The 72,089-nt window shown below is 34.6% G+C and overlaps 3 protein-coding genes, 2 non-coding genes and 1 pseudogene across 5 annotated transcripts in view; 2 read left to right on the top strand and 4 right to left on the bottom strand.

Moving 5' to 3' along the window:
• Positions 1 to 2,415: 2,415 nt before the first annotated feature.
• On the bottom strand, positions 2,416 to 3,181 carry LOC108461008 (protein SENESCENCE-ASSOCIATED GENE 21, mitochondrial-like). Its single transcript, XM_017760760.2, has 2 exons — positions 2,874 to 3,181; positions 2,416 to 2,760 (listed from the first exon to the last, which is right to left on the bottom strand). The coding sequence occupies exons 1-2, from the start codon at positions 2,945 to 2,947 to the stop codon at positions 2,532 to 2,534; spliced, it is 303 nt and encodes a 100-aa protein (XP_017616249.1). The 5' UTR covers positions 2,948 to 3,181; the 3' UTR covers positions 2,416 to 2,531.
• A 1,791-nt stretch (positions 3,182 to 4,972) lies between these two features.
• Positions 4,973 to 5,742, bottom strand: LOC108461007 (protein SENESCENCE-ASSOCIATED GENE 21, mitochondrial-like). Its single transcript, XM_017760759.2, has 2 exons — positions 5,480 to 5,742; positions 4,973 to 5,388 (listed from the first exon to the last, which is right to left on the bottom strand). Exons 1-2 carry the CDS (start codon positions 5,551 to 5,553, stop codon positions 5,160 to 5,162), a joined length of 303 nt encoding a protein of 100 aa, XP_017616248.1. The 5' UTR covers positions 5,554 to 5,742; the 3' UTR covers positions 4,973 to 5,159.
• A 6,494-nt stretch (positions 5,743 to 12,236) lies between these two features.
• LOC108458077 (U1 small nuclear ribonucleoprotein A-like) lies at positions 12,237 to 14,898 on the top strand. The gene is made up of 5 exons (XM_017757318.2): positions 12,237 to 12,551; positions 12,640 to 12,812; positions 13,165 to 13,258; positions 13,812 to 13,903; positions 14,406 to 14,898. The coding sequence occupies exons 1-5, from the start codon at positions 12,467 to 12,469 to the stop codon at positions 14,691 to 14,693; spliced, it is 732 nt and encodes a 243-aa protein (XP_017612807.1). The 5' UTR covers positions 12,237 to 12,466; the 3' UTR covers positions 14,694 to 14,898.
• Positions 14,899 to 17,305: 2,407 nt separating this feature from the next.
• LOC108459008 (gamma-tubulin complex component 4-like) lies at positions 17,306 to 23,314 on the top strand (annotated as a pseudogene).
• A 46,274-nt stretch (positions 23,315 to 69,588) lies between these two features.
• On the bottom strand, positions 69,589 to 69,695 carry LOC128280173 (small nucleolar RNA R71). The gene has a single exon (XR_008270353.1). It is a non-coding gene; the product is annotated as a small nucleolar RNA R71 (small nucleolar RNA).
• Positions 69,696 to 72,065: 2,370 nt separating this feature from the next.
• Positions 72,066 to 72,089, bottom strand: part of LOC128280092 (small nucleolar RNA R71) — a 107-nt gene continuing 83 nt past the window's right edge. The window contains exon 1 of the small nucleolar RNA XR_008270273.1: positions 72,066 to 72,089. This exon is cut by the window's right edge and continues 83 nt beyond it. This is a non-coding gene — a small nucleolar RNA (small nucleolar RNA R71).

The following is a 72,089-nucleotide window of genomic DNA, read 5'->3' on the forward strand; positions in this document are numbered from 1 at the left end:
TTATAATTAGTTAATAAAATTACTTAAATATAGTATTATTTAATGATTTTATTAGTTCCAAATAATTTAAATTATATTACTTTAAAAAAAATTATGAATATATAGGAATTTAAATAATCAAAATGGGGATTGCAAAAGTCAAGGCTTGCTTATGAAGCCAAAAAAATTATTTTGCGAAAAGATTTTTGGAAAAAATCCAATGACCTTATAAAAGTTTACGAGCCCCTTGTAAAAGTATTGAGACTTGTGGATGGTGATAAAAAAACCAACAATGAGATTTATTTATGAGGCTGTTGATAGAGCTAAATGAGCAATTCAATAAGATTGGTGATATTTCATCGAGTACGAAAAGATTATTGACAATAAATGGAATTTTATGCATTCTGACCTGCATTTAGCTGGTAAGATAAAATGTTTTATTTAATTAAAAACTATTTTTTATATTTTATTATTTTCAGCTTTAGATTATTATTTGATGATATTCTTATAAATTATGCTTAGATTATTTTCTCAATCCTCAATTTCAATTTGGGGTGGAGCATTTTAAGAATGTACTAATAGAAACATTAGAAGGTACAAGATCAATAATTGAAAGATTAGAACCATCTTATGATACTCAAGTCAAAATGGTTAATAAGGTTAGATTCAGGTACTATTGTTTGTAACTTAGTTACATAATTTGGAATGGAATTATTTTTCCATTTTTACTGTATCTTTTATTTATGTAGCTGTTACTATTCAAAGATAAACACGAGATATTCGGTACTCCACAAATACAAAAAGCTTGGAAGCAAATAAATCCGGGTAAATACTTTATTAAATTATTTAATTTAATTTAATTTATATTATTTAATTATATTATACATTTTAAAGTTATTTTGAAATTTAAATAATATTATGCAACTGAGTGGTGGATAATATATGGCACATGTGTTCCTAAGTTACAAAGATTAGCAATTAAAGTGTTTATTCAAACAACCTTTGCATTAAATTGCGAATGAAATTGGAGCACATTTAGTTATATTCACACCAAGGCAAGAAATAAGTTGAAGTATAAAAAACTTGAGAAACTAGTGTTTACCTACTATAATATGAGGCTTTAGATAAGGCATCAAAAAAGAATGAGCATTGATGATATAAACGCTAGTTTTAATCCTATCAACCTTGATCATATCTTTGAAGATGTTGATCCACTATCGGAATGGCTTTAAGAGAAAGAGAATCCATTGTTAAATGGTGAAAATGCCGGTGTGTTGCTTGTGGATACCTCTAATGATGAAATGAATGTTGATCAATCTCAACAACAAAATTGGTCTCATTCAAGTTCTAGTGCAACGCCAAGTCAAAGTGGCGATGGACCCAATAGTGGTGGTTTAAGTCCAATTGATGACAATGATGGACATAGTGGTGATAGAGGTGAAATTAGGTCTTCTATTCTGTATAGAGAAGAATATGAGGTTGGTACCACTAGTAAACGTTTCCGTGATAGATCAGAATTTGATGGAAATATGTTTCGTAAACCTAGGAGAGATAGAAGTGAACCTAGAGCTCCATCAAAAGGAAAAGGCAAAAAGCATACTTCTTTAGGTTCTTCATCTAGTAGGAGATCGAGTTCCAATAACCTTGGGTATAGTGATTCATCTACTAGCACTCAAGGTTTTTATCCACCGGATCAACCTTCATATTTTCAACCTGCACATGTTATCCATAACCATATGGTTATTATCCACCATTTTCTAATTATGGTGTGTCATATCAGCCTCAAATGCATCCTTCACCACCAATGTATCACCCACTTCTACCTCTCATGTATCCTTCTCCTCAAATATATCCTTCATATCAATTATATGAAAATCAAGGTAAAAATGTTACTTTTTTTGGATATTTTTTTGGACAAAGGTTACGAGAATCAAGTCAATAACGCTCTTAAAGTGAAAGTGAAGGTTCTGATCCTCCTCGTCATTCTAATAATTGGTGAAAACTAAATTGTACTATTATCATTGTTTGTAAGGTATATTGTTTGTAAGGTATGTTTTTTTTAAAGAAAACTTTTGTTAATATTTTTAATTTTAATGATATCGAAACATTTAAAATACATCTATAGACAAATGAATGGAGTATACTCTTATAAAATATAATTAAAAATTAAAGCATATTAAATTATATATAAAAGTAAAATGAGAGTGAGAATAAATGGTAAAAATAGGAATAATTAATGAGAATTTATATATTTATCTATTCTTTTTCCCCTTTTGTAGTATAGAATGCTTTGATATTTCCACTTTATCAAACTTATTAAATATGATGAATATTTAATATTTTATATTTTTACTTTGTTATTAATTAATATAATATTCTTAGATATTACTAATAAAGTAATAATATTTAGACATATGGATTAGCAAGTAAACAAAATTGATTAAAAATGTTAAGTACTACTATTTATTATTAATATTACATCATCAAATCTTAAAATCTATTTCGTCGACCAAAAGAAAAGAGGAGCAAGCAACCAGGTCACCCCTGTTTATTTAGTGCTTCTTCAAGAGCATGGATCTGAGCTCGGCCACGTCGATCTCATTGGGACAGTTCTCGGGTCTGTAGCATCCGGTAACAGGGTCGGGAACCCACGAAACCTTCTCTTTAGCTCCGCGAGACATCTCTTCCCCTGTTTTCTTGGCCACCGTAGCAGCGCTCCTTCCCGCTCCTCCTCTTATTCCACTCGACACAATTCCTTGTGATGCCGCCGCATATCCTCGTCTAAACAAAAATAAACATCATCAAATCTTTATTCGTTTGTCACTTCATTATATATACACGTAAAAAAAAAAAAACAGAGCCATGGAAAGAAATAAAAAAGAACTAATGGATACCTGGAGATAACGTTAGAGATTCCATCGACAACAAAAGTAGAGAAAAGCTTAGCGTTGGAGAGAGAGCGAGCCATTTCTCTTATCTTAATATTGATTTGTTCAATTCAAATTCAAACTCTGGATTGATAAAAACTTGAGCGCTGCTGTAGGAAAGCTTTTTTTATTTTTTTATTGTTGAAGAGCAAATAAACTTTCTACAGGAGCGAAGAAGAAGAAGAAGAAGAAGAAGAAGAAGAAGAAGAAACTCTCGCTATCTCTCTAGAAAATGTTATGAAGAGGGGTTCTAACAGTGGCTCTGGTTGGGGTTTATATAGCCAAGAAAAAGTAAGAGGGAGACGCGTGAGAAGGCGCGAGGAAACAAAAACGAAAACAAAGACGCCGTCAACACGCAAGTAATGGTCCTCCTTTTTGCTGCCACCTGGCAATTCATTTTAATTCTATTTTGGCTTTACAATGATTGAGGGTTCATTTGGGTCAAATTTTATGGCGTGGGGATTTGCGGACATTTTCTTCAATCAAATGATATCATCCATTTGAGAAATTACCTTTGCCCATGCTGAAAGAACCAATGGGGATGCAACAGATAAATTGATATTTTACAACTTGTGCTGCATCATTCCCACTTGAAACAATTTGCAGCTGTCCAGTCATGAATCTCTCTTTGATCTCACTACCTACAGCTCTGTTGCCATTAGATGTGTATAGCTGGTAGGAAATTGTGAAATTTCTGGTTACTGATGTGGACCTTTTTTTGACTTTATATGGGTGATGATTCATGTTTGCCAAACTGAAAAGCACTTAATTCTTTGAACAAATAAATGAGAAAACACGGCAGTTCAGATTCATTCTCAATTTAAGGACCTTTCAACTCCAAACCAAATTGAGTTCCTCAAAATCCCATACAAATCCAATTTACATCATTATTCTAAGAATAGTCATGCATCGGTTAGCACGTTATGTTTTGATCAGAAAAAGCTTAGATTAATATTATTAATGCTTAGATGGAGGCCAAAATTATAATTTCCCATTTACTTAAATAGTTGAGAGGGGTTACTAACTAATTAAATTTTCTTATTTGACACTCCATCCTAAATATTGTATAATCCGAAAATAACTATAATATATTTATTCTTATTTTATCCCGTTTTATTTCAATTTAAATTTTTACTAATCCTGTTGATCATAAGTTTGGTCTTCATCCACTTTCCCAAAAGAAACCCTCCATTTCAAACAAAATCTTCTTGAAATCCATCGGTCATTTGGACGTCCTATATTATTTATTTTCCCTAAATTATTGGCTAGTGCAACGCCACAAATAACTGGGGTTGCTTCGAGACATGACACCTTCTCAATGTCTTGGGAGTCGGACAGTTTCAGTGAATTCACCGCCTCTTTGCTTCCATCACTCTATTTTAAAAGCCTTTGAAGGCCCACCCAATATATAAAAGAATTTCAAGACACTTATAAAGCATCATCAATCAATCTCAACCACTAGATTTATGTAAGTTAATAATTAAACGGATCGTTTAAGAATTTTGTTCTTATTTTTTAATTATTTAACCGTTTAAAGTGTCATACTGTAATTAGCTAATTAGTATAATAAGCAGCCAGCCAAATTGAAACCTAATGTTGGGTTTAATGTTTCTTCACGCTTTGTGTTAACATGACAACCTCTGCTTTTGTTTATTGTATTAAAGTAAAATCTTCAAGTATTATTGATTTATTTGGACAAAATCAACCATTAATTAATTGGATTAGCAGCATTCTTTCCCACAAACGAATCTAAAACAGGATTTCATGTAAAAAGAGAAACCCTACTTTATAACAATTACATTCCACCGTCTTTCTTTTTAAGTAGTGTTTAAATATTCATTGAATCGCGAATTTTATACATTTTTTATTTTTATTTTTACTTTGTAATCATGGGTTACTTCTCATAATTTACTCATGCTCTACAAACGGATCACCTCGGCAAGTTGTGAAGCAAATTACGCTTTCATACTTTCAAACAATTGTCTTTCACTTTCTCTTCTAATATGTGTCCTTACTAATCAATGTTTCCATATAATCACGTTTAAACATAGCAACACCACAAATAATTATTAAGAAAATGCAAGTAAAAACAAGCATTTGATTAAGATCAATTGAAACTCCTAGTACAAATTTCTTGATTCGCATATGAGAAATCAAGAATTAAGTATTACACAAAGGACGGAGGAGCAAGCAAGCAGGTTAGCTTTGTTGAGCTAAATACAGAGACTAGTTTGTTTGTTTGTTTTTTTTTTTTTACTGCTTCTTCAAGAGGGTGGCTCTGAGCTCCGCCACGTCGATCTCGTTGGCACAGTTCTCGGGTCTGTAGCATCCGGTAACCGGGTCGGGAACCCATGAAACCTTCTCTTTAGCTCCACCAGACATCTCTTCCCCTGTTTTCTTGACTACAGCAGCAGCGCTCCTTCCTGCTCCTCCTATTATTCCACTCGACACAATTCCTTGTGACGCCGCCGCATATCCTCGTCTAAACAATAAAACGATATATCATTAGACTTGAAGAAAGAAAAAAAAAACAGAGAAATGGAGATGAAAAGAAAAATAGAACTAATGGGTACCTGGAGATAACGTTAGAGATTCCATCGACAACGAAAGTAGAGAAAAGTTTAGCGTTTGAGAAAGAGAGAGCCATTTCTGTTTTCTCCTTTTTCTTTAAATTGAAATTTTGGATTGGTAAAAACTTGAACGCTACTGCAGAAAAAGCTTTTATTCTTTGGTAAAGAAAATAAACCTTCCGCAGCAGCTAATAAGAAACTCTCTCTTTCTCTCTAGAAAATGCTATGAAGATGGGTTCTAAGAGCGACTCTGCTTGAGTTTATATAGACGAGAAAAAGTGCCAGAGAGACCCTTGTGATGGCCGCGATAAAACATAAACGAAGACGCCGTCCACAAGCCAACAATGGTCCTCTCTATTCGTGCCACCTGGCAATTTTAAGCCTAGTCTTCCTTTTTTTTGCAATTTTTTTGAAAAATATTTTTTGAATTAATATTTGTTTAAACGGTGGGGAATATAATACAAGTGCAAATACAAATATAAATGGATATTTTAGTAAACGTAACATTAAATCGTCAGTTTCAATGGTCATATAATAGAATTAAATTAGAATCATGATCGTCGGATAGTCAAAGATATTTAGTCAAAGATATTCATTTACTCAAGTGTGGTCTAGATTCGAGTCGTGTTAATCATGTTTACTGTTCGAACTTTACCTTATTATTGTAATTCACTAAAAAAAAAGAATTAAATGGCACGAATAAATTTAATTATTACCGTACAAAGGAACTTATATGATTTAATGCTATGTTTGGTAAAAGGTTTTGATTGTTTTTTTACACAAGTCTAAAACTACTCATAACTTCTCTTCAACTCATAAATAGGAGGATAATATATTTTAGCACACTTGAATCCACATCGATAACAATTCCCATATCAATCTAATTAAAATTCAATTGGCTACCTCAATTATCTTTGACAAAAAAAAAAGAAATATTTTTGTTTATTTTTAAGAAAATATTTTATAATAGAATTTTTATTCATCATTCTATTTTAAATTTAAATTTAAATTTAAATTAATTATTATATATATCTAATTATCGTAATATATATTAAATAATAATTTTTTTGTATTATTATACTAATAATTAGAGGAGGGCGGAAATGTTTTGTAGTTACAATAATGGAGAAGTACGAGATTAGTTAGCCCTTCATTGACCCATATTTAGCCAAGGGTCAAAATTTATAGCGTGGAGGGGTTCATGATGCGACGGTTGAGCGTATGATATTTGAGTGCGGCGGACTTTTCTTCGATCAATATCAAAGCATCTGATGGGGGGGGGGTTCAACGAGGAACATTCGACGCGGGTGCGATAGTCTTCTCTTGGTAGACGGATTTGTAGCCGTTGATAAGGGTTCTGTGATCAAATCAGAAATGTCCACGTTTAGAATAACCATAGTTGGAAAGAGGCGGCGGAGAGCATAAATTTCTTCTTGTTCTCGAAGTAAGGTAACTGACCATCCACCCTCTCCAAGGGTCAATTCGCCAATCCGCTCCTTGGTCTTCAATGTTCCGATTCTCTACTGTTTTACCAAGTCTTATATTTTGTTAGCTACCTAAAATAATAATGATGAGACCTAACTTCCATTGTTTATTAATAGTCTCCTAATCATGCTTCATTCAACCTTACCTCCCACCCTATCAATTTCATAGTTAAGAGCTAAGGCCACCTGTGAGACCAAAACTCTCTTCCCTCTCAACCTCACCTGCTTATAATTTCGTGAGAATTACATGTTGCTTATACATCAAATTTATTTCTTATTTTAATATGAAGAAAGGATGTTGGTAAATCCACTAAATTCTCTAGAGTAAAAAATTAATATATAAACACGTAAAACATAAGAAAGACCGATAACACCTCTTTATAAAACATTTTTACTCTCAATTATCTTCTTCTTCTCTTTTCAAACTTTTATATTTAACTTAAATTCTGATACAACCACTTACAATTCTAAAATGAACTATCACAAATTATTCTAACCTCACCTTTGTATCAACAAACCTTTAAACAATTTTTTAAAATTTTAATATTTAAATTAGTAAAGTAATATTATAGATTTAACTTTGTCAGTGGTATTCTAAAATAATAATTAAGAAAAAAATAGTAGCGACTAGCATCCGCCTTAAGATAATGGTCACAGGCTGGAGTGTTTAGCTTTGGGCATACAAATATAGGGTGATGTTGAAAGAATCATATCTGCTTTCTCCCTTTCCGATCAATTTCCCGTGATGCCTCTCCTCTTTAGCTCTCTGCCTCTGTATTTCTCAATTTGTTGTTTTTAAATTGCAAGTGGTTACCTGCTCATCATTTATCTACTTTTTTTTTTTTTCCTCTTTCTCTATTTTCAGGATTTTTTTTCTAAATTAAGGTGCTAAATTAAAAAAAAAAAGAAAAGAAAAGAAAGAGTTCTTCGAAATACTAAATAGCTTCTAATTAATGTTTCAAATCACAAAAAGGGGTAAGATTTTAAGTTTATTAATTTAAATAAAATATTCGGAGCAGCGGCGCTCGGTATAATAAATTAAAACGCAACATGTTAGGCTATGCATGAATATATGGCTTGGTGTCCCAACTCCCAAGCACAAACCTCACTTTTTTTTAAATAAAATAGAAAGAGTTCGATTTTTATGTTGATTAAATTATTAATAAATTTATATTTTAATAATTATCTTTAAAAATTATAAATAATTTATTAAATTATTTAAAATTTTTTATTTAAATTAGTAGACTATTAAGTTTTTTTTTTAAAGTTTTGTTAGCAAGTTTCAATTGGTAATTTGACATTCAGTATAGTGGATCAATACTCATCAATAAATAGAATAACATATCTTGAATCTAAGTTATTTTGACGTTTAGTGTTGAAGATTAGAAAAAAACTGTTTGAATTTTAGTTCGTATATTCGTGGTGTTTAAAATTATTTCATGAAAAAATTGAACCGCAAATGAAAAGAGTAAAAAGAGCTTTCGATTGGTACAAATAGTACGAATAGAAAAAACTATACAACATCTATTTTAACAGTCTAATAATTTGAATTAAAATTTTAAATAATTCAATGATTATTTTCTAATTTTTAAAATTGAGTGACTAAAACGTAAATTTACTAATAATTTAATAATTTTAAATATAATTTATCTAAAAATTATTACTGAATATAATAATTGACTCGAAAAGTTAAAATCTTGGCATACATTTTCTAGAATCATATATGGTGCCATTATATGCTATGGGTATGCCAAAATGTGTACAAGGCAATATACAACATTTAAAAGAAAATAATAGTCAACTTATGTACTTTTCCTATCTTCTTCAAAATGTCAACATACGTGCCCAAAGACTAATGAAACGAATAAAAGTATTTTAAATTATGAAAGTTGTTAGAGTAGTTTTTTGTTGTGCCTCAATTAAAGGAGGTAATCGGATTTTTATATATATGGTTATTATTTATGGAATTGACGTTTTTAGTAGATTTTATGTATGTACGACGTGTATTGTTTTAGGCTGCTTATTGGACTTCGTGGCCCTCATATGTTAACTCTTTGAGTATATGTGAGCTGAGACAGCAAGCTCCCTTTACGAGCATCCCGTGACATGTACGAGTTGAGACTATGAGCTCTCCTTGCGAACTTTCGAGTTGTGAGTGAGCGACCTAAACCTTATCTGATTTTCAAATTAGTGATATAATTACATAGTCAAAGTTAAATTAAATTTAAAAACAAAGGGTATGATGTTGTTGGTGAGGGAAATTAGTTTCCTATGAACAAATGGCTAAAAAGCTACATAAACCATTAAAAAGGGGGCTCCTTTTGTCAAATAGGGTACTTTGCTTTGGCCCCCAAAAATTGTTGGGTAACGTAATCTTGTGATAACATTTTTTGTTTTATTTAAGGCCAATGAAACAGTGAGACCTCGTGTTGTTCGCAAGAGACGGGGTCGGCACTTAGTTGGGTTGGCTTTGAATTGGTTTTATATACTTTTCTATTACACTCGTCAGCATAATATCTATCTAAATGATTGTGATTGTGATTACAGTTGTATTAAATAATAATTGACTTGTAAATTTATTCAAAAGATTTTATATAAATTATATATTTGGAATATAAATATGTGTTTAAAATATTTTATAATAGATAATAAAAATATAATTTAGAATTAATTAATAATAACATATGAAATATATATATTATTAAAATTTTACAAATTAGATTAAATTGTGAGTAAAACAAAATTGAAATGCAAAAACACATCAAATTAATAATACTAAATGAATATAATTGTTTATCATTAATTTGTCATCAATCCTGAGCTAGCGTCATATTCATTTGTGACATTAACTCAATTAACGACATTATTCATATACAAAAATTTAAAACACATATCTACTTATTAAGGGTTTAGTACCAATAAAAGTTCATTTATGAAATTATTTAAGGAAATGGGTTGTTTCTAAAAGTAATAACGAATATGGGCCAAAAACCCAAAAATGCGCTAACATAGACTCGTTTTCAAGGGATAATTCAGAAAAACGCTTCCACGCCAACGCTTTTTTCCTTGTGTTAGGCAAAAGCACTTTAACGTTGACGTGTTTTTAGCCGTGTTTCCCCACAACGACCACCTACAACGACTTTTTAAAAATCAGACCATTGGGCCTCCAACGGTCAGGAAAAGAAAGTATAAACCCACAACTCATTTTTCGCACCAAATTCTATTATTCTTCCAAATTTCTCTCTAAATTTCTCAAAAAAGCTCTCAAAGCTTTTAAATTTTTAATTTTTGTCTGATTTGTTATTATTTTTATAATTTCTAAGAAATTTGATCGTGTTAGCAATAACCTAGTAATTAATTCGTCTCGATGATAAACATATCTCCGCTGACCAAATGAAAATGGTAAGGGTTAATTTTGTTTTTCAACCCCACTATTAGATTTTCCGGGAATCCCGGGATATTTTTTCAGAACCATCTTCTCAAAAATATTTTTTCAGAATCATAAGTACAAAAAAAGCGTCCAGCTGGAAGCTTTTTCTATACTATTACTAACCATTCATCCTACTTAAAGCATTTTTTCAAAAATAAAAACAAAATCCATCTTATTAAAATAATTTTTTCAAAACACATCACGTCAAATTTATTTTTTCAGAACCCATCTTGTTAAAATTATTTTTTCTAGAACAATACTTAGCAATTAAAAAAATTAAACCCTAAAACCCTAAACAATTAAAAACCTAATACTTTAATTTAAAAATTCCTAAACCCTAATCAAACTCAAGAACCTTAAACTTAGGCCCTAATTAGCAAATAACCCACTGAGGATTACACGGCCAAAAGCGCGTCCACGTCAAAGCGCTTGTGCTTGACACAAGGAAAAAAGCGCTGACGTGGAAGCGTTTTTCTGGGTTATCTCCTAAAAATGCGTCCATGTCAACGTATTTTTGTATTTTTCGGTCCATACCCGTTACTATTTTTAAAAATAGCCCATTTCTGTAAATAATTTCGGAAATGAGCCTTTATTGGTACTAAACACACTTATTAAAGTTTCAAATAAAAATTAAAAATTATTTCAGTTCAAATGGTAAATGAAAAAGTTTTATATGTATAGTGTCCATAGTTCAAATATCATTATGGATAATTTTTATTGATTTATATAAAAGACAAAAATACTCTCACAATCATATAATTTACTTTGGAAATAAGATAATTTTTTAAATAATTCTCTAACTAAATTAAATTTTATTAATGAATAACACCAACTCAATAAAAAAAAATCATAATGTTGCCAGCTACTCCACTTTGCCTTACCCAAATTTAATCCATTTTATCAAAATCTCAAAACACTTGAATAGAGATTGCAATTGAATGACGTATTGATAATTGTCTTATCCACTTTAGTCCACTATTCTTACATGAATATCCAAATTTATCTTTATTTTTATTGATATCCACTACCTCTATAATCCTTTTACCATATTTAATTTTGTTTTGTAGTATTAATATATCAAATTAATTATTTTTCACATTGTTATATCATATTATAAGTTAAGCATGATCCAATATTTATTAGACCAAGGCATTCAACTTATTTAGCAGCTAATCAGAGAACACTTGACCTAACAACTACCTATCAATATTTGGTAATCTTGCCTAGAAGTATCCCCAACAATCAAGATTTTAGGGCCAACAAACTTACACATATAAACACGAGTTTGATTACGAAACTTCTCACCTTTTATCTTATTTCTAAATTTATATTTTATTGATATCAAATAGAATAATTACTTGTTAAAACATCAAAGTTAATTAGTTACTAATTTGAAAAAAATATTACTTTACATTAATTACATATAATAAAATTATATTATACGTGACATTTATTTAAAATATTTTAATTATCATTTGAAAATTTTTCATCGTGATATTTGAATCAATAAATTAATGCATTTTAATTATACTCAATAATTTAAATTAAAAACGTTATTTTTAACGAATCATTGCAAATAATAGCATACTTTTTTAAAAATTAATTAAATATTAGAATAAAAAATCATTTAGCTTGAAAGGAAAAAATAAAGCTTTTGATTTGATAATGAATTGATGTAAAATCTATGAAATTACTCAAAAAATTGACTTTCCAGACTTATTCCTACAGAGATTTGTGGATCCTAATTTGGGATGAGACTTGGACATGCTTATTATGTTGGTATCTTAATCTTAGAGATTAGTAGATGATTCTCGTATCTATCATTTTAATGGTTACTGTCAAAGCGAACCCTGCCCAAATACCCAAAGAGCATGGCCATTGGCCCTAATCGAGGAAAAGTGATCCATCTCAGCCCAATCTTATCTCAACCTTTCCGGATCTTCCCTGTCAACTCTTCTGCAACCGATTAGGGCAGTTTGACCCTAAAAAAAAAAAACCCAAGTTAAACCTCCATTTTGCTCGTCTCACTCATTCATTGCTGCTTGATTGTGGTTAGAGCTTGAGCCAGGGGGAAACATGGCGGAGATTAGTCAGGATGAAGAAATTCCTCCCAATATGACATTATACATCAACAATCTCAACGAGAAGATCAAAATCGACCGTACTTATTTCAATTCTTTATTCAAATTAAAATGGATTTACATTGATTTTTTCTTCTTACTTTTTTTTTCCTTGAATGATGTTTGCAGAGTTGAAGAAATCGTTGCACGCAGTCTTTTCACAATTTGGGAAGATATTGGATGTGTTAGCATTTAAAACTCTGAAACATAAAGGTCAAGCTTGGGTTATTTTCGAGGATGTTACCTCCGCTACCAATGCTCTTGGGCGAATGCAGGGCTTTCCTTTTTACGACAAGGAAATGGTATACGCAGTATTTTTTTTTTTTCGAATTTTTTCTACCTCTGCATATTCGACAATTTTGTTTCTTCTGGGTTTTCAATTGATTTCTTTGTTCAGATTCTTCTTTTATATTTGACTATATTGGTTTGTTAGCCTTTTGTTGTTAGTGGAAAATGCATCAAATGACTGGGTTTCTTTTACTATGTCGAAAGTAAAAATAAAATAAAAAATCAGAAGTATATGAAGTATTTATGGACACCTAAGTGGATTTTCTTTGTATTCCGGTGATTCATGTTAACTGTGTTCTCTGCTTCCATAAAGCATTAAAACCTTTGCTACTGTGAATAATGTATGTAATGTGCAATTATTTGCAGAGAATACAATATGCAAAGACTAAATCTGACATAATAGCAAAAGCAGATGGCTCTTTTGTCCCCCGAGAGAAGCGAAAGAGGCATGACGAAAAGGGTACTTTCCACTTTTTCTTTCACCTTTGGTTAGAAACGCTAACAATTGAGCAAGTAATATCGGTGTTGTTGCATGCCATTGTCTATGTATGTGCATGCAATTAGTATTGCTACAAATGTTGTTAATAATAGATTCTTTACTTCTACTTGGATTTATAGCCTTGAGTTTTTTAGACCTGCCTTCTAATTTTGCATGTCTTACTATTGAGATGTTGCTGATCAATTTGACATGCCCATTTAGATGCATTATAAATTGCCTTAATGTCAAAATAAATCTCCCTCCTTCAGCTCCTTCCTCTTCTGACTGTTATTTTCTTTTGCCCCACCAATTAAGTCATTAGTTTTGCCGGCATTGTTACCTTTGGTGCACATTAAGGTGTTGATGGGGAAGTAAAACTCAGCACTGAAATGTACTGTTTTTTCAGATTAAGCCTGTTTATAACCCCTATTTCTTTAACTTGTTGATAGTTCTGATCTGTGACATACAGTTTTAACTTTTTGTGTAGTGCTCTTTCTTTCACTTCTGTAGAGATTTGTATCTTGTCTAAATGTAGGAGGGAAAAAACGGAAAGAACAACTTGATCCTAATCAAGCTGCAGCAGGTTTGAATCCATCTTATGCGGGTGCTTACGGTGCAACACCTCCTGTAAGTTATATGAAATATAGTACCTTAGTATGTGATTTAAAATGTTTTTGCTCAATCTATGCTATCCAGTTGAAATTAAACTTGTTTAGTATTGCAACCATATCCTTGATATGTACTGCTCGGAAGGTTATATTTTTTAGCCTTTGCAACATTTATAACTTCAGAGCTGCTGAAATTCAGTTGTTGCAAACTTCCTGCTGGTCGAAAGGGTTGGAGAGAGTTGTTTTTATATGATCTACATGGTACTTTATTTTATGCTTTATGGTGTTGAAGTTGCATATTTGTTTGCTTTCATGGATATTGAATGCTAATTGAACCTGGCCATTCAGTATTATGAGACTCGTGGTGGCCAACTTGGATGTTTGAGATTGGATACTACAGAATTTTAATTGAATGAAAAATGGTCCTTTACTTGATGGCTTTCCTTGAACAATAATATTATTACATAATTCTCCTGAAGAAGAAGGTTGAACATTTATATGTTCCTCACCATTTGCTGCAGCTATCACAAATACCCTACCTGGGTGCTAGACCTATAGTTCCAGAAGCACCTGCACCACCAAATAACATTCTATTTGTTCAGAATCTTCCTCATGATGCAACCGCGATGATGCTGCAAATGCTCTTCAACCAATACCCTGGTTTGAAGGACGTTCGAATGGTGGAAGCAAAACCAGGTATTGCCTTTGTGGAGTATGAAAACGAGATGCAATCAACGGTTGCAATGCAGGCACTACAAGGTTTCAAGATACAGCAAAACCAGATGCTGATTACTTATGCAAAGAAGTAGATTGAAAGACCAAAAGAGTTCTTTCCCGTTCCTACCCACACGGCAACTAGACCTTGTGTATGGGTGGTAGATTAGCTGAAATCAAATCTAATAGCTGTTTTGTGATATATTCTTTTTTAACTAGATCTTCAGAGCTGTGTTGTAGATTATAGTTCAAATGTTTATTGATGCTTATCTATTTATAATCTGTTAGTTCATCTTCAAAGATATGGTAGGTTTTTGGGTTGCTTCACTCTGGGATCCAGTGGTTAACCAGATATCCCCCCTTAGTGAAATTTGGACCCAAATGCGAACCCACGGTGCAATTGGGCCGACAAGGTGCCCAACCAACCGGAGTCTGAAGCTGGTGAGGTGATGTCTACTTTATATAATAGGGAAGCATAGCATTATCAACCTAGCGAGCCCCCCTTCTCTGTCTATGAAAGAAAGCAGTCTTTTCTCTTACTATTATCTATTTCATTAATATATGAAGAATTAATTGCATCCTCAAATTATAAATTTTGATTTTTAAAATTTAAAATATTTAAATTACATCTCCAAACTATTGAAGCTATATGTTTTTTGGTTTTTCAATGTGTCCACGGAATGAGTCCAATGATTATTTTTTACGTTCCTTAGGTTTATTAATAAAGTCTTTCTATTACTAAAATTATTAATTTAATTGTTAAATGAGATGTTAAAATTTATGTGCCATAATTTAAAATAAAATATTAAAGAAAACTTAGCATTGTAACAATGAATGTTGTCAATATCTTAGTTTTGAAGTTTTTGAATCTTTTATAAAAATTTTATTGTTCACTCTTTTTCTTTTTTTTGATTTTATTTTATTTTTGGTTTTAACTTTTAAAATGTTTTACTTTTCTTTAGAATTTGTATTTTAAATTATGTCACATAAAAATTGACATGTTATTTAATGGTTTTAATAATAAGACCTTATTGATATGACACACATAGTTTAAGAATCAACCAATTTTAAACGAAGGTTATAATTTGAAAATGTTTAGTTCAATTAACACTTAAACTATTTTTTATATTCATGTAAAAAGAGTCTATATTCATATGTTAATAAAAAATCTTTATATATAAAAAAGTTAAAAAATTAGGTTAACATATGCCATAAGCTTGTGTAACTGTTAAGTTCTTGAGGTTAAATTCAAGTAAATTATAATGTTATTTTTTAATTACATGGCTACCAACTAACTAATTTTTATATTTTAAAATGTTATACTAAAAATTTAACAAAAAAAGTTAATAATGTTAATAGTTATACTTGATTTTAGAATTAAAAGTACAGACTAAACTTTTAGAAATCAAAGTACATGGATTAAATATCAAATTTTCCAAAAGTATAATTATCAATGGCAGAGTTTGACCAAAAATTACATAGTTAGGGCATCGAATATTAGTCACCCGAATCAAATTTCACCGTACTCAAAGGCTTGGACGTTTGCATCCAACACGGCAGCACGCAAAGCCTACGTGCTCTCCTGCATTGTTCCCTTGTGCTTTTCGCACCCAGAGGTTCTTCATCAAGGATAAAATCAACATTTGAAAGAAAAAATAAAAGGAAGGGGGTTGGTAAATGGTAATACCCCTAGGCCCAGAAAAAGAGGTGGATACGTGGTGGCGGGACGAGATTCTTGGTGGCAAAGCCAAAGGCTAGCAATGTTAGGGTAGTACTAGTATGGGTGGGAATGGGGATGGATAGGTGTTAGAGTACCTGTGCCTTGGATCCTGCAAAGTGATTGGGACCGGTAGTGGAGGAATGACTAGCTTTATTTAAATAAGGTCGACAACACCCGCTTGATCTTCGCTACATACACATCTTTGCTTTGAAATTTCTTTGCTTTGCGTACGATTCCACCATGATTGCATGGCATATGGCATGGCTTTTTTCCCTTTCTTTTCTTACTACCTACATCTAGGTTTTGTTTTAATTTCCTCCACTACTCCCCCAACCAACACTCTTCAATTTCTCACTTTCACTCAATATTGCTATCCCCTTATCTTCCCCAACCCATTGCCATGCCCATCATTTTCTCTCTCTGTTGCACTTATAAATGCTTCATAGTTTCCTCATTCATCTCATATTCATTGAAAACATTTTAGTAGATGAGTAGCTCCTTGTTGGAGAAGCAGGGCACGTGCAAAAGTGTAGTTTCTCCTTATCTTTCACTTTGCACGTGCTCCCCTTCTCCACCATGGGTTTTTCGTCCTTACTTCTTTTATAATTTCGCTGGTTCACTTATAATAAGTTGTGGAATAACATCATTATTCTCTATTTCTTAGGATCACTTTGTTGATAAAAAAATATTTTTAAAAATATATTAATTGATTATAGTTTTATTTATGCATGATAGTAATTGATTATGATAGTAATGATTAGAATTATAACTTTTGAAGAAAATTAAATGCCTAAAAATATTGTTTAGTCTAGTTGCAACCCCAAAGATGAAGTCAATTTTTTTGTTAGAATTAAATTATATATGTTTTATGATAGTAAAAATGTAATAGCTATTAATAATATAAGGATTAAATCATATTTTATGAGTAAAATTAGTTATTTAAAATTTTATAAATTATAAAAGAATTAAATGGAAAATTTTCCATTTGGCCCCGCCTTCGCCACTGGTTGCAACAGTGAGGTGAACCGCGGCCGTTAAACTGTCCCCTGGCTTTCGTCCCGCGCTTTTTGGAGGCTAACTTATATAATTCGGCAAAGTGTAACAGTCATGGATTCTCATTGATTGTTTTCCCATTTTTTGCGAAAACGATTAAAGAGAAGGCGAAGATGCTGCACGAAATTTTATTAGCACTAGTTGGCTGTACCGGAGATCTCATAATCGGCGACCGAAAACACCATAAATCTCTCGGCATTCCCTTATATCCCGATGCCCCCATCTCTGATCAATGCTGCTTCAAGCTTGCTTCCGATATCTCCTTTATTGACCGCAGCGAAAGGTGAAACCTTCCGTTTTCAATGTCGTAAATACTGAAACCTTTTTTTTAATACGACTGCTATTGTTTCAGGGATCTTATCGAGAGGTTAATTGCGTTAGGTTCTACTATAGAGAGCTCGATCACTTTACAGCGAAATCCCGAAATTTAAGCTGGATAAGGTCCGGTGATGTTTCACCTTCGAATAGAGCGTCCGAGTTGTCGAATCATAAAACCGAGAAGCCAAGCATTTATCGCAGAGCCTTTGCTAATGGTCTGGTAGAGGTTCTCTCTGTTTATAGTTCTGTTGTTCTTCAAATCGAGGAGAAATTGTTGTCGGAGACCATGCCTATTTTAGCAATTGCCATTCAGGGCCTCAACAAGGTTCTTTCACTGGCATCCTTTATCTTCTCTTTGTCCTTTTCTCAGTTTACAAGCTTTTTTTTTTATTGGTCGCAGTTACTTTGTTTTTTCTCTGCCTTTATACGAGCTTGTTCTAGAGATTGAGCGTGATGATTTACGTGGGGGAAAGCTTCTTAACCTTTTACACAAACGCTTCCACTGTGGGGTGCCTGAATTACAGGCTTGCATTCAAAGGTATTCACTTTTCTTTTGTTTGATTGCTTCTTCTTTTTTATTTAGAAAAAGTTAGCCAATAATTAGTCTCCATTTTTTATATGAAAATGTCAATATTATCCTTTTTGTAATTTTATGCGTCTATAGTGAAAATTTTTTAGGGTAATTAGAAGGTAGATTTATTACATTCTTCAATATACCGAGACAATTAATGGAGGCTGAAGCAATGAATATGGTCCACATTTTATATGCTTACTTTTTCAGTGTTAATGAAAATGCATGTGAACGACTGGGAAATGTTTACGCTTGGTTTACAAGGGAGCTGGCTTGAAATGCGGTTATAGTATATTGATTGTTTAAAATATGTTAGGCTCCTTATAATCAACTTGCTAAACTAATTTCCTTAACCATAGGCTTCTTTGGCATGGTCATCAAGTGTTGTATAACCAACTTGCGTCATGGATGGTTTATGGTACTCTTCAAGACCATCATGGAGAATTTTTCATTAGAAGGTAAGACCAAAAGAGTTCCTTTGTCCCTTCATGGTTTAAAAAATATATATTTTTCTTTTTAGATATTACAAAAATTTGATGATTATGTATGGTACTTAAACGTCCTTTTTTAAAGTTAAAATGTCTTCTAATTCTTTAATCCTATGATCTTGCATAGACTTTCTCTTTGGTTTGTGTATCTTTACACTTTTGAAACTGGTTTGATAAACATAATGCTTTCAGGCAGGAAGCTCAAAATATGGAGCATGGCTCATCTATCCCGGATACATCTGAAAAGTTGGCACGCTTGTCAGCTGATGATACATCTTCAATGGATTGGCACTTGGGTTTTCATATATTCCTGGTATTTTGGAGTTGTCTCTTGCATTGTCTTTATTCTTTTTTGGGTCACATTTTTGCAAACTTTTCTTCCTTGTTTTAGCTAAATTGATTTTCTTTTATTCAGCTAAAATGAATTTTAAACTAGTTGGAAGGGGGAAAAATAATCCGAGGGTTTGTGGTCAATTAACAAACTTGCATCACTTATGTATCTGGAGTTAGAAAGTTGGAGAAGGCCATTTTCTTTATTAGAGAAACATGAATAATTGCAGAATGAGATCTGAAAGCCTGATACAACCCCATTTGAGCTTTTATTTATTGTTGGTAGGAGACTTTGCTCACTTTATTTGGATTTATTGCTGAAGGTGTTAGTTTCCGTAGATGAATAGGATGCCACTGGTTTTTTCCATAAGCAATTTATTAGGAAATAAGGATTTGCGGTTTGGTTTTCTTGTTAGCTTAAATATGCATGTCAGAAAACCAGTGACCTATTTTTTGTTGCTGCAAACCCATGGCTTAAATGGAAGGAAGCCTGGAAATCAATCTCTAGATAAAAGAATTTGATAGAGGCTTCTTTTGAAATCTTATTTTTGTTGCTGTTTTAAGCTATTTGTTCACTTAATGTTGTTCCGTAGGATATGCTCCCCGAGTATATCCATATGCATGCTGCAGAGTCTTTTCTTTTTGCTGGTAAAGCCATCAGGATTCTCCGGAATCCAAGCCCTGCCTTCAAGTTTCAAGATGCTCTATGTAAGCAGCAGACGGGAAAAGGCTTTCAAAATGTTCATGAATCTGCTGCGCATCATCCCTTCCACAAGAAGCCTATCAGTGGAAGATTAACTGGAGAAGAATTGCTTCCGCAATCTGAGGCTGATAAGATTGAAACTATGCTTCAAGATCTAAAGGTTTTCTTCCTCAATTACGTAGTATCCTATCTACTTTAGTGCCTTTAAATGGTAGAAAGCCATTTATCAGTTGTGGGTCGATTATATGTAGGAATCATTGGACTTTCACAAGAGATCATTTGAATGCTCAGTTGACTCCATCTGGTCTATTGCAGCTAGTCATCCTTGACAGGTGATATATGTCAATTTTCTTAAATGATATACTTGAAGCCTGTATTTACTGAATTGCTTCCTACAGCTGGTGGTTGTACGTGCTGACTTGAATGGCCACCTGAAGGCTCTAAAAGACTATTTTCTTTTGGCGAAAGGAGACTTTTTCCAGGTAAATAATGTACTGTATCAACGGCCTTTGCCAGAAAACAAAATGGGGCAGGGAGGAAGGAGAGGAAACTGGAAAACTTCCTTTAGTTTCTCTATTCTAGTATTTTTCACCGTTTCAACAAGATAAAATGATTTTATTTCTTTGCAATATATAACATGCATTTTATTCATTTTTGTTATCATTTTAGTGTTTTCTTGAGGAGAGCCAACAGTTAATGCGCTTACCACCTCATCAGTCAACTGCTGAAATTGATATTATGGTTCCACTTCAGATGGTATGAGATACTAATAACTTGTTTGAAACCAATATAGACATAATAATAAATACAATTATACTTTTTGTTTGTATGAATTCCTTGGCTTGCATTTCAGGCAGCCATAAAGACTATTAGTCAGGAAGACAAATACTTTTCTGGAGTATCTTTGCGGTAAAGAATCTGCTTGTTTTGCCGCCAGTTAGTGCCATTTCTAGAAATTGCAAGACATATGTTCCTAATTGTATTTTCCATCAAACAGGATGCCTTCATTTGGAATCACAGTGAAATCCTCCCAAGTAGATTTGTCCAAGACAAAAACAAATGCCGATGGAAGTTCAGAGACATCACTTGATGGTTGGGATGGTATTGCACTTGAATATTCTGTTGATTGGCCCTTACAGCTGTTCTTTACGAAAGAAGTTCTCTCCAAGTAAGATTCATCTGCTTCACGGATGCCTTGTGTCTGTCTGATTACTAAATTTCCTTAACGTAGGAAGCAGTCTTTTGAAATAAGAACTTATAAACATATAATTAATTGATGGGCTAAACTTGTATGGTTGAAAAAGCTACATATATTTGTTTATCCTAATTGTACACCAGGTACCGGACAATTTTCCAATACTTGCTAAGGCTCAAACGAACACAATTGGAATTGGAGAAATCATGGGCATCTGTTATGCACCAGGGTCACGCAGATTTTGCCAGACACCATAATGATCGAATGAACCACTCAACCTCTCAGCCACGACGGCAACGTTTTAGACCAATGTGGCATGTTAGAGAGCACATGGCATTTTTAATCAGAAATCTTCAATTCTATATCCAGGTCCTTGATTCTATAAAGTTCAAATCATGTGTCTGCAAAACTCTTCCTGAGATTTCTTTCAAAGAAAGAAATGGCTTTTGTTTATGTGCTAGGCATAGTTAATGAATTGTCCATTTTTGGGCTTTGATATGTGATACATCCTTCCTTTTTTTACAGTTGTTTTATCTCTTTGACTATGAGCTCAGCTACAGTTATATAGGTCGTTGATATAGTTGATTCTTTGATGTTAGTTTGTGATGTGTCCTTATTGTATTGGCCAATATTTTGGTGCTAGTTTCTGACAAATTTCAAATTGAAGAGTTGGGAATATCATCTGATATAGTCTTTGATGATGTCTTCTGTGTTGTATCGTAGGTGGAGCCTTAACCTTCACTCTCACAAATCACTTTAAACACCAGTATCATGGATCCTAGTGGAAAAAAGTTCACTGAGTGGTTACGTGGCACGGGAAATCAATTATCACCACTTTGGAAAGAGTCTATATAGTTAGACCAGACAAAATTTGATCCTTTTGAGTGTTGTAAAAATGCTCGTGAATGAGATTTAGAGTTAAATACCTAATATTTAATATCAGTTTGGTTGTTCTCACTTGTTCAATGCAGATGTCTTCTTTTCTAATAATTTCACAACTCCTTAATAACAGAGAGTTTATCTTTTCTGTTTTAGGTAGATGTGATAGAATCTCAGTGGGATTTTTTGCAATCTCATATTCAAAATTCTAATGACTTCACTGAACTTGTGACCTTCCATCAAGAGTAAGTGGTATGAGTTCGTTATACTGGATTCCTTTTGCATATAAATTTTATCTGCTAAATTACATAGAATGACAAACAAACTAAATATCGAATCATTATTGCTAGTTACTATAGGTGAATTTCATAGAAATCTTGTCAAAGAATATTTTTGGCCCTTTAGGTCACCATAAAATGTTTCAGAGAAACCATTCCTTATTATCGCATAGATTTATTCTTGGTCTTCTTTTAATTCCCTTGGTTTGTTTTGTTGTACATTGATGATTTGTTGATGATTTGCTGAAGGCTTAAATGTTCTTACATCATTACAGGTATTTATCAGCCTTAATTTCTCAATCTTTCTTGGACATTGGCTTTGTGTCAAGGTTATTAGGCAGCATCATGACGCTTTGCCTTCAGTTTTGCTGGACTATTGAGAACCAAGAAAGTAGTCAAAATACATGTGAACTAGAACGGATAACAGAGGTATCCAAACCTGGCAGTGTTTATTTTCATTTTGTAGGTAGCATTAGCAACACAAGAAAAAACATTATGAATGATTGAATATGATGGCGTGTGCCTTTAAAATTTAAACTTTAAGTCTGCAGATGACGGTTCACTCTCGGAATGTAAGCTTTAGTTGGTCTCTGACAATTTTGCCTTGCATTTCAAGACTATACCTAGTATTGGTCAAATCTCCCTTTGGAAGACTATGTGAAGTGTAAAGAAGCAATTCGGTTGGTTTGCTGCCTGTTACTGATAACGGGGCCAGACCTCCATCTCTGTATACTTGAAAAGTTGTTTTACTCCTAATTTTCAGCGTTCAAATTTACTTCTATTCTCATAAGAATTCATGTAACTAGTTCATTGCAAGACATTGTTGTAACTTTTGGTTTTTCAGGAATTTAATAAGAAATCCAACTCCTTGTATACCATACTGCGCAATAGCAGGCTTGCTGGGAGTCAGCGAGCTCCGTTTCTAAGGCGTTTCCTTTTGCGTATGAATTTTAATTCCTCTTTGAGGTAATTTCTGTGTTTGAGATGTTCAGAGTTTTAGCTCCTAGGCTAACACGTATTGTTACATTCTGCACAATCTTTTTGTATAAGCGGGCAACTGCAAGAAGGGTGTTGAATGTTGTTAGACCACGCCCACCGCAATAGCATTTGATCAGATGTTCATGTGGAAGGAGTTTAATGGTTCACGATTTCTACAGTACTTTGATCACTACTTGAATAGATTAATTATGTTACTCTACATTATCCTATGACTAAGCTAACTCCGTCCGCCTTCTACTGTCTTTTCCTCTTATGATTTCTTTTAGGGCATAACTAATTTATCAAATTAACATTATCAAGATTTAATAAATATAAATATATAAGGGTTAGTATGCTTTTCTAATAATTTAATTTATTATGGGTTAATATTTGATACACTGCTCTTTTTATCCCACAAACAATCTTAAAATTGTCATGTCTCTCTTTTAAAATATTTATTTATTTTAATATTTTACTAAATTTATATAAGATATTTGGAGTCTAAAAACTACACTAAGATCTTCCTTTTATTATATTCTAGAAAATACTTTTATCACTCCAACCTTAAACTCTACTAACAATCTATCAAATATTTTTCTAATATATAAACTACAATTTATATTTACTTGATTAGCTAATACGCACTGTTTTCATATTTATGTTTACAGAATTGATATATATTTAACCTCTAATATTTTCCCTTAGTATACTTCACATTGAATCATTTTATTTTAAATTAAGGTAATGAATACTTATACCGCAGATGATGCGGTTTATTTTGATGCAATACTTTTGAAAATTATTAAATATATGTATAAAAATATATTTATAAATATCAAATGAATAAAATTAAAGAAATTTAAAATATACAATATTAATCAATCATATAAAATATTCTTCAATAAAACATTATAAATAAAAAAAATATTATTCAACAAAACCAAGATCAACAAAGAAAAATGCAACATTATTCACAACAAATTCATCCATACTAAACGCATAAGAAAGTTTCATAAAATATACATATAAGTTGTTTATATTTAATTTTAAAGTTGATAAATTTGAACCCTAAAACTTAAAAATTTTTAGTTTTTATTATCTATTATATAAAAGGTTAGTAATTTTATTTTAATATTATTCATGTATCTGTAAAACCCTAAACCCGCCCTAAACGTTATGACTGAATTCAGAAGTGTCACAAGATAGGGTTTTGAAAACGAAGTAGTCTCGTTAGAACATTCATGTTTTTACTTGAAAGCACCATCTAATTAGTCCAATTGCCAAAACTTATTACAGCAGAAGCCTTAAAATAGTTATATTTTGAAAATGCAGTTGTGTTTTAGAAAAACCTTTGTTTGTATATCAATTGTCACTCTTAGAGAAAAGCGTTTTGCTTAAGCATGCAATATCAACGTATAAATCCAAAACCAACAGTTATAAAACCATAAAGTCCAGATTTACAAACTCTCAAATATAACCCAAAATCACAAATAAACCATAAATAATAAAGTTTTAATAGTTTATGGTCGAGTGGCCACCACTGAGTCTTTGCCGCACCGAATCAAGCAAAACGCTTGCACGCTTAAGCAAAACAGACATAAATTTACATTCCATCAATTTTGGGTAAGTTACGTAAACATATACACTTATTCAACAAGTTAGTCACATAATTACATATAAATAACAAGTAGACATAGATGAGCTCATCACATTACAAGCTTCCATTAATTTCACCTTTCCATACTTCAAGAGTCATTTTCGTTGAACTATTGAAATCTCGACGGATGTTCGAGTAATATACACATGTGCAAAAGTACCCATTAGGGTACAAAAGAGAAAGACACACTCTTGAGTCGTACATTTTATAGTAGGATTACCAGTCCAGGTTAAATCCTATCCGTAGCATATGCTCTAGAGAGCTTAATATGGATTACCCGTCTGGGCTAAATCCAATTTACAATCTAAGCTCAAGAGGGCTTACATTAGAATTACCCGTCCGGGCTAAATTCTATCTGCAACATATGTACTATTATTCTTAACCCATCGAAATTCAGCATTCAACCGGAACATGATAATTTGTCCATATTACACAACTTAAGACTATGTCATTATGTATATATCATCTCACACATATCAACACAATCATACAATTCAATTCAAGCATATTAACATATATTTTTAAGTTACATGAGTTTACCTTGAAAATGATTCGTATTTGAATGTCAACTAATCCAAAACCTTTTGCTTTCCTCGATCTAGTTCTATAGTTGGTCTTTCCAGATTTATATGGAAAAATTTAACTATTAATCTATCACTTTTCATTTGCATTTTCATTTTATTACATCCTAGGTAAAATTACCATTTTGTCCCTATCCTTTTCAAAAATTCTAATTTCATCCCTAGGCCCGAAAAATGAAATTCATGCAATTTACTCCCTATTCCAAGCCTAACCGAAATTTCAAGTTAAAAATTTACAACACTTATTTTCTATAAATTTTAGAATTTCATGGGTTTTACCACTTTTTCAATTTAGTCCCTAATTTAAGTTTTCATCAAAAAATGCTTTGTAAAAGTTGTTTATCTATGAATAACTTTTCATTTTCTACCATAAATTTCTAATTTTCAGCATATTCATCCATGATCCAAATTTCATACCTTGATAACTTTTCTTCCTCTCTCTTAGGGTTTCCATAGAAAAATTGGGGAAGATGATATCAAATTAGATAATTTTTTTCTTTTTAATTAATTATCATCTAATAATTTTATTGATATCCAATTTAGTCCCTACCCTTTTCTAATTTTTCCATGGATGAGTCATTAAAATATCTACTAACTACTTTTCAATGGTTTAATTATCATATAAGGACTTTAAGTTTTGAATTCCATAGCTATTTGATACCTATAGCTACTAGAACTCAACTTTTGCATTTTATGCAATTTAGTCCTTTCATTAATTAAACACACAATCGGTAAAATTTTTGTACCAAAATTTTCATGTGATCTTCCTATCATAATGGCAACCATAAAATAAAATAAAATAAAATAAAATAAAATAAAATAAAATAAAATATTATTTTTGGCTCGGATTTGTGGGCCCGAAATTACTGTTCCGATCTCATCGAAAATGGGCTATTACAACTCTCCCCTTAGAAATTTTCGTCCTTGAAAATTCTTACTAGAAAAGAGGTTAGGATATTGTTTCCTTATGGCATCCTCAGGCTCCCAGGTAGCTTCCTCTAATTCATGACGTTGTCAGAGAACTTTTACCAATGCCACCTTTTTATTTCTTAGCTCTTTCGTCTCATATGCTAGTATCTTAATCGGTTCCTCATTGTAAGTCATATCAGGCTGAATCTCAACTTCTGTTGGAGTAATAATGTGTGAAGGATTCGATTGATATTGTCATAGCATCGACACATGAAACACATTATGAATTCTATTAAGCTCCGGTGATAATGTTAACCAATATGCAACATGCCCGATTCTTTCAATGATCTCATATGGCCTGATGAACCGTGGACTCAGTTTTCCTTTATGGCCAAATCAGAGAACTTTTTTCCATGATGACACTTTCAATAATATTTTATCACCAACCTGAAATTCTATCTCTTTTCGCTTTAAATCGACATAAGACTTTTGACGGTCTGCGGCCGCTTTCAAACTGTCTCTAATTATCTTCACCTTTTCTTCGATTTCTCGAATCAAGTCAATTCTGTGTATCTTTTTCTCACTTAACTCTATCCAATACAATGGAGTTCTACATTAACGACTATATAGAGCCTCATACGGCGCCATTCTAATACTGGACTGATAACTGTTATTGTAAACAAATTCAATCAAAGACAAGTATTTTTCCCAGTTATCTCCAAATTCAAGTATACAACACCGAAGCATGTCTTCTAAAATCTACATTACACTTTCAGATTGTCCATCTGTTTGAGGATGGAATGCAGTACTAAAGTGTAAACGAGTGCCCAGAGCTTCCTGCAACTTACTCTAAAATCGAGATGTAAACCGGGGATCTCTATCTGAACAATGGAGATTGGCATTCCGTGTAGCCTTACAATCTTAGAGACATATAATTCAACCAATCTATCCAATGAAAAATCCATACTTATCGGGATAAAGTGTGTAGACTTCGTTAAACAATCAAAAATTACCCAGATGACATCTTTCTTTTTCAGTGATAAAGGTAATCCCGTTACAAAGTCCATGGTAGCTCTTTCCCATCTCCATTCCAGTATTGTACTTGGCTGCAATAATCCCGAAGGTACTTGGTGTTTAGCCTTCACTTGTTGACATATCAAACACTTCGATACAAATTTAGAAATATCCCGTTTCATTCCCGGCCACCAGTACATCTTTTTCAGATCGCCATACATTTTATTACTACCAGGATGGATAGACATGTTACCATTATGAGCTTCATTCAAAATCTTCTGTACTAGCTCTAAACTTTTCGGTACACATACTCTGCCTTTGAATAAAAAACAACCATCGGTCCCGACCTGAAATTTTGAGTCAGGAGTTGATTCACTTTGTATCCGCTTAGCTTGTAACTTACTATCATTTTTCTGAGCATCAGAGATCTGTTGCAAAAACGTCGATCTAACTTTTAACTCAGCTATTATTGAACCATCATCAGACAAAGGCAACTGGGTGTTCAATACCCGTAAGGCAAATAAGGATTTTCGGCTTAAGGTATCGGCCACTACATTAGCTTTGTAATACCCCATACCCGTACCTGAGACTAGGATAGGATACGAGGCATTACCGAGATTTTCAGAATAATTTCAATTAATTTATATTATTTAGTATTCATTTTCATGTTTCATGTAACATTCTTTTCATATATTCAATTTAAAATATCATATAAAATACGATACAATACTTAAATTTTCATATTTACATGCTCATGCAGGATATACGAACCTACCTGACTAAATTGCAGAAATACCAAGATTTAGGGGCATATTGGTAATTTACCATATTCCCAAATTTCACCCAATCTTAAATTGATAATTTCATTCAATTTATTAATTTAGATAATAAAACAATTCATTCCCTTCAATTTAGTCATTTTTGACATTTTTACAAAATTACCCATAAAGTTTTACTTTTATTCAATTTAGTCCTTGAGCCTAAAACATACAAATTAGCCATGCTAGCTGAATATTCATACATATTTTTCCTCCTCCTCCTCTCCATTCCACATCCTTAGTATAAACAACACACTTGTAGGTAACATTATCCATAATTTTCATTATCTACTTATGTGAATATTCAAGCTGTCCATCTGTGTCATAGTCACTAAATTATTTTTATCTTGAGATACAGAACTCCAAACTAAGATCCGCTAATTTTCTCTGAAACTAGACTCATATACCTTCTTACCATAAAAATTTCATAATTTTTGGTTGGGCCAATTAATACAGTTTATTCATTAAAGTCTCCCCTGTTCTGCTGTCTGACAGTTCCGACCCTTCTTCACTAAAAATTAATTATCTTCTTGTACAGAATTCTAATGATGTCCTTGTTTATTTTTCTTGAAAATAGACTCATTCAGGATTCTAAAAATATAAATTTAAGCCCCTAATTATTTTTCATCCAATTTTGTATGATTTTCCAAAGTCAGAACAAGGGAACTCGAAATCATTCTGACCTTGTCTCACAAAAGTTATTGTATCTCATGATTTACAATTCCATTGCTTACATAATTTCTTTTATAAGAAACTAGACTCAATAAGCTTTAATTTCATATTTTATTCATCCTCTAATTAGATTTATATAATTTTTGGTGATTTTTCAAATTTAGACTACTGCTGCTGTCTAAAACAGTCTTAGTGCAAAATGTTGATTTCCATTTTGCCCCAAATTTCACAATTCATATAATTCAGTCCTGGCTCAATTAACCCCTCAATTAAGATAATTTTCTAAATTAATACTTTTTCTAGACATTATAAGTTATTTCATAACTATTGAAATTCAGAATTTCCATATGGAACTCTAACTTCAAACTCTTTTACAATTAGGTCCCAAACATTCACTTTCTATTCAATTCTTTCAATAAAATCAGCATATAAATAATTTAAAGCTCTAATTCCATGCCAAATCATCATATACTTCCAGCACATATTCATAGAAACTTTCAATTTCTTTCATAGAATCAAAAACTAATGAATTCAACAAGTGGACCTAGTTGTAAAAGTCAAAAAAACATAAAAATTTCAAGGAGAAAGCAAGAATTAAACTTACATGAAGCTAGAGTATGAAAACCAGCTTGAACCCTCCTCCATGGCTGTTTTTCATCTGATGAATATGAAGAGAAAATGAAGAGAATTCTAGATATTCCAATTTAGTCACATTTTTATTTAGCCAATTTTGGCAATTTTCCAATTTTGCCCTTATTTCATCCATTTCCTGATTTTTCTCAGCTATTGCCGCCAAAAATATCACCTTTAGGATTATTTTCACTTTAGGTCCTTCCTCATTTGACAATTGAGCTATTTAATCCTTCTAGCAACTTTTACACCCTTTTCAATTTAGTCATTTTTATTTAATTAACCACCCAAGCGTCAAAATTTTCTGACTAAATTTTAATACTACCTCACCAACACTCCATAAATATTTCTAAAAATATTTATGGCTCGATTTATGAAGTCGAGGTCTCGATACCTCATTCTCGACCCAATTTACCTAATTAATTCTTTTAAATCACCAAATTCACTAATTCAAAAATGCTTTTATATTCGCATTTGACTCATAGGTATTAATTTATTAAATTTTTAACTCTCTCGTCGGATTTGGTGATCTCAAATCTCTATTCCCGATACCACTGAAAATTAGGCTGTTACAACTCTCCCCCCCTTTAGGGATTTTCGTCCCCGAAAATCTTATCAGAAAAGAGGTTAAGGTTTCTGAATGTCATTATACAATATTAATTAAGTAATCATCACTCGCAAAGTAAACAAAACTTCATTACTCAGAGCATACATATCTACGTTTACTCCTCTCAAAGGTTAATCGATAGCTACTCACAATCTTTCAACAACTCAAATCATCATTACTGTTTTAAATTCAAATTTTTCTGTAATATTCGACACTTTAAACTCTTGGAATCAGGGATTATGTAGCAATTTTTTTTATTATTTTTATTATTTTTTTTCAGACTATCCATCTATTTACTCATGAATACATAAAATTCATTTCCAAACTCGAGGATCGGTTTACATGCATATATCTCAATTTACCTTCCAACTGAATAACTTATTTTGATTAAAACATTTTATTCCATCTTAACTGTCAAACAATAATAACCTTTCAAACAATTTCCTCTTCAAGTTGTTAGAACAACTCAATCACATAATCTTTCACAAATTTCTATAACATGCTAGTCAAAAAGCTTTACTAACGGCATTAGTTCAAACAAAACACATCATCTCGATTTATCTCATTGACCTTAATCAATATTACCTAATAAAAGAAAATCAATATAAAAATTTAGCTTGAACAGTCACAATCCACACTTTGTTGATGTCAATCTTCTTAAGAAAACTCGAAGAATTCCTGATAACACATTCTTTAGATATCATACCTGGATAAGTTGATTGTCCTCTTCTTTAACTGTGACATCACTTAATTTGAATGATTTTCAAAACAGTCTATCATCTATTCCAGAACTGTTTTTTACTTGCTAAACCATTCTTATCTCTGACCACTTTATTAATTATTCCACTTTTTTGAACTCTTTTGTTTCACACTTGTGAACTTATTCAATATAAATTTCATAAACTTTATTATATAATACCATAATGATAGGGGGTGAAGATTGTAAAGCCTCGACTTTTAGATCTTATATATATACACACATCTAACATATCATTTATCAATCAACATAAACATCATATAAATACCAAACAACATAGGCACGCTCATCACAAGATAAACTTTTATTTCATTTCATACATCATCACATCCATATCATGAACTCTTTTCATACCTTTCCAAGTTTCAACTCATCATAAACACATTCTTACTCAGACACATTAGTGTCACTTTCAACACTTTCTGAAATAACTCGCTTAAAAAGTATTTCTGTCTATAAGTAAAATAAAAATTTGATCGGATTATACGCATCACTCTATCACAGATTTATATGGCATGTATCTCTAAACACTTTACACTATTTTCTTTTGATCATGAATTTCATTATTTCTATAATTCTATAGTTTCTTTTTTCACATATTTACCTAGTTTATCATTTATATCCATTTTCTATCCTTTCATTTCACATTTTATTTTCAATTCAATTTTCACATTTGCCTCTCAGAGCTTTATTATCAAAGATAATATCATATGAATCTTATTATCAAGTGTTTTATCACATATATTAGCTTGGAAAACCAAAGAAAGATAGAGTAGTACCGCTAGTGAATCAATCAGACTTGCGATAATTTCTGTCTATTAGCATATTTATCTAACCTTTTAATATATTGATTATAGCATCCAAACATTAACAATTGCATATGCCTCTGAAAATATCAGTACATATAAGATACCCACATAATATCCCAAAAATTTACTATAATATACCCAATTATAACTGCTATATTCAAATATTTTTGCAATTTATTTACCAATCTATTGACTAGTATAGTCATCAATAATTTCACATCATTCAGTTCACTCAAGAAATTAATTTGGAAGAAATTTTCAGTTAACCATTCTGTAAATACCATATTTGAACAAATCGATTTTCCTATAAATAACTTCTTTATTTAACAGTGGTACTGTATATCCCAGCTAGTTTTCAGAAAAATTTGATGTCTCTATTCAGAACCCATCTTTACCTATTAACTCATTCTCGCCCGATCAGTATTATCAATTGTTCAACCATTGAACTTTTTCACTTTCCGCTCAATTTAATTAATATAAATCTCATGAATTTCATTGCATATAACTGTATTAGTAAAGGGGTATAGATCGTAAAGCCTCATAATTTAATTTTCATGTATTTACTCATATAACATTTATTATTCTCAAGTATTATAAAACATTTATCCGTACTTTTACGAGTACTACTTCATCATAACTAACATTTTTACTCAGGGATAATCCTTTACCTTGTAATGAAAATTGTTTACTTTTTATTTAACAGAGGTCCAGTAGACTAGATAGAACACTTCGGATATACAGGACTTATACAGAGGTGCATTATTATGCACTAATGAATAGAGAGCACCGAAGTGCTATACAGAGAGCACAAATGTGCTAATCAGAGAGCACTGACGTGCTAAATATCAGAGAGCACTGGCGTGCTAGTAATCAGAGAGCACTGGCGTGCTAAATATCAGAGAGCACAAATGTGCTAATCAGAGAGCACTGACGTGCTAATATTCAGAGAGCACTGGCGTGCTAGTAATCAGAGAGCACTGGCGTGCTAAATATCAGAGAGCACAAATGTGCTAATCAGAGAGCACTGACGTGCTAATATTCAGAGAGCATGCTGAAGTCCCTTAACATCCTAGTAGTTCTAATCTTGTCTACTTGGGCAAATTATTTCATACATGCATATCACTTTTACACCTTTCGCATAATATTTTTACATGCTTTACAATTTAATCCTTGTACCAATAATTTATATGCTTATATCTTCTGTATCTTCAATACATGTAATATATTTCAAAATTCACTATTCATTCATAATTCTCTAATAATCCTTATCATATACTTCATATATCACATTTATATATTTTGTAATTTAGTCATCAAGACAATATTTCATATAGTAATATAATTTACTTTTAATAATACATATAACATAATATTCATCATCGACATGTATTATAAAACTTTTATTCATGCCCCCCCCTTTTTTTTTTACCGATTCATCATAATCAACTTTCTACTTGTATACTTGAGTATCGTTTTTAGCATTATCAGAATAACTTGGATATAAAACATCTCTTTCTATAAGTAAAACAAATTTCATTAGAGTCGAGAGATATCACACTATCACATATTTTAATGACATGCGTTTTTAGACTTCACATATACTACGTTTGATCCGAGAACCGACTAAACCATAGCTCTGATACCATTAAATGTAATACCCCATACCCGTGCCTGAGACTGGGATAGGATACGAGGCATTACCGAGATTTTCAGAATAATTTCAATTAATTTATATTATTTAGTATTCATTTTCATGTTTCATGTAACATTCTTTTCATATATTCAATTTAAAATATCATATAAAATACGATACAATACTTAAATTTTCATATTTACATGCTCATGCAGGATATACGAACCTACCTGACTAAATTGCAGAAATACCAAGATTTAGGGGCATATTGGTAATTTACCACCCAAATTTCACCCAATCTTAAATTGATAATTTCATTCAATTTATTAATTTAGATAATAAAACAATTCATTCCCTTCAATTTAGTCATTTTCGACATTTTTACAAAATTACCCATAAAGTTTTACTTTTATTCAATTTAGTCCTTGAGCCTAAAACATACAAATTAGCCATGCTAGCTGAATATTCATACATATTTTTCCTCCTCCTCCTCTCCATTCCACATCCTTAGTATAAACAACACACTTGTAGGTAACATTATCCATAATTTTCACTATCTACTTATGTGAATATTCAAGCTGTCCATCTGTGTCATAGTCACTAAATTATTTTTATCTTGAGATACAGAACTCCAAATTAAGATCCTCTAATTTTCTCTGAAACTAGACTCATATACCTTCTTACCATAAAAATTTCATAATTTTTGGTTGGGCCAATTAATACAGTTTATTCATTAAAGTCTCCCCTGTTCTGCTGTCTGACAGTTCCGACCCTTCTTCACTAAAAATTAATTATCTTCTTGTACAGAATTCGAATGATGTCCTCGTTTATTTTTATTGAAAATAGACTCATTCAGGATTCTAAACATATAAATTTAAGCCCCTAATTATTTTTATCCAATTTTTTATGATTTTCCAAAGTCAGAACAAGGGAACTCGAAATCATTCTGACCTTGTCTCACAAAAGTTATTGTATCTCATGATTTACAATTCCATTGCTTACATAATTTCTTTTATAAGAAACTAGACTCAATAAGATTTAATTTCATATTTTATTCATCCTCTAATTCGATTTATATAATTTTTGGTGATTTTTCAAAGTTAGACTACTGCTGCTGTCTAAAACAGTCTTAGTGCAAAATGTTGATTTCCATTTTGCCCCAAATTTCACAATTCATATAATTCAGTCCTGGCTCAATTAACCCCTCAATTAAGATAATTTTCTAAATTAATACTTTTTCTAGACATTATAAGTTATTTCATAACTATTGAAATTCAGAATTTCCATATGGAACTCTAACTTCAAACTCTTTTACAATTAGGTCCCAAACATTCACTTTCTATTCAATTCTTTCAATAAAATCAGCATATAAATAATTTAAAGCTCTAATTCCATGCCAAATCATCATATACTTCCAGCACATATTCATAGAAACTTTCAATTTCTTTCATAGAATCAAAAACTAATGAATTCAACAAGTGGACCTAGTTGTAAAAGTCAAAAAAACATAAAAATTTCAAGGAGAAAGCAAGAATTAAACTTACATGAAGCTAGAGTATGAAAACCAGCTTGAACCCTCTTCCATGGCTGTTTTTCATCTGATGAATATGAAGAGAAAATGAAGAGAATTCTAGATATTCCAATTTAGTCACATTTTTATTTAGCCAATTTTGGCAATTTTCCAATTTTGCCCTTATTTCATCCATTTCCTGATTTTTCTCAGCTATTGCCGCCAAAAATATCACCTTTAGGATTATTTTCACTTTAGGTCCTTCCTCATTTGACAATTGAGCTATTTAATCCTTCTAGCAACTTTTACACCCTTTTCAATTTAGTCATTTTTATTTAATTAACCACCCAAACGTCAAAATTTTCTGACTAAATTTTAATACTACCTCACCAACACTCCATAAATATTTCTAAAAATATTTATGGCTCGATTTATGAAGTCGAGGTCTCGATACCTCATTCTCGACCCAATTTACCTAATTAATTCTTTTAAATCACCAAATTCACTAATTCAAAAATGCTTTTATATTCGCATTTGACTCATAGGTATTAATTTATTAAATTTTTAACTCTCTCGTCGGGTTTGGTGATCTCAAATCTCTATTCCCGATACCACTGAAAATTAGGCTGTTACAAGCTTTCCCCGGATGGTAATTAATAACGAGATCATAGTCTTTCAATAACTCCAACCACCTACGTTGTCTCAAATTTAGTTCTTTCTGTGTCATTAAATAATTTAAACTTTTGTGATCCGTAAAGATTTGACATTTTTCACGAAAAAGATAATGCCACCACATTTTCAATGCAAAAACAATAACTGCTAATTCAAGATCATGTACTGGGTAATTTCTTTTATGCAGTTTTAGTTGCCTAGATGCATAAGCCACTACTTTACCATCTTACATCAATACACATCCTAAACCATTTAATGAGGCATCGCTGTAAACTATAAATTCCTTACCCGATTCAGATTGGACTAATATAGGTGCTTCTGTTAATAAAGCTTTCAATCTATCAAAACTCTGTTGGCACTTATCAGTTCACTCGGATTCACTGCTTTTTGCAACAATCGAGTCATTGGAGAAGCTATCATTGAAAACCATTTGACAAATCTCTGATAATATCTTGCTAGTCTAGAGAACTTCTGAATTCTAAAACATTTTTCGGTGGCTTCCAACTTACAATAGCTGAAATTTTGTTTGAATCCACCCAAATACCCTCTGCAGATGCAACATGTCCAAGGTAACTTGTAACACCCCTAACCCATATCCGTCGTCAAAATAGGGTTTTTGAGCATTACGAAACTTTCAAAACATTTTTCAGACAAATTATGTAAATTACTATTCATTTATCGAGATCATTCATAACATCCCTTGATTGGGCCCTCGAGGACCAATACGAGCATTAGAATCGAGTTTGGACTTAATCGGGAACATTAAGAATTTTTAGTGACTTTTCAAAATTTTTCCAAGGTGCAGGGCTCACACTCTCGTGTGGTCCAAGGGACACGCCCGTGTGACCCTGGGACACGCCCATGTGACCCTGGGACACACCCGTACTAGAGGCTGTGTTCGACCCCGTGTAACTCTCTGACTTGCACACACGGCCATGCCACACGCCCGTATGCTGGGCCGTGTGGTTAATTAATTCAATTCAAAATTAGGTGCAGGTTTCACACGGCTAAGACACACGCCCATGTTCTAGGCCGTGTGACACACACGGCTGAGGCACATGCCCATGTCTTTGTTTGTGTGCTCAATTCTGAGCATTCCATTTCTCAAAATTAAGGTACAGGGGACACACGGCCTAACCATATGCCCATGTTACTAGGCCGTGTGTTATACACAGTCTAGACACTTGCCCGTGTGTCTGCCCGTATGGAAAAAATAAAGCCATTTCTATCTTCATTTCTCACCCAGAATTTCACCTAAGGCCTACACTTGAAACATACATCCAATACCAACCAATCCAAGCATTCAACTTGAGAAAATTTCATCATTTACAAGGCATATCACTACAAGCATACATGATCACAACATTGATCACATATTCTTAACATAACACATGTGTATATATATATCATAATGATCTACTTAGTCATACCAAAATGAACCATTACTAGCCATTCTAATGGCTAGGTTACAAAATAATATTTCAAGCCACTACTGGCGAAGTTATCCTATACATGCCATTATACCAAAATGATTTTTACTAAGTATTCCCAAAATGACTAGTTGATAGTGTGACGATGCTCCAGTGATCTCCAACCTTCACGAGCTTCTGAGCACTATAAAACAAGGGAAAATAAAATAGAGTAAGCATTACATGCTTAGTAAGTTTGTATAACGGAAACTAAACTTACCAATCCCGTTTATTAAATCTAAACATACAATAACAAGTTTTCCATCCATTTAGCTAAATTGCCTAAACACATACATTCAATCAATCATGTTAGTTACAAAGTTTACATATACATCAAGTAAGAATAGATGAGCTCATCATGCAATACGCTTTCAAGTCATTATCATTTCATCTCATAATTCTTATGCCATGTCTAGAGTTATATGTCCGTTGAATCATTGAATTTCGATGGATGCTTAAGTAGTACACTCAAAGTGTACGATTCAATAATCTGTCAATTTCTTATTCAAGGGTACCCATTAGGGCACTTAACCAAGAAACACTCTCTCAAGCCACTTATCGTATAATAGGATTACCAGTCCAGGTTAAATCCTTTATATAATGTAAGCTTAAAAGAGCTCGATTAGGATTATTAGTCCACTCTAAACCCTGATCATAATGTATGCTCAAGGGGTATTATATCGGGATTACATATCTGGACTAAATCCTTTCTATAACAAGGTCATTGGGATTACTCGTTCGAGCTAAATCCCGTCTGTAACAAATGTAGGACCCTATTAGTTTTGGGAAAGCGCATATAATCATCGAAATTCAATATTCAATCGGGACTTAACCCTTTATCACCATTTCAAGCATGTATCAAATTCTCCATCATAGCATACAAGTAAAGCACATCAACATAACTCACATTACATACAAACACAACATTCAATTAACATAATTTCATACTCGATTAAGTTACACTAACTTACCTCAACACTTGTTCGCGTAAAAGTCTACTAATCTTAAACCTTTTCTTTTCCTCGATCTAACCTTGAATTAGTGTTTTCTGGATTTATATAAATGAATTTAACCATCATTTTAACACATTTCATATTTAAATGGACTCAATTTACGTCCTAGGCAAAATTACCATTTTGCTCATAACTTTTCCATAAATTTTAATGTTGTCCCTAGGCTCAGAAAATGAATTTTATGCAAATTACTCCCTATTCCAAGCCTAACCAAAGCTCCATTACAAATTTTATAGCACATGTATTCATAAAATTTTAGAATTTTTCATTAAATTTTACAACTTTTCATTTTAGTCCCTAAATCATATTTTTATTAAAATCACTTTGTAAAAGTTGTTTATCTATAAAAAATCTTTCATTTTCTACCATGAATTTCTAATTTCCAGCATATACATCCATGACCCATTTTCATACATTGATAACTTTCAAATTAATGCCTCAAATAGAGAGATTAAGCTATCTCGGTTTCAAAAATATCAAAATTACTAAAGACATGACAAGGAAACTTACCCAGTTAGGCCTTGAAAGTTTCTTTTCTCTCTCCTAGGGTTTCCATAGGATTTTAGGTTGAAGATGATGAAAAATAAGATAATATATTTTCTTTTCATCTTTTAATTAATTAAGTATTTTACTATTTCCAATTTAGTCCTTCCCCTTTTTCTATATTTCCGTGGATGAGTCACCAAGAAAAATCTACATACTTTTCTTAATAGTCTAATTATCATATAAGGACCTCTAGTTTTGATTTCCATTGCTGTTTGATCCTTATAGCTACTAGAATTCAACTTTTGCATTTTATGCGATTTAGTCCTTCTCGTAATTAAATACTTAATCGATAAAATTTTCATATCAACATTTTAACATGACATGCCTATTATAATACGGACCAAATAATGAAAAAAAAATAAATCATATTTTCGGATCGAATTTGTGGTCCCGAAACCACTATTTCGATTTCACTGAAAAATGGACTGTTACAGAACTAACTTCCCGTAGCCAGAATTCACATTTACTGAATTTAGCATACAACTATTTCTTATGTAGAATTTGAAATACAATGCTCAGATGCTCAGCATGCTCATTCACATCCCGAGAATAAACCAATATCATCAATAAAAACAACCACGAACCTGTCCAGATATAGTCTGAAAATTCTGTTTATCAAATCCATAAATACCACCGAGGCATTAGTTAATCCGAATGGCATCACCAAAAACTCATAATGCCCATATCTGTTCTAAAAGCTATCTTTGGCACATCCGAGTCCTTTACCCGTAGCTGATTAGTAATCAGATCGTAGATCAATTTTCGAAAATACAGTGGCACCTTTTAATTGATCTAACAAGTCATCTATATGAGGCAACGAGTACTTATTATTTATTGTGACTTTATTAAGCTGTTTGTAATCAATGCATAATCTCAATGATCCATCTTTCTTTTTTTAAAAACAATACCGGTGCACCCCATGGCAAAAAGCTGGGTCAGGCAAGCTTTTTATCAATCAACTCTTGCAACTGTACCTTCAGCTCTTTCAATTCTGTAAGAGCTATTCTATATGGTGCTATAGATATTGGCGTCATCCCTGGCACAACGTCTATAGAAAATTCCACCTCTCTAGTTAGAGGTAAACCAGGTAGTTCTTCTAAAAATACCTTAAGAAACTCACAAACAACTGACATCGACTGGATTTTCAACTCTGATACTTTGGTATCCAATACAATATCAAGATAAGCTTCATACCCCTTTTTAATATATCTTTGTGTTGATATTGCTGAAATCACATTAGACAACCAATCTAGTTTCTCAGATTCAACTCGGAGTAACTCACCATTCTGACACTTCAATACAATGTATTTATGCTTACAATTTACCACTACATCATGTTGGGTTAACCAATTCATTCCCAATATTACATCAGATTCATCAAAGGGTAACAACATTAGCTGGAAAACAATAACCCTCTAACATCAATGAACAATTTTTACAAATTTTATCCATCATAAAATGCTAACCCAAGGAGTTTGAAACTTTAACTACAAATTCGGTGAATTCAACAATCATATTTTTGACAGACACAAATTTTGTGCATATATATGAGTGCGTGAAACCAGGATCAATTACAACAATAATATCAGTATCAAGTAGAGAGAATGTACCAATGATAACATCTGGTGCCGAAGCATCTTTCCTTACACGTATTGTATATGTTTTTGCCGGAGCTCGAGCCTCAGATTTAGCTGTTGAATCTTTTGCAGCACTACGACTACCATCGACATTTTTGGAATACCGTGGTGGTCTACCCTTGAGTCAGGATTACTAGGCTTTAGGGTCTATTCAATGTCTTTCTCAACCTTTTTTGGGCAATCCTTAAGAAAATGGTCGAGAGAACCAAATTTAAAGCAAACCCCACTTCTCATCTGACACTCTCTGAAATACAATTTATTATAGATATTGCATCGTGGTTTGGGGTTTCCAACACTCCCAACACTAGTTGTTAAGAGATATGAAGACCTCAGGTTAGTACGTTTAGAACTTCATTCCTTTCCCAAATACTCCCTTGATGTAGCAAAATGCTCATGAAAATTCTTGGTTTTCTTTAAAGTAGATGGTTGCACCTTGTTCATAAATCTCTTGCTCGTAACCCAAGCTTCTCTTTCCACTTGCCTCTTTTCTTTACTTAATTCCTCGACCTTGTGTACTCGTTCAGCCAACACCATGAATTCTCTTAATTACAGAATTCCAATTAACAACTTGATATCTTCGTTTAGCCCTTCTTCAAATCGTTTGCGCATTTCGACTTCAGTCTGAATCCATTCACTAGCATACTTGCTCAATCTAACAAATTCTAGTTTTTACTCGAACACTGTAATATTTCTCTGTTTGAACTCTAGAAATTCCTTCTTTTTTCTGGTCCAGGAATCTCTAACTAATATACTTCTTTTTAAACTCTATTTTGAAAAATTCCCATGTAATATTTTCCTTTGGTAACACAGAAGATATGGTTTTCCACCAATTGTAGACTGTATTTTTCAGCAAGGATACCGCACATTTCAGACATTCGACTGGTGTACATGATAACTCATCTAGAACCCGAATAGTATTTTTTAGCCAGAACTTAGCCCTTTCTGGATCGTCATCGACCGTAGCCCTAAATTCTTCAGCCCCATATTTTTTAATTTTATCTACTGAAACCTTGCCAATTCTAACAAGTCTAATATCATGTGGCGTTTCATCATGTTGTGAAGCAGGTGGGGGAGGTTGTTGAATAGTAGGGTTTGTTCTCATATATTCACTAAACCATTCATCCATCAATTCAAAGAAGGCTACTTTTGTCGCCTTACTTCGACCCTCAGATACGGGCCTTCTACTACCACTAGATGCAGCTCGTTGAACAGAAGCTTGAGCAACACTCTCAACTTCTTCAGTCTTGGCTCTAGCTTGGTTGGAAGATATTACTATATGAAAATACATTTAAAAGTGGTAAGGAGATATCACACTATCATAATTTATATAATGGCATGTATAGCTAGACTCATACTCGCTACGTTAGTCCGAGTATCGGTTAAACCGTCACTCTAATACCACTAAATGTAACACCTCTAACCCGAACCCATTATTGAAACAGGGTTTCAAAGTATTACCAAAACATTCAGAACATTTTACAGAAAATTCTTATAAATTACTATTCATTTACTGAGATCATTCAAAATGTCCCTTAATTAGACCCTCGAAGTTCCATACGAGCATTAGAATCAAGTCGAAACTTAATCAAAAACTCATAAAAGTTTTTGCGACATTTCAAAAATTTTCCAAGGTATAGGGCTCACACGCCTGTGTGGTCTAGGGACAGGCTCGTATGGTCAGGCCCTGTACTACACATGCCAGTGTCCCTAACCCGTGTAACTCTTTGACTTTTAAAACATGAAGAAATTGAAGTCACACGGCAAAATCATACGCCTGTGTGCTAGGCCGTGTGGAGAATTTTATTATTGAAATTTAGGTACAGTTTTCACACGACCGTGTAACACGCCCGTGTCCAAGGCTGTGTCAACCACACGGTTGAGACACACGCCCGTGTGTCTGCCCGTGTGCCCAATTCTGAGCCTTCTGTTTCTCATTTTTAAGATGCTGGGGACACATGACCAGACCACATGCCCATGGAACAGGTCGTGTATCACACACGGCCAAGACACACTCCTGTGTGTCTACTTGTGTGGACAAAATAAAGCCATTTCCTAGCCTCATTTGTAACAACTCATTTTTGGGTCAAATTAGAACAATGGTTTCGGGACCACAAATCTGAAGTAAAAATATTTGTTTTACTATTTCTTTAAGGTCTACAACATGATAGAATAATTGTGTGAAAATTTTGTTAAGAAATGTTATCGATTGTGTACTCAATTTGACTAGGAGGACTGAATTGCAATAGGTGCAAAATTTGAGTTCTATAGGTTAAAGGTAGTAAATTGTTATGAAATTCTAAATTAGAGGTCCTTAAATGGTCATTAGACCATTATAATTTATGATGAATAAAAATGGACATGGAGTAGGTAAAATTTCAAAGTTTAAGTGAGGGGTAAATAGGTAATTTGGCAAATAAAGCCAAAATAACTAAATAAAAGATGTCATCTACTTCAATTTAGTCCTTTATAGCCAAAATCTTGGGGGAAACCATAGCTAGGGTTTTAGCCAAGTTTTCAAGCTTGATTGTAAGTCCGTTCTTGTCCCGTTTTTAATGATTTTTATATTTTTAAGATCGTTGTAACTTGATTTAGCTATTTCAAGGTCTAATTTGAAGGAGTAATGTCTAAAATTTTACCCATGTTAAATATGTTTGTATTTTGATGTTTGATGGTAGAAAATGCATGTTTGTTGTTAGTCAAACAATGTTTGTAAAGTGATTTTTGATAAAAACAATAAATAGGGACTTATTTGTAAAAGTCTATAAAATGTGTGGAAAAGAGTGAAAAAATGAAAAATGTGGGTTGTTATGGATACAAATCATATTCGGCTAGGCTTGGGTTGAGATAAAATTGAATGAAATTCATTTTACGAGTCTAGGGACTAAATTGTAAAATGTTGAAAAGTTAGGGGTAAAAATGTAAATATTGCCATAATTTGTTTTTGGGATGAATTGAATAATGGGATGATTAAATAAGTTAAATGTGGTATTATAGATTAAGAAAAATGAAGTTCGGCTCTAGATCAAGGGAAAAATAAAGTAATTGATGAATAGATTTGGCCGTTTTTGTAACCGAGGTAAGTTTGTATGTTAAATAAGATTTACTTTAAATGTATTTTAAATGCTTTAATTTATGCATGAATTGTGTAACCGACCTTACGGACACATTTGACAACAATTTGGCAAGCGAGAAATCCCAATCGAACCTTAGAAATAGATTAGGATACAAGTGACATGTCACTAGGGTTTTATGTTATGTGATCCGGGTGCTGGTCCTATACGTTCTACTAGTAGCTGAGTATACCGGCATATGTTGCGGTTACTTGACAGCTTGTGTGAGCAACACCGATTAGTTACGTCTTGATTGACAACTTATGTGAGCAGGCCCGTTGTTACTCGAGAGCGAGCATATATGTGATATGAGATAGAAGTAGCAATGGCTACATATATGGCACCTTGTGTTCAAGGTTTCCTGAGTATCTGAATTTATTATTCCGAGTGGTTTATTGGGTATGACAAGGATAAAAATGTGTATGAAATTATTTCGAGATGGTATAGGTATGTACTTAAAGCTTATGATTATTAATTCGTGATATGACAGTTTTAAGGTAAGTTTGTGATGGTAGTGATTTTTGATCATGAGATTATGGAAAATTACATTGCCTTATGTTATATTACTTGCATGTCAATGTATGGTAAGTTTTGCTTATTTCTTTCATACGAGCTTACTAAGCTATAGAGCTTACTCCGTTTTATTTCCATCTTTTATAGTGTCACCAAGCTAGGTCAGGTTGGATATCGTCGGAGATCGTCGTAGATCGTATCACACTATCAAACTGTTATTTTGGGTATCGATGATTTAAACATTTTGAGAATATGGCATGTATAGAGACTTGGTCATTTTGTTATATGTGTCATTATGAATTTGGCCAAATGTATTGGCTTGTAATTGTCAAAGGCTTGATATGGTGTTTGGCCATGTAAATTCGCTTATTTTGGTTGAATTGGTTGTAAGCTTATATATATTTATATATGCATGCATGTGCAATGATCTCTTGTGTGATGTGGTTTATAATTGCTTAATAAATGGTTGAATGTGGCTTAATGGGTTTGTTGTTGAATGATTAAGATTGACTCATTGGTATGCTAAGAAAACTAAGTAATATTGTGCATGTTATTGGTAGCCATTTTGAAACTTATAGAATGTGAGTTGGTATGATTTGATGTTGAAAATGTGTTGAATGAGGATAATAAAATGACATGATTTCGCCTTGTTTTGTGGATGTTAGGTTGCCTAAGTATATCATGATCTATGCCATTGAACTTGTGTGTGTGTAGGTAGAAATGAGGGTGACAAATGGCTTGGTAAATAGTCTTTATTTTGTCCACACGGGTAGACACACGATCTGCCCCATGGGAATGTGTTTCGGTCGTGTATCCCCTACACCTTAAATTTGAGAAACAAAATGCTTAGAATTGAGCACACGAGCAGAGACACGGGTGTGTGTCTTAGCCGTGTGAAGGACACGACCTCAGGCACGGGCGTGTGTCCTGACCGTGTGAAGTCTACACCTATTTTATGAAAATTTAATTAGCTATACGACCTAGTACACGGGCTTGTGACTTGGCTGTGTGACTTCAATTTGTTCATGCTTTGCAAAATAGAGAGTTACACAGGTTACGGACACGGGCGTGTGTGACCACACGGTCTGCCCACACAGGCGTGTGATGCCTGTTTATATTAAAATTTTTTTAATTTTCGTAAAAATTTCCTATGTTATCGATTTAGTCCCGAACCACTTCCAAAGCATGTTTTGGGTTCATAAGCTAGCATTAGGGACTTTATGTTTGAATGCAAATGGTTTTAATTTGGTCAGAAATTTATGACTCGAAATTGTATGTTTGCTTATGATGTGAGTCTGGTAATGCCTCGTATCTTACTCTGGCATTGAATACGGATAAGGGGTGTTACATTTAATGGTATCAGAGCTATGATTTAGTAAGTAATAGCCCAGTTTAGACCTTAGTTGGAACAGTGGTTTTAGGACCATAAATATGAGTCAGAAAAATATTTTAATATTATTTTTTGTGTTTACAACATGATATGTGATATGTGTGAAAATTTCGTGTGAAAATTTTATCGTTTGTGTGCTCGATTTTATAAAAGGACTTAATCACGTAAAATAAAAAAGTTGCTTTCTATAAGTTAAAAGTGTCTATTTGCTATGAGGCATTATTTGTGGGGTCCTTATATTGTGAATTAACCTTTAGCTTAATAGATGGACAAATATGTCCTTAGTTAGTGGATTTTTAATGTATGTTTATTAAGGGTAAATTTGGTATTTGATTATTTAAGCTTAAATAATTAAAAAAAAAGTTAAATTAAACTTCATTTTCATTCATCTTGGCCGAATTTGGTGGACAAAGAAAACATAAAATTCATTTTAGGGTTCGGAACTTCTCTAGCTTGATTGAGGTATGTTTTAAGCTCAGTTTTTGATGATTTCTATGTTTTTGTTATCGTTGTTTCGTGTTTTAGCTAGCCTATGCTTGAATTTTTGAATTGGTTGTGAATTTTGTGATTTGCCATTACTAGTAGCTTGAGTTTTATGATGTTTGATGATGAAATATGAAAGCTTAATGATAGATATTAAAGTTTTGTAAAGTGAGTTTTTTTGATGAAAATGTCTACATAGGATTAAATTGATAAAAGTGTAAATTGAGGGACTAAATTGTGAAATAAATGTGAAATATGGGCTGCTAGAGACCTATATGAAATTCGGCTAGGCATGGGTTTTATTTAATTTTGTGAATTTTGTGTTTTTATGAAATAGGGACTAAATTGAGAAAATGTAAAATGTCGGTGGCTAAAGTGCAAATTGCCCTTTTATGTATTTTTGGATGAATTTGAGTAAATATGTGATTAAATAAGTTAATTTATATTAATTTAGATCAGGAAAAGAGGAAATCAAATTTGGATCGGGGGAAATTAAAAGTGGTCGAATAGCCGTTCCAGTCCGTTCGTCTCCGTACGAGGTAAGTTGATAAGTAAATAATTGTTGTTAAATCCATATGAAAATGTATTTAATTGTGCCAAATTGAATTTTAGTAACTATATATGTATATGCCGAATTGATATAAGTATGGAAGAAGTAACTACAAGCTTGAAATGATCGAATTACAACGCCCAAAAGTCTCGTATGAACCATAAGAATAGTTACGATACATATGTCATAACACAGGATTCCGATATGTGATTTCGTGTAAGACCTCGTCTGGAACGTTGGCATCGATATGAGATTTACGTGTAAGACTATGTCTAGGACATTGGCATCGTATATAATTTCGTGTAAGACCCTGTCTGAGACAGTGGCATCGATATTTGATTACATGTAAGACCTCGTCTAGGATGTTGGCATTGTATGAGCTTTTTGAGCTATCCGAGTATCCTTATTGATTCTGAATGGTTCAACGGGCAATGTTGAGTTAAGATCGAATATGAAATCGAGCTGAAGGATTCAGGTATGTGCGAAGTTAAATGTTCATGAAAACAAGGTAAGTATAGTACTTGAGATGATGATATGAACTATGCAGGTTAAAGGTGTGATCATTATGTACATGAGATTGTTCATATTCAGCCATGTTGAAATAATCTTGCTAATGTTCATTTAATAATTTATTTTCTTATGACTTACTAAGCTTTTAAAGCTTACTTTGTGTGTTCTTTCCATGTTTTTAGATCATCGAAGCTAGCTCGGACTCTAGGATCGTCGGGAAACATTATCGCACTATCGATCATCTCATTGGTATTTTTGGAAGCTTTGTATATATGGTATATGGCATGTATAGCTAGTGTCATCTTCATATGTTTTGAGTTGTGATTTTAGCCATGTGGTTTGGCTTGTAAATGTTGATGTGAATTTGGCCATTTAATTTGGCTTAAGTTATGTGTTTGATAAGTTAAATATATGATGTATATAATGCCTTATATGTTAGCTTATTTGGTGTGATGATGTGTTGGTTAGTTTGATTAGTTGTTAATTGATGTGCTTATGCTTGAAAGCTAGCATATTGTGGTTTGATTTGAGATGACCATATGGTATATGTTGAATTATAAAATAGGTAATAAGTTGATGGATAAATGCATTTAGTAGTTATGTATGTTTGATGTTTTTGGCATAGTGAAATGGTATGTTTTGGTTGTGGAATTGAGTAATTGAAATGATTGATATTAGATGGTATAATATGTGATGAATTGGCATGTTTTGGCTGCATATATATGTTTAGAAATGGTAAAATTTGATGTGGTTTAGGTATGCTTGAGGAGGGTGAGAAATGTGACTTAAACCAAGTCTATTTTCACTCCACAGGGCTGAGCACATGGGCGTGTGGCTTGACCGTGTGTGACACATGGCCTTAGTACACAACAGTGTGTCCCTTGGGGTACCCTACAATTTAAAGTCGATATACCCTACATTTTTGACACAGCCTAGACAGACAGGCGTATCTATTGGTTGTGTATGGCACACAGGCTGGCACATGGGCGTGTGGTCGGCCGTGTAACCCAAGTCAGTAACCTCCCTACTTTTCCCACGGCCATGGCACACGGTCGTGTCCTCGACCGTGTGGTGCAAGTTAGTATGTATGCTCTGTTTTCACATGGCTTGTGACACGGGTGTGTCTAGTAGCCGTGTGAGGCACACGGCTTGTTACACGAGCGTGTGACCCTTATATTTTTGAAAATTTTCTATGTTTCCCAAAGTTTTTGAGTGTTATTGGTTTAGTCCCGAACCCCTTCTAAGCATGTTTTAAGGTCTCATTGAGTCTTATAAGGGACATTGTGAATGTTTTGAATGAATTTCGATTATGAATGCTTAAGTTTATGTGAATGAAATGTGTTATCCGGTAATGCCTCGTAACCCTATTCCGGTGACGGATTTGGGTTAAGGGTGTTACATAGTAGATTCTCGGACTAACGTAGCGTGTGTGAGAGTCTAGCTATACATGCCATATATAATTTGTGATAGTGTGACGACTCCTAGTAATTTAAATTTTTTTTCATTAGTAAATGGATCCCAACCGAGAGGTAGCTGACAATGTTGAGAGTAATGCGGTGGCTCCGGCCGAAGGGACAACGCCATTTGAAAGTAAACCTGTAACGGTTAGTCAGGGAGGAGAGGCTAGAGAAGCCTTCTTTTAAAGGATGAATGAGTGGTTAGTTAGCTAGTTCAAGCAAGGGAAAAAGCAGCAATATTGAAATCTGGGATAGCTGGTTCCACGGGTTCTAAAGCTCTAGAGCAAGTAAGTTTTGAAGCTATCCATATGGATCAAGGGATAATTACAGTGCTAAGTCCATCTAGTATGAGTTCATAGCTAGGAAGCCAATCTAGGCTAGGATAAGTTGATAGGTTTTGTTCGAACAAATCCTGCTATCCAACATCCTTCACCCCCACCTAACCCCCAACTAGTTCCCGTAGCTCCCTAAGCTGTGGCATTGTTAAGGTTGAATAAGCCTCCAGTTGATAAGATTCGAAAACAAGAGGCTGAAGAATTTAGAGCTAATGTTGACGATGATCCTGAGAGGGTAGAGTTTTGGCTTGAGAACTTTATCAGGGTATTTAATGAGCTTTGTTGCATACTGAATGAGTGCTTGAAATGTGCTATATCACTTCTAAGGGACTCAGTATACCAGTGGTGGAATACTCTTGTATCTGTCGTACTGGAAGAAAGAGTTACCTGGGGTTTCTTCCAAGAAGAGTTTAGAAAGAAATAAATCAGTCAACGGTTCATTGATCAGAAACACAAAGAGTTTTTAGAGCTGAAACAAGGCAGTATGTCTATGACTGAATATGAGCGAGAGTTTGTTAGGTTCAGTAAGTATGCTTGGGAATGTATTTCCATCAAGGCTATCATGTGCAAGAGATTCGAAAATGGGTTGAATGAAGATATCAGACTGCTAGTCGGGATTTTAGAGTTGAAGGAATTTGTTGTGCTAGTCGACTGAGCTTGCAAGGCCGAAGATGTAACAGTCCAATTTCGGAGAAATCAGAACAGTGGTCTCGGGACCACAAATCTGAGCCGAAAAATAAATTTATTTTATTTTATTTTATGGTCTGTATTATTATAGACATGTCATGTGAAAATTTTGATAAGAAAATTTTATTGATTATGTGCTTAATTACGAGAAGGACTAAATCGCATAAAATGCAAAAGTTGGATTCTAGTAGCTAGAAGGATCAAATAGCTATGAAATTCAAAACTTGAGGTCCTTACGTGGTAATTAGACCATTAATTAAAGTATTTAGATATTTTGGTGACTCATCCATGTAAATTTAGAAAAAAGGGCAGGGACTTAATTGGAATTCGACTAAATTAGTTAATTAAAAAGATGAAAAGAAAATAAAAATCATATTTTCTCATCTTCTTCCCCAAAATAAATATGGAAACCCTAGGAGAGAGAGAAGAAACTTTCATGGCCAAATTGGGTAAGTTTCCTTGGCCCGTTTTTAATAATTTTGATATTTTTGAAATCGAGATAGTCTAATCTATCTATTTAGGGGACTAATTTAAAAAGTTATCAAGCTATAAAAATTGGGTCAAGGATGTATATGCTAAAAATTTGAAATTTATGGTAGAAAATGAAATATTCATGATAGATAAATAACTTTTACAAAGTGATTTTTCGTGAAAACTTTATTTAGGGACTAAAATGAAAAATGGTGAAAATCTATGGAAAATGCTGAAATTTTTGAAATGTATGCGCTGTAAAAGTTGTATGTATATCTCGGCTAGGCTTGGGCAGAGGGTCGAATTTCATGAATTTCATTTTCCAAGCCTAGGGACAAAATGATAATTTATGGAAAAGTTAGGGGCAAAATGGTAATTTTCCTAGGATGTAAATTGAGTCCAATGAATATGAGATGTGTGAAATTGAGTAAAATGTACTCGTATAAATCCGGATAGACCGAATTCGGAGCTAGAACGAGGAAAGAGGAAAATGTCGGATTAGTAGATTTTACATACACAAACATTTTCGAGGTAAGTTTGTGTAACTAATTGTATATGTTTTTATGTTGAATTTAATTTTGTGTTTGTGAATAGTATAAATGTCATAAATATGTGAAATGATCACATACTCCTTGTAGCCCGATAAATGAAAATCCCCTATCAATAATAATGCTCGATAAATGGTAAATGATAAAAATGTTACTTATATGCTTGAAATGAATGTAGAATGTATCTATTTGAATTATATGTATGATTTAGATGTAGGAAATAATCACATGCTAGTTAATGTTTGAGAAATGTTAAATATCGTTTGTATAAAGGAAGAATCGATGGATAAATGTAATTTCCTAAAATAAATGAGGTCCTGCATTTGTTGCAGAATGGATTTAGTTCGGACGAGTAATCCTAATGACTTCATTACAGTAAGGATTTAGCTCGGACGGGTAATCCTGATATAAGTCCTCTCGAGCATATGTTATGGATTGGATTTAGCCTGGATGAGTAATTCAGATCAAGCTCTTTAGAGCATATGACATAAAAGGATTTAACCTAGACTGGTAATTATGTTGTATACATGTATAGCTCGAGAGTGTACTATCTAAAAATTGTACCTTAAGGGTACTATTGGACATGAATTGATGGATTCTGATTTGTACACCTTGAGTGTACTACCTGTGTATCCATCGATATTTCAAATAAATTCAACGGGTAAAGTTCTGACAATGGCAAAGATGAATTTAAAACAAATTAACATGGAATGATACATATGATAAGGAAATATGACATGAGAAGAATATTACATGAAATACAAGAAGATGATATTTGTATATAGAAATTACTTGATGAGAATCTTCATCCTTGATCATAGACCTGTACACCTTGAATGTACTACTACTTGTGTGACCTTAATACTCGAATAAAATGAGTAAAGTCCTGATATGCAATGATATGAACTCGAAACGAACTACTAAGAAGCTATACTTGTAATAATAAGAGATGGTCTATACATGTTAAATGAATACATGTTGAATGAATACATGTTGTGAAAAGCATATGTGCATGAAAACTTGATTGTTGTTGAGCCCCTACATGTCTTGATGTTACTATGCAATATATGACTAACAAGGCCAATGAGGATGTGTGTAGGGCTTGAGGTCAAAGTGGTTGAATATGCCTTACTTAGTTACCTCAAATAGAATGAATGGCAAGTTAAGTACCATGTTATACGAACTTACTAATCATTTTATGCTTACTCTATTTTATTTTCCCCTTTTTTAGAGTAAATCGAAAGCTCGTTGGGTTGGAAGCTTGGCGGAGATCACTCACATTATCCATCAGCCTATGTCAGTATATATATATACACACATATATATATGGTAAATCAATTATGATTGTAATGGCATGTATAGGTTATGCTGACCATATTGGCATGAAAATGTAAATGATGCTTGTAATCTAGCCATTGTGATGGCTAGTAATATTCTTTAATATACTTGTAATGTCAAACTATGGTAGTTATATATATGTTAAGTAGTTGATCAAATCATGTTTAATACATGGATTGAACTAAGGTAATATTGTAGGCATGTATGCATGAAATGATATGCCATGATGAATGATGGAATTTGCTTGATATGAATGCTTGAAATGGTTGGATTGCACTTGGTATGTTTTGGTGTAGGAAAATGGTGAATTTGGGTGAGAAATGAAGCTAGAAATGACTTTATTTTATCCACATGGGCAGACACACAGGCGTGTGTCTAGACCGTGTGTGACACACGACCTGGTAATATAAGCATGTGGTTAGGCTGTGTGTCCCCTGCACCTTAATTTTGGGAAATAGAATGTTTAGAATTGAGCACACGGGTAGAGACATAGGTGTGTCTCAGTAGTGTGTGCCATATGGCCTAGAACATGGGTGCGTGTCTTGGCCATGTGAAATCTGCACCTAATTCGAATTAAATTAATTAACCATACGGCTTAGCACACTGGCATGTGGCATGGCTGTGTGTGGAAGTCAGAGAGTTACACGGGGTCGAACATGGCCTCCAACACGGGCGTGTCCCAGGGTCACACAGGCGTGTCCTTTGGACCACATGGGTATGTGAGCCCTGCACTTGAAAAAATTTTGAAATGTCGCAAAAAATTATTAAAGGTTCCGATTAAGTCCCAACTCGATTCTAATGCTTGAATTGGACCTCAAGGGTCCAATTACGGGACATTATGAATAATATCGGTTAATGAATAGTAACTTGCATGAATTATCTGGCAAATGTTCTGAAAAATTTTGGCAATGCTCCGTAACCCTATTCTTGCGACGAATACGGGTTAGGGGTGTTACAGAAGAGCTGAGTAAAGAAAAGAGACAAGCTGAGTTTGAGGCTAGAGATTCAAGAAAAATACAAATGAATAAGTCATTTCAGTCTTCGTCAAAGAAATTGAGGGATTTGTATACTCGTTCAAATGCTTCAGCTCGGAATCGCAATAGAGATCGTGGGAAGCAATATTCAAGTTCTAGGGCCCAAACTACATCAATAGTGAGTGTTGGTAATGCTAGATCTAATAGACCTGAATGTCAACATTGTAGTAGACGACATCCCGACGAATGTAGGATGAATAACCGAGCTTGCTTTAAATGTGGTTTCTAAGATCACTTTATTCGAGATTGCCCTGAAATGATTGAAAAAGATAATTTTTAGAATGCAAAACCGAGCAACACTGCCACTAGAGGGAGGCCACTAAGAAATATTGTAAATGGTAATAGTAGCAGAGGTGCAACGAAAGATTTACCCGTGAGATCAGATGTTAGAGTACCTGCTAGAACTTACGCTATTCGTACTTGCGAAGATGCGTCATCCCCTAATTTTGTCACTAGTACATTTTCTCTCTATGATACTAATGTATTTGCATTAATTGATCCTGGATCGACTCATTCTTATATTTGCATGAATTTGGTATCTAGTAAGAATTTGCCTGTTGAGTCTACTAAATATGTGATTAAGGTGTCGAACCCCTTAGGCAAATATGTCTTAGTTGATAAAGTTTGCAAGAGTTGTCCTTTAATGATTTGGGGGTCACTGTTTTTCGGCTGACTTAATGCTTTTACCGTTTGATGAGTTCAATGTAATTCTTGGAATGGATTGGTTGACTCTACATGATGTCGTAGTGAATTGTAAACTAAAGATTATTGAATTGAAATGTCAAATTAATAAAATTCTTCGAATTGAATTGGTTGAGTCGGGTGAGTTGCTAATTGTGATTTTGTCGATGTCGGCTCAGAGGTATGTAAGAAAAGGGTGTGAAGCTTATCTTGCATATGTACTGAATACGAAAGTGTCTGAATTGAAGATTGAATCTGTACCAGTAGTTTGTGAATACACGGATGTGTTTCCAGAAGAGTTGCCTGGGTTGCCACCGATTAGAGAGGTTGAGTTTACTTTCGATTTAGTACTGAATTATGAGAATTGAAGTTTCAGTTGCAAGAGTTGATAGATAAGGGTTTTGCGAGATCGAGTTTTTCCCCTTGGGGTGCTTGAGTGTTATTCGTCAAGAAGAAAGACGGATCCATGAGACTTTGTATAGATTACTGTTAGCTTAACAAGGTTACAATAAAGAAAAAGTATCCTTTATCGAGGATTGATGATTTGTTCGATCAGTTGAAAGGGGCAGTAGTGTCATCAAAGATAGACTTGAGATCAGACTATTATCAGTTGAGAGTGAAAGAGTCGGATGTGTCGAAGACCGTGTTCAGAATGAGGAATAGGCATTATGAATTTCTTGTTATGCCGTTTAGGTTAACTAATGCTCCTTCAATTTTTATGGACTTGATGAATCGAATTTTCATACCGTATTTAGATAAATTTGTGGTTGTTTTTATTGATGACATTCTGATTTATTCTTGAGATGAGTCTAAGCATGCCGAACATTTAAGATTTATATTACAGACCTTGAAAGATAAGAAATTGTTTGCTAAATTCAGCAAAAGTAAATTTTGGCTCCGAGAGGTCAGATTTTTGGGACACATTGTTTCAGCAGAAGGTATACGAGTTGACCCAAGTAAGATTTTGACAGTTGTCAATTGGAAACCACCGAGGAATGTATCCGAAGTAGAAGCTTTTTGGGTTTGGCTGGTTATTATAGATGTTTTGTTATGGGATTTTTAATGATTGCTACACCTATGACCAGATTGTTACGAAAAGATGTGAAATTCAAGTGGTCTGAAAAATGTCAAAAGAGTTTTGAACAGTTGAAAGCATTGTTGACTGAGGCACAAGTGTTAGTGCAACCTGAGTCGGAAAAAGAGTTTGTGATTTTCTGTGACGTATCATTGAACGGTCTTGGTTGTATGTTGATGCAAGAGGGTAAATGATAGCTTATGTTGAGATAGTGGAAACCGCACGAGAAGAATTATCCGATGCACAACTTCGAATTAGTTGCTATTGTGTTTGCTTTAAAAATTTGGAGACACCATTTATTCGGTAAGAAGTGTCTCATCTTTACCGATCACAAGAGTTTGAAGTATTTAATGACTCAGAAAGATTTGAATTTGCGACAATAAAGATGGCTCGAGTTATTGAAAGATTATAAGTTAGTGATCGACTATCACCCTGGGAAAGCGAACGTAGTCGTAGACGCTTTAAGTAGAAAGTCTTTGTTTTCTCTGAGGGCGATGAACACATAGTTAGCGTTATATGATGATGGATCGATTTTGGCAGAGTTGAAAGCTAGACCGGTGTTTCTTCAGCAAATATGCGAAGCTTAGAAAGGTGACAATGAGTTGCAAGCTAAGAGAGTTCAATGCAACTCGAATAGTGATTCAAAATATTAGATTGGATCCGATGATTGTTTGAGGTTCCAAGGAAGGATTTGTGTATTGAGAGATACTGAGTTGGTTTAGAAAATTCTTCATGAGGCACATAATGGTTGTCTATCTATTCATCCTGGGAGTACGAAGATGTATAATGATTTGAAGGAATTGTATTGGTGGTGAGGCATGAAATGAGACATTTCAAAGTTTGTAACGAGACATTTGATTTGTCAACAAGTGAGAGCTGAACATCAAGTGGCTTCAGGCTTACTTCAGCCTATGACTATACCCGAGTGGAAATGGGATAGAGTTACGATGGATTTCGTAAAGGGGTTACCTCTGACTCTGAAGAAGAAAAATGTTGTATGGGTTATTATTGATAGATTGATGAAATCGGTTCATTTTATTCCAGTACGTACCAATTATTCACTTGATAAACTAGCTGAATTGTACATTGCTGAAATTGTTAGATTGCTCGGGGTGCCTACTTCTATTATTTTGAATAGAGATTTGAGGTTTATGTCGCAAGTTTGGAAGAAATTGCAAGAAGTGTTGGGTACGAAGTTGAATTTTAGTACTGCATTCCATCTGTAAATCGACGGTTAATCTGAGAGAGTGATTCAAATTCTCGAAGATATGCTTCGCTGTTATGTTTTAGAGTTTGAAGGTAGTTGGGAGAAATATCTACCTTTAGTCAAATATTCTTATAACAATAGTTTTCAATCGAGTAATAAGATGACACCGCATGAAGCATTGTATGGCCGCAAGTGTCAAACTCCATTGTATTGGATCGAGCTTAGTGAGAAACAGATTCACAGGGTTGATTTGGTTAGAGAAACTGAAGAAAAGTGAAAGTAATTTATGATTGTTTGAAAGCAGCTTTGAATTGACAGAAATCATACATGGATTTGAAACGGAAGGATATCGAATTTCAGGTTGGTGATAAAGTGTTTCTGAAAGTGTCTCTGTGGAAGAAAATTCTTAGATTTGGTCATAAAAGCAAGTTGAGTTTGTGTTTCATTGGGCCGTATGAGATTATTGAAAGAATAGGGATAGTGGCATATCGACTAGCTTTGCCATCGGAATTAGAAAAGATCCACAATGTATTTCATATGTCAATGTTGCGACAATATCGATCAGATCTATCATGTGTAATCTCCCCAATAGAGATTGAGATTCGACCGATATGACATATGGTGAAGAACAGATCAAAGTGTTAGCTCGAGAGGTTAAACAATTGAGAAATAAAATCATAGCTCTAGTAAATGTTTTGTGGCAATGACACGGGGTCGAAGAGGTTACTTGAGAACCCGAGGAAGCTATGAGAAAAAAGTACCCTAACCTCTTTTCTGGTAAGATTTTTGGGGATGAAAATCCCTAAAGGGGGGGAGATTGTAACTGTGACAGCCCAAAATTGACCCTAGTCGGAAGGTGGTCTCGGGACCACAAAACCGAGGCATAAAAATAATTTAAAATTTATTTCGATGCCTATAATATGTGTGTATCCATGTATGACATTTTTTGATGATTGATTTAGTGTTATAAAGGTGAATTTCACTAGAAAGGACCTAGTAGTGAACTTTGAAAGTATGATGGGGAAATGTGTGATGACTAGTTGCTCATGCATGCAAAAATAAAGGATTTGCATGTCAAATTTCCCCAAAAGAAGCTAGTGGCCGCCATGACATGGTTTATGGGCAAAGAAAACATGTTGAAACATGTTTTGTTAATGCATGATGAATTAAATGATAAAATAATTAATGATGTTGGAGGAGAAACAAAAAATCAAGAAAATAGCTCATCCTCCCCCATTGCCGTGCAAGTGAAAGAAAAACAAGAAAAAATTGTTCATCCTTGTTCTTTCCTTTTGGCCGAAAATACTAAGGGAGGAGATAGGAGTTTTGCTTCATGCTTGGTTTGGAAGAGAACAAGAAGGAGATTTGGCTAAATTTGCATCAAGATTAAGGTATGTATGAGGTTGTGTTGGGAGTTTCATGCATGTTTTGGTTGCTAACTTGATGTGCATGTTAGCCATGGCTCAAATCTTTGTTATGCCATGGAAATGGTGTTTGGCCAAAGTTGTTATGGTGATAAAGCCATTGCATGCTAAGTGTGAAGCTTGATGATGATGCATGCAATGATGGATTGCCTACTCTTGAGTAAGATTTTGAGTCTTCTTGTTGTTTTATCATGATTGAAGTTGAAAAGGAGCATGATTGCCATATTCGCCATGATGCATTCATGAGCATGGTTCATGCTTCTTGCATGTTAGTTAAAATTTGTGTTTTGGATGGCTATGGACACCTTGAAATTGGCCATGCTCATATATGTATATATATGTTTGCACATGATGTTTTGGTTATGAAGGAAGTGATGAATAAGTTTGTTTAAAGAAGAAGATGTTGAAGAATAATTGTGAAATTTCAAGCACAATTCGCCTAGCACACATATAAGTGCTTGATGCTATATTATAAGTTTTGAGCCACAATATGCAAAGCATTAACTAGTAAAATGCATGCTGTTTTTGTGAGGTATTAAGTGCATAATTGGCCTCAACATGTACATGAATATTCGCCTTGGGTAGCCTATTGAAGGCCTTAGCATTTCCTTGATGCTCAAATAAATTGTATTGAATTGCTTGATGTAGTATAAAATGTGCATGACCATTGTGTATTCAAGCTAAAGAGTGGCCATATGACCATTTAAAATCCTTGTCATATTCGCCATAAGCAAGCACAATGAGGTTTTAATAAATTGAATTTGTTTGAATTAGCTCAAGAGCTAAGAGGGCCACAATTGGACAAGGGAAGGAAAAGGTGATCGAATAGCCGAAAAAGCCGTTCGACAACATCCGAGGTAAGTCCTCAAGAAGTGATCTTACTTGAATTATGTAAGATGAAACATGGATGTGTATGATTATTGATCATGTGTGTATGAGTATTTGAATTCCACCCGGCTAAGTCCGAAGGCGAATATGCTAATGATTATAATTGTGTTTGAGCCTTAGTAACGAAAATGAAATATGTATGTCCAATGATTATTGATGTATGTGTGCATGAGAAATTGAATGATATCCGGCTAAGCCCAAGACAATTATGCTGAAATTTATATCCGGTTAAGACCAAGGCAATTGTGCTAGTAGCTATATCCGGCTAAGACCAAGGCATTCGTGCAAGTTGTTAAATCCGGGCTAAGACCAAGGCATTTGTGCAAATCGTGATATCCGGGTAAAGTCCGTTGGCCTTGGTGCGGGTTACCATAACCGGGCTATGTCCCAAGGCGATTGAACGAGTACCGACATCCGGATAAACTCTGAAGGTATGTGATTTGAAAATTATGAGCTTGCTGGAAAATTTCAGCTAATGCACTTGTGAAATTTCCCAATGATAAGGTAAGTGCGGTGTGTGCTTTGCGCTAGGAGTAAGAGCGTATGAATATCCGCTCCTATGATGGAGCGAGTTATCGGCCTTAATGAAGCCGTTATTTGTGTATGAACATAAGAGTTGGGATGGTAAAGTAAGTATGATTATGTGAATGCGCATTAATGAAATGATGCATTTAACTATGTGAATGTATTGCTGTAATTAGAGTTGATTATATTCCTTGAGACTTACTAAGCATAAAATGCTTACTCATTGCTTTGGCTCTCGGTTTTCTAGATTTCGCCGATAGCAATCGGATTCGGGATCGTTGAAGTCGAAGTCATCCACACTATCAAGCCCCCCATTTTGGTATAAATTCTTGGTTGAACTTGAAATGGCATGTATAGGACTACCCTTGTTTGTTAAATATGTGGTGATGTAAGTATATACGGCCATGCGAAAATGGCTCGAAAAGGAACATGAACTTAGAATAATTGTGGTTTGTATGTATATATTTGGTGTCATGATGTGGCTATGGCTTGGAAATGGGAATGTTGGTCATATGATCAGCCATTGGCATGGTTAAAATGATCATATCTGAACCTATGTATGGCAAAGACTAGTTGGTTCATGGAGACTACCAAATAGGTAAGACCTACCTTAAAACAGATGCTGCCAGCTGCAGTGACGTGAATGTGAAAAATCACCAAAATTCGTAGAAATGGAATTAAATAGTGAATAAGCTATGTAAATTAACCTTGATGAGTCTATTTTCATATGGAAGAAACGAAATGGTCATAGGAGTTACATGTTAAGAGATATTAATGCTATTGTGAGACAGGGCCAGAACGGTTTCTGGGTTCCCTGTCGCAACTTTAAAATTTACTATAAATTATCCAGAAAGAATTATGCGACATACCTTATATGTACAGATTCCATTTTGAGTCTAGTTTCATTAGAAACAAACGACACCAGCATTAAAGCCCTGTACAGAGAGATATTCAAGTTATACCGCGCGAAGGTCAGAGCAGTCGATCCCTGTAACATGGGTGACTTTAACTAATAAACTGTACCAATTGGCCCATCCAAAATTCTAGAAATAAATCCATGGATGGATATATGAGTCTAAATTCAGGAAAATTTACGAAACCAGTTTCGAGTTTTGAAACTCGAGATATGATTTTAAGGCGACAGTGACGCAGTTTTCCAGCCTGACTGGAAATGTCAAATTGGTGGGCAAAACATGTGAACTTGGTTTGTTAACCCTGTCCGACACGGCGATGGTCTCGGTTTTGGGGTGTTACAATTTTATTGGTATCGAGCCACGGTTTAGTCGATTCTAGGACTACCGTGATGTGTTTGGGGTCTAGCTATACATGCCATTAAATGATGAATCGATAGTGTGGTGATTTCGACAATTTGACTTTGTGTTTGTTATTAGCAATGGATCCCGATCCCAACCGAGTGATAGCTGATGGTGTGGAGAGTGTGGCGCCTGCTCCGCGTAAGGGACAGCGCCAGGACTCTCAACCTATGGCCAGCAATCCGAATGATGAGGCTAGGCAAGCCTTTTATAGTGTGATGAACGAATGGTTTAATCAATACATTCGAACTAACACGGCTGTCCCACGACCTCCATTCCCGACAAATGCAACCCCGACCTACAATACCTCCGTGAATCGACCAAATAAGGTCAAGTAAGCCCCAATCGATAGGATTCGAAAACATGGGGCCACTGAATTTAAAGCTACGGATGATGATGATGCCGAACGAGCTGAATTTCGGTTGGACAACACTATCCGGTGCACGATGAGCTATCTTGTACACCGATGAATGCTTAAAGTGTACCATCTCCTTGCTACGTGATTCCACCTACTATTGGTGGAGTACTCGACTTCGTGGTGCCTAGAGAGCAAGTGACTTGGGAATTCTTTCTAACCGAGTTCAAAAAAGTATATCGATCGAGATTCATCGACCAAAAGCGGAGGAGTTCCTTGATCTTAAGCAAGGTTCTATGTCCGTTACGACTATGAACGAAAATTTGTGAGGCTTAGGCGATACACGAGAATGCATTTCGTCCGAAGCTATTATGTGTAAATGCTTCGAGGATGGGCTGAATGATGATATAAGGATGTTCGTTGGCATTCTCGAAATACGAGATCGTAGTACTTGTTGAGCAAGCTTGTAAAGTCGAAGAGCTTAGAAAGGAGAAACAAAAAGTGATGTGGGAACCGGAGAATTCGAAGAGGTCCTCGGGAAAGTCTCTTCAACAGCAATCGAAGAGATTTCGAGATGATGTGAACCGGTCTAGAGGCGCTTTGGGCTTTTTAGACGAGGACGCGATCGACCCCCTGTGACCACACGAGTCACTTCGATCGCCAGTGGTGGAAATGATCGCTGAGAGAGGCGGAGTGTCAACATTGTGGCAAATGGCATTCGGGGAGCTGTTGGTTTCGTGATCACTCCTGCTATAAGTGTGGATCGGCCGACCACTTTAGGAAGGATTGCCCGAGGATGCTTGAACAGAATGTGAGTCAGAGTGGAAACTCGGGTGCTACCACTGCTCGAGGTAGGCCACCTAGAAATATGGGCAATGTCAGTGGCGGTCAGAGAGGATCTAGAGATGCTACCATCAGATCTGAGGCTCGTGCTCCTGCGAGGACTTATGCCATACGCGCACGCGAGGATGCTGCCTCTCCAGATGTCATACTGGTGCTTTCACCCTTTTCAATACTAAAGTGATTGCGTTGATTGACCCTGGTTCTACTCAATCTTATATATGTGAAACCTTAGCATCCAGTAAGACTTTGCCTATTGAGTCTACTGAGTTTGTAATTCGGGTGTCAAACCCCTTGGGTCATTACGTGCTTGTCAACAAAGTGTGCAAGAAAAGTCCCCTAGTGTTCCGAGGTTCTTGTTTCCCGGCGGACTTGATGCTTTTGCCGTTCGATGAATTCGACGTTATTCTTGGTTTGGATGGGTTGACCATGCACGATGCGGTCGTAAATTGCAAAAGCAAGACTATCGATTTGAGGTGCGCGAATAACGAGATAATTCGGGTTAAGTCTACGGACTTAAAGGGTTGCCACCGTAATATCGCAATGTTGGCCCGAAAATATGTAAGAAAAGAGTGCGAAGCGTACACAGCGACGTGCTCGATGACAAGGAATCGAAAAGAAACCCGAATGCGTGCGTGGTTTGTGAATACCGGATGTTTTCCTGAAGAATTGCCGGGTTTACCACTGTTCGGAAATAGAATTTGGCATCGAATTGGTACTGGTACCACTCCAATTTCGATAGCTCCGTATCGTATGGCACCAACGGAATTAAAGGAGTTGGAAGCTCGATTGCAAGAATTGGTGGATAGAGGTTTTGCTCGCCTTGAGTTTTTCGCCTTAGGTGCGCCAAGATTGTTTGTGAAAAGAAGGACGGAAGCATGAGGTTTTGCATCGACTATCGTCAACTCAATAAAGTGACGATAAAGAATAAATATCTGTTGCCACGAATTGACGATTTGTTTGATCAATTAAAGGGAGCCTCGGTGTTTTCAAAGATAGATTAAAGGTTGGGGTACTATCGGTTGAGGGTCCGAGAATCGGACATACCCAAAACCGCTTTTAGAGCGAGGTACGGTCACTACTGAATTCTTGGTGATGCCGTTTGGGCTCACTAATGCCCCTGCGGTGTTTATGGATTTAATGAATAGAATTTTCAGGCCATACTTGGATCGGTTCGTAGTTGTATTTATCGATGACATTTAGGTCAATTCGAGAGATGAAACTGAACATGCTGAACACCTGAGGCTAGTGTTGCAAATCTTACGAGATAAGCAGTTATACGCAAAGTTCGGTAAATGTGAATTTTGGCTGAAAGAGGTTAGTTTTTTTTTTGGGGCTTGCCGGATACTATCGACGATTTGTGAAAGGTTTTTCGATGATAGCTGCGCCGATGACGAAACTACTCCAAAAAAAGGATGTTGAGTTCGAGTGGTCGGAACGCTGTCAAGAAAGTTTTGATCGACTAAAAACTTGTTTAACCGAGGCCCCAATGCTAGTACAGCCGGAGTCTGGTAAAGAGTTTGTCATATACAATGACGCATCCTTGCTTGGGTTAGGTTGTGTGTTGATGCAAGAAGGTCGAGTTGTGGCTTACGCGTCGAGACAACTAAAGCCGCATGAGAGAAACTATCCAACCCATGACCTTGAACTAGCAGCCATAGTGTTCGCCTTGAAGATATGGCGGCATTACTTGTTTGAAGAAAGGTGTCATATTTATCCGGACCACAAGAGTCTAAAATATTTGATGACTCGAAAGATTTAAACTGCGACAAAGACGTTGGCTTGAGTTGTTGAAAGACTATGAACTCATCATTGATTATCACCCGGGAAAGGCCAACATGGTGGCCGATGCTTTAAGTCGCAAGGCACTGTCTGCTTTGAGAGCGATGGATGCTCATTTATCCGTTTCACCCGAGGAGGTGCTAGTAGTCGAATTAGAGGCCAAACCGTTATTGATTCATCAAATACTTGAATCTCGAAGGTCGACGCTGAATTGGTCGCTAAGCGAGCGAATGTGTTTCGGATGAAGAATCGAATTTCAGATTGACGACAATGACCGCTGACGTTCAAGGGTCGATTATGTATTCCAAGGAATTGAACTTGTTTCGATGATTTTGAGCGAGGCTCACAGAGTCGAATGTCAATCCACCCGGTAGTACTAAAATGTACAATGACCAAACGCCAATTTTGGTGGCCGGTATGAAATGAGACATTTCGAATTTGTTTCAAGGTGTCGATATGTCAACAAGTGAAAGCGGAACATCAAGTGCCATCGGGATTACTTGACCAATCATGATACCGAATAGAAATGGGATCGAGTGACAATGGATTTTATATCCGGATTACCGGTGTCGGTAAGTAAGAAAGATGCGATTTGGGTCATTGTTGATAGATGACCAAGTCCGCTCATTTTATCCTGTCCGCATACGGATTTTTCGCTCGATAAATTGGCGAATTATCGTCTCCCAAATTATTCGATTGCATGGGGTGCCTATTTCTATCGTGTCGGATAGAGACCCAAGATTACATCGCGATTTTGGAAGAAATTGCAAGAGGCTTTGGGTACCAAGTTGCATTTCAAGACCGCCTTTCACCCCAAACGATGGTCAATCCGAGCGGATAATTCGGATACTTGAGGATATGTTAAGATGTTGCGTCCTCGAGTTTAGTGGTTCATGGGAACGGTATTTGCCGTTGATTGAATTCGCTTACAACAACAACTTTCAATCAAGTATTAAGATGGCACCTACGAGGCCTTGTACGGTCGTAAATGCCGTACACCATTGTTTTAGACCGAGCTTGGTGAAAGCAAGATTTTCGGTGGATTTGATTAGAGATGCTGAATGTAAAGTGAAAGTAATCCGTGAAAGTCTCAAGATAGCCTCCGATCGTCGAAAGTCGTCGCGCCCGAAGGCGTAAGCATATCGAGTATCAGGTGGGTGATAAAGTGTTTCTCAAAGTATCGCCTTGGAAAAAGATACTCAGATTCAGCCGTAAGGGCAAGTTGAGCCGAGGTTCATTGGGCCATACGAGATATCCGAGCGAGTCGGTCCAGTGGCATATCGTTTGATTTTGCCCCGAACTCGAAAAGGTTCACGATGTCTTTCGCGTTTCGATGCTTGACGCTATAGATCCGATCCATCGCACGTGATTAGTCCATCGAAATTGAAATTCAAGCTAATATGAGTTATGAGGAAGAACCGATTCGTATCCTATCACGAGAAGTGAAAGAGTTGCGAAACAAGCGGGTTCCGCTAGTAAAAGTGTTATGGCTCAAGCACGGGATAGAAGAAGCTACTTGGGAGACCGAGAACTCTATGAAAGAGCGATATCCAAACCTATTTACGGTAAGATTTTCGGGACGAAAATTTCTTAAGTGGGGAGAGTTGTGACACCCAAAATTGACCCTAGTCGGAAGGTGGTCTCGGGACCACAAAACCGAGGCATAAAATAATTTAAAATTTATTTCGATGCCTATAATATGTGTGTATCCATGTATGACATTTTTGATGATTGATTTAGTGTTATAAAGGTGAATTTCACTAGAAAGGACCTAGTAGTGAACTTTGAAAGTATGATGGGGAAATGTGTGATGACTAGTTGCTCATGCATGCAAAAATAAAGGATTTGCATGTCAAATTTCCCCAAAAGAAGCTAGTGGCCGCCATGACATGGTTTATGGGCAAAAAAACATGTTGAAACATGTTTTGTTAATGCATGATGAATTAAATGATAAAATAATTAATGATGTTGGAGGAGAAACAAAAAATCAAGAAAATAGCTCATCCTCCCCCATTGCCGTGCAAGTGAAAGAAAAACAAGAAAAAATTGTTCATCCTTGTTCTTTCCTTTTGGCCGAAAATACTAAGGGAGGAGATAGGAGTTTTGCTTCATGCTTGGTTTGGAAGAGAACAAGAAGGAGATTTGGCTAAATTTGCATCAAGATTAAGGTATGTATGAGGTTGTGTTGGGAGTTTCATGCATGTTTTGGTTGCTAACTTGATGTGCATGTTAGCCATGGCTCAAATCTTTGTTATGCCATGGAAATGGTGTTTGGCCAAAGTTGTTATGGTGATAAAGCCATTGCATGCTAAGTGTGAAGCTTGATGATGATGCATGCAATGATGGATTGCCTACTCTTGAGTAAGATTTTGAGTCTTCTTGTTGTTTTATCATGATTGAAGTTGAAAAGGAGCATGATTGCCATATTCGCCATGATGCATTCATGAGCATGGTTCATGCTTCTTGCATGTTAGTTAAAATTTGTGTTTTGGATGGCTATGGACACCTTGAAATTCGCCATGCTCATATATGTATATATATGTTTGCACATGATGTTTTGGTTATGAAGGAAGTGATGAATAAGTTTGTTTAAAGAAGAAGATGTTGAAGAATAATTGTGAAATTTCAAGCACAATTCGCCTAGCACACATATAAGTGCTTGATGCTATATTATAAGTTTTGAGCCACAATATGCAAAGCATTAACTAGTAAAATGCATGCTGTTTTTGTGAGGTATTAAGTGCATAATTGGCCTCAACATGTACATGAATATTCGGCCTTGGGTAGCCTATTGAAGGCCTTAGCATTTCCTTGATGCTCAAATAAATTGTATTGAATTGCTTGATGTAGTATAAAATGTGCATGACCATTGTGTATTCAAGCTAAAGAGTGGCCATATGACCATTTAAAATCCTTGTCATATTCGCCATAAGCAAGCACAATGAGGTTTTAATAAATTGAATTTGTTTGAATTAGCTCAAGAGCTAAGAGGGCCACAATTGGACAAGGGGAAGGAAAAGGTGATCGAATAGCCGAAAAAGCCGTTCGACAACATCCGAGGTAAGTCCTCAAGAAGTGATCTTACTTGAATTATGTAAGATGAAACATGGATGTGTATGATTATTGATCATGTGTGTATGAGTATTTGAATTCCACCGGGCTAAGTCCCGGCGAATATGCTAATGATTATAATTGTGTTTGAGCCTTAGTAACGAAAATGAAATATGTATGTCCAATGATTATTGATGTATGTGTGCATGAGAAATTGAATGATATCCGGGCTAAGCCCAAGACAATTATGCTGAAATTTATATCCGGGTTAAGACCGAAGGCAATTGTGCTAGTAGCTATATCCGGCTAAGACCAAGGCATTCGTGCAAGTTGTTAAATCCGGGCTAAGACCAAGGCATTTGTGCAAATCGTGATATCCGGGTAAAGTCCCGTTGGCCTTGGTGCGGGTTACCATAACCGGGCTATGTCCCGGCGATTGAACGAGTACCGACATCCGGATAAACTCAAGGTATGTGATTTGAAAATTATGAGCTTGCTGGAAAATTTCAGCTAATGCACTTGTGAAATTTCCCAATGATAAGGTAAGTGCGGTGTGTGCTTTGGCGCTAGGAGTAAGAGCGTATGAATATCCGCTCCTATGATGGAGCGAGTTATCGGCCTTAATGAAGCCGTTATTTGTGTATGAACATAAGAGTTGGGATGGTAAAGTAAGTATGATTATGTGAATGCGCATTAATGAAATGATGCATTTAACTATGTGAATGTATTGCTGTAATTAGAGTTGATTATATTCCTTGAGACTTACTAAGCATAAAATGCTTACTCATTTGCTTTTGGCTCTCGGTTTTCTAGATTTCGCTCGATAGCAATCGGATTCGGGATCGTTGAAGTCGAAGTCATCCACACTATCAAGCCCCCATTTTGGTATAAATTCTTGGTTGAACTTGAAATGGCATGTATAGGACTACCCTTGTTTGTTAAATATGTGGTGATGTAAGTATGTACGGCCATGCGAAAATGGCTCGAAAAGGAACATGAACTTAGAATAATTGTGGTTTGTATGTATATATTTGGTGTCATGATGTGGCTATGGCTTGGAAATGGAATGTTGGTCATATGATCAGCCATTGGCATGGTTAAAATGATCATATACGAACCTATGTATGGCAAAGACTAGTTGGTTCATGGAGACTACCAAATAGGTAAGACCTACCTTAAAAACAGATGCTGCCAGCTGCAGTGACGTGAATGTGAAAATCACCAAAATTCGTAGAAATGGAATTAAATAGTGAATAAGCTATGTAAATTAACCTTGATGAGTCTATTTTCATATGGAAGAAACGAAATGGTCATAGGAGTTACATGTTAAGAGATATTAATGCTATTGTGAGACAGGGCCAGAACGGTTTCTGGGTTCCCTGTCGCAACTTTAAAATTTACTATAAATTATCCAGAAAGAATTATGCGACATACCTTATATGTACAGATTCCATTTTGAGTCTAGTTTCATTAGAAACAAACGACACCAGCATTAAAGCCCTGTACAGAGAGATATTCAAGTTATACCGCGCGAAGGTCAGAGCAGTCGATCCCTGTAACATGGGTGACTTTAACTAATAAACTGTACCAATTGGCCCATCCAAAAATTCTAGAAATAAATCCATGGATGGATATATGAGTCTAAATTCAGGGAAAATTTACGAAACCAGTTTCCGAGTTTTGAAACTCGAGATATGATTTTTAAGGCGACAGTGACGCAGTTTTCCAGCCTGACTGGAAATGTCAAATTGGTGGGCAAAAACATGTGAACTTGGTTTGTTAACCCTCGGGTCCGACACCGGCGATGGTCTCGGGTTTTGGGGTGTTACAGTAACAACCCGTTTTTGGGTCAAATCAGAACCGTGATCTCGGGACCACAAATCCAAAGCAAAAATATTTGTTTTACTATTTCTATAAGGTCTACATCATGATAGATGATAAACCGTAATTTATACATATTTTATACATATTTTTATCCTATGCTTAGCATATTTTTGGATGAATTATCCTTAGATTTGGTGAATTCGATGGTCCTAATCCTTTAATCTCATGTTTTATACTTAGGTGAGCATAGGAGAGTAAAAAGAACGAGAAACGGGCCAAAAACGGAGAAAATGGGTCAACATGGGAAATCAACACTGCCTAGACTTCCTCACATAGGTAGTTCACACACCCGTGTCCATTCAACAAACTCGAACATGGTTTGAAGCAATCACACACGGGCGTGTCACACGGTCGTATCCCTATCGACCCCAAGTCTAGTCCTATTTGGAAAAGGCCACTCTTGAGGGTTTAGAACCAAAAAGACACACACGGAGTAGGAGGCAAGGAATTACTCGAAGAAAGCTGATTGATCCATCTCAGAAGCCCGATTATCCTTCAAGACCGAAGATCTCCCTTCAATTTCCTTCAGGAGTTTTTGAGTTTTCTTTATGTCTTGTTATCATTATTCTTCTAAGATGTTTTCTTTTACACTTATGAACTAAAACCCCTAAATACCTAGGGGGAAAGAAACCTAAGACGAATCTTGTTATTATTTTCTGAATTATATGATAAATATTTAACTTGTTCTTAATTATGAGTTCTTAATTCTTGCTTTAATATTCTAGGATATTGATTCACGTATTGATGTGCTTATTCAGAGGAGAAAAATTCCCTGTCTAAGAGTAGATCTAGCATAATTAAGCGGAGTTGATTGCACGCCTAGACATAGGGTGACACAATTTTGCCGGATTAGGGTGAAACCTAATAAAGGAATCCATAGATAGAGTTAATGCAACACTAGGGGTTTTAATTAGAAAGAGATTTCAATTAATTAACCTACGGTTAGATGTTGTTAGTCTCGGGAGAGATAATAATATAACTTAGGGATTTCTACGAATCAAATCAAATGAATAAATCGTCTAATTCAGAGTCAATAACAAGTGAAGTCTAGGTGGATTTTTCCCTTGGGTATTGTCCAAATCATTCAGTTTTCCCAAAAGTTATTTCCCCAATTTACTTTTTGTGCATTCTTAGTTTAGTAATTAGTTTAGATAAAACAAACCCCTTTATTTATTTTTAGGCTAGATAATAAAAAGAAAGTTAATACTAGTACTTTTAGTTCCTTTGGGTTCGACATCCTAGTCTTTCCATAAGCTATACTACTGTTCGATAAGGTGTGCTTGCCTTTGTCGTGATAATAATTAGTTTTCAAGAACAGACATTCATAAATTATAAAACTTATCGCGATTTGTTCACATCAAGTTTTTGGTGCCGTTGCCTGGGAACTAAGATATTAGAGACACTTAATTTTTATTACTTTAGCCATTTATTCTATTGCAATTCAAATTTTATTTTAGTTTTGTTAATTTTACTAAATTTTATTTTTCCTTCTGGCAGGTTTTTATAGTTTATGACTAGAAGAAACCTGTTGGGACCATTACTTTTTGATAGTGAGATAGATCGCACAGCTCGAAGAAATCGAAGAGAAATAAGGTGAAGCTTAAGATACACAGAGGAAGGGCAAGAGGAAGATATTCCCACCACGACCGAGGAGATGGATGAAAATCAGGAAAACCCACTACCTTCTGCAATTGCTGCTGATCCAGTAAATCAGAATCCTGCTCCACGCACTATGTATGATAATGCTAAACCGAATTTAACAGGAACTGAGTCAAGTATAGTTAGGCCTGCTGTTGCTGCAAATAATTTTGAACTGAAACCTAACATGATTCAAATGATACAACAGTTTGTTCAGTTTGATGGTTTGCAGGACGAGGACCCAAACACTCATTTGGAAAATTTTCTGGAATTCTGCGACACTTTTAAAATCAATGGCGTTTCTGATGATGTCATTCGCCTTCGGTTATTTCCCTTTTTGTTGAGGAACAAAGCTAAACAGTGGTTGAACTCGTTACCACGAGGGTCAATCACTACTTGGGAACAAATGACTGACAAATTTTTACTTAAATATTTTTCGCCGGCTAAAACGGCTAAGTTAAGGAATGATATTTCTACTTTTGTACAGATGGATCTCGAAACACTCTATGATGCATGGGAGAGATACAAGGATCTTTTGAGAAGGTGCCCTCACCATGAATTACCACTCTGGCTACAGGTTCAAACTTTTCACAATGGCTTGAATCCTTCGACTAGACAGATGATTGGTGTAGTTGCTAGTGGGACTATCAATAATAAGACACCTGAAGTGGCTTACGAATTTATTGAAGAGATGTCGCTGAATAATTATTAGTGGCAAGTCATAAGGACAAAGCCAACAAAAGAAGCTGGTGTTTTCAACCTCGATGCGGTTACTATGCTATCTAACCAGGTAGAAGTTTTAAATAAAAAGATTGACAATTTATGTGGTTCTACTCAGGTAAATCCAGTGATGAGATGCGATGCAAATGGAGGAGGAGTACACGCAGAATATCAATCTGATAAACCGTAATTTATACATATTTTTATCCCATGCTTAGCACATTTATGGATGATTTCTCCTTAGATTTGGTGAATTCGATGCTCCTAATCCTTTAATTTCATGTTTTATACTTAGGTGAGCATAGGAGAGTAAAAAGAGAGAGAAACGGGCCAAAACGGAGAAAATGGGCCAACATGGGAAATCCACACAGCCTGGACTTCCTCATACGGGTAGGCCACACTGCTGAGTCCATTTGGCAGAGTCGAAGCACGACTCACACGGGCATGTCACGCAGGCGTGTCCCTGTCGAGCCCAAGTATAGTCCTATTCAGAAAAGGCCACTTTTGAGGGCTTTTAGGCATTCTAAAGCCTATTTAAACACCTGAGGAGGCACTTAGAGGGGACACACATGGAGTAGGAGGCAGGAATTACTCAAGGAAAGCTGATTGATCCATTTCAGAAGCTAGATTCATCGTCAAGACTGAAGATCTCCCTTCAATTTCCTTCAGGAGTTTTGGGTTTTCTTTATGTTTTGTTATCTTTATTATTTTGAGATGTTTTCTTTCATAATTATGAACTAAACCCCCTAAATACCTAAGGGAAATGAAACCTAAGATGGATTTTTTTATTATTATCTGAATTGTATGATAAATATTTGACTTGTTCTTAATTTCTTAATTCTTGTTTTAATATTCTAGGATATTGATTCAAGCTAATGCGCTTATTCAGAGGAGCAAAAGTCCCTGTCTAAGAGTAAATTTGTCGTAATTAAGTGGAGTTGATTGCATGCCTAGAGATAGGGTGACAAGATTTTGCCAGATTAGGGTGCAACCTAATACGGGAGTCCATAGATCAAGTTAATGCAACACTAGGGAGTTAATTAGAAAGAGATTTCAATTAATCAACCTAGGGTTAGACGTTATTAGTCTTGAGAGAGATAATAATATAACTTAGGGATTTCTACGGATCAAGTTAAATGAATAAATCGTCTGATTTAGAGTTAAATAACAAGTGAAGTCTAGGTGGATTTTTCCTTGGGTATTGTCTTAATCAATCATGTTTTCCCAAAAGCTTTTCCCAATTTCCTCTCTGTGCACCCTTAGTTTAGTTAATTAGTTTAGATAAACAAATCCCTTAATTTTTAGTCTAGATAATAAAAATAAAGTAATTACTAGTACTCTTGGTTCCTTTGGGTTCGACAATCCGGTCTTGCTAAAGCTATACTATTGTTCGATAGGTACACTTGCCTTCATCGTGATAATAGTTAGTTTCAAGAACGATTAATTATAAATTTTTAAAACCTGTCACGAATATCACGTATTAAGTTTTTGGCACCGTTGCCGGGGAACTTAAGATATTAGGAACACTTAATTTTTATTACTTTAGCCATTTTACTTTATTTGCATTTTAAATTTTTATTTTCTTTTCTAATTTTCTCTTTTATTTGCTTCTGACAGGTTTTTCTAGTTTATGACAAGTAGAAACTCGTCAGGACCATTACTTTTTGATAGTGAGATTAATCGCACAGCTCGCAAAAATCAAAGAGAAATAAGGGAAAGCTTAAGATACACAGAGCAAGAGCAAGAGGACGATATTCAAACCACAATCGAGGAGATGGCTGAAAATCACAAAATTCGCTACCTTATGCGATTGCTGCTGATCCAGTAAATCAGAATCCTGCTCTGCGCACTATGTATGATTATGCTAAACTGAATTTAATAGGAACTGAGTCAAGTATAGTTAGGCCTGCTATTGCTGCAAATAATTTTGAACTGAAACCTAACACGATTCAAATGATACAGTAATTTGTTCAGTTTGATGGTTTGCAGGATGAGGATCCAAACAATCACTTGACGAATTTTCTGGAGTTTTGCGACACATTTAAAATCAATGGCATTTTTTATGATGCCATTCATCTTCGGTTATTTACCTTTTCATTAAGGAATAAGGCTAAATAGTGGTTGAACTCGTTACCACGAGGGTCAATCACTACTTGGGAGCAAATGACCGAAAAATTTTTACTAAAATATTTTCTGCCGGCTAAAACGGCTAAATTAAGGAATGATATCTCTTCT

Source organism: Gossypium arboreum, chromosome 8, assembly GCF_025698485.1.
Source record: "Gossypium arboreum isolate Shixiya-1 chromosome 8, ASM2569848v2, whole genome shotgun sequence".
NCBI classification, from domain to species: domain Eukaryota; kingdom Viridiplantae; phylum Streptophyta; class Magnoliopsida; order Malvales; family Malvaceae; genus Gossypium; species Gossypium arboreum.

Coding starts and splice junctions, on each gene's coding strand:
- LOC108458077 (XM_017757318.2), top strand. CDS start 12,467: ATGGCGGAGATTAGTCAGGATGAAGAAATTCCTCCCAATATGACATTA. Junction 13,259..13,811: donor AAAGAGGCATGACGAAAAGG/GTACTTTCCACT, acceptor GTCTAAATGTAG/GAGGGAAAAAACGGAAAGAA. Junction 13,904..14,405: donor CTTACGGTGCAACACCTCCT/GTAAGTTATATG, acceptor CATTTGCTGCAG/CTATCACAAATACCCTACCT.
- LOC108461007 (XM_017760759.2), bottom strand. CDS start 5,553: ATGGCTCTCTCTTTCTCAAACGCTAAACTTTTCTCTACTTTCGTTGTC. Junction 5,389..5,479: donor ATCTCTAACGTTATCTCCAG/GTACCCATTAGT, acceptor TTTATTGTTTAG/ACGAGGATATGCGGCGGCGT.
- LOC108461008 (XM_017760760.2), bottom strand. CDS start 2,947: ATGGCTCGCTCTCTCTCCAACGCTAAGCTTTTCTCTACTTTTGTTGTC. Junction 2,761..2,873: donor ATCTCTAACGTTATCTCCAG/GTATCCATTAGT, acceptor ATTTTTGTTTAG/ACGAGGATATGCGGCGGCAT.